Raw genomic sequence first — 71261 nt, forward strand, 5'->3', positions numbered from 1 at the left:
GGGCCGAATCGCGCATGTCCCAGCCCTGCCGCCCGTCAGCCCGGTAGGGCGATTTATCAAGTGTCCTGACAGCCGCTTGGGCGGCAGCCAGGACCTCAGGGGTCCCGGGAACCCCGCTCCCACGCACGAGCTCCGGCTCCACCCCGGCCCCGCCACAGCAGAATCTGCATTTTAACAAGCTCCCCAGGTGATGCGCGCGCACGCTCAGGTCGGCGAAACCCTGTCTGCATTTTAACGAGATCCCAGGTGATTCGTTGGCTCATTAAAATTGCAGAAGCGCCAGCCCTCTTCCCACTTTAATGTGCTCCTCGAGTCGCTGGGGAGCTCGTTAAAATGCAGATTCTGACTCGGCGAGTCTGGGGTGGGGCCCGAACGTCTGTATTTCTAACGAGCTCCCACGTGAGGCCGTGGCCGCTGCCACGCGGGCTGGAGAGCTTTCACATTCTCTCTTAATTGGTCCAGCCTGGGACCGCGGTGCTGGGATATTTCTCGCAAAAACTCGCAGGGATTTTCTCCTGCGCAGGTGAAGGTGGTGAAGGGCCTGGGCTCGTGGCGCGTCCTCTCACCTGCGCATCCGAGTACACAATTTAAGAACTAGGGTGTCTCCAGTTTGCTCCACTCTTTTTCCTGCAGTCAGTTAAAAAAAAAAAAAAAAAAAAAAAAAGAAGTAGGTTTGGGCTGGCAAGATGGCTCAGCGGGAGAGAACTCATCCCTGTAAGATGCATTCTGGCCTCCACAAACGGGACCACACACACACACACACACACACACACACGAACAAATTTAAGTAGAAGTCCTGGATTCAGGAGGTGAAGCCTGTGACTTTGCTCTTTTATCCCGCCTTCCGTTCCTGCCCCGGGACTCAAGGTCTAGGACCACACAGGAGAGGCCTTTGGGGCCAGCCTCGGCGCAGGCCCCACCCACTGTGTGACTGAGGCGCGGTCCCATCCCGGGGGTTTTTGCCTAATTGATTTTTCGTGCTCAGACTAGCTGGGACCTTTCGGAGACCAGAGGGGGACCCCTCCTTCTGAACGAGGTCCAACAAGGATCAGCAAAGCCACCTAGTCCCCCCAAGGTGTTTACTTTTTCAGATTGGGAAGTTACTTAAACAGGGCTGTGCCCCAAGCCTGCCCAAACCTGAGAGTCACGTGGTGGCCACGGCTCAGAAAGACCCAGCGGTGCTCAGCTGCGAACTCTTGCGGTGGGGACCTGAGAGTCTGTAGTTTTAAATCAAGGCAGATGAGTGCTTAAGGCCAGGTCTTTAAAATGGGGTGTGTGTGTGTGTGTGTGTGTGTGTGTGTGTGTGTGTGTGTGTGTGTGTGTGTGTGTGTGTGAGAGAGAGAGAGAGAGAGAGAGAGAGAGAGAGAGAGAGAGAGAGAGAGAGAGAGAGAGACAAGCTGGGGTGGCTTTATTTCTTTATGAGTGCACTGTCTTCAGACACACCAGAAGAGGGCATCGGGTCCCATTACAGATGGTTGTGAGCCACCATGTGGTTGCTGGGAATTGAACTCAGGACCTCTGGGAGAACAGTCAGTGCTAACTGCCAAAACATGTCTCCAGCTTTCCTTTGGGTTCTCAGTTGTCAATCTATTTAGGCATCTGTAGATAATGCTGGGTGAAATCACAAGGTTAAACTCAGAGACATATTTCTAAAGAAAGTTTTCCGTGGTATATGTGTGCGGCCGCACCTATGCAGAATGATTTAAAAGTTGTTGAAAGGTTTTATTTTAAATTCTGTGTATGTGTGCGCATCTTGTGGGCGTTTGAGTGCAGATGTCTCTAGAAGCTAGCACTTTGGCTCCCCTGGAGCTGGTGTCACAAGGAGTCCTGAGTTATCCGTCTGATGTAGGTGCTGGGAATCGAACTCTGGTCCTGTGGAAGAACTGGGCATGCTCTGAACTGCTGAAGCCATCTCTCCATACCTTTACATGATTTTACAGATTGGATATAACGGTGCATGCCTTTATTTAATCCCAGCACTTAGAAGGCAGAGGGAGAAGAATCTCTCTGAATTCAAGGTCAACCTACCTACATTGTGAGTTCTAGGCCAGCTAGGCCAAAAATGAGATCCTGTCTCAATTTTTTTTTGCACATTAATTTATGTAGTTTGCGTGTGTGTGTGTGTGTGTGTGTGTGTGTGTGTGTGTGTGTGTGTGTAGGTCAGAAGAAAACCTATGGAAGTCAGTTCTTTCCTTCTACCATGTGGGTTCTAGGAATCCAAGTCAGGTTGTCAGGATGGTGACTACTGGGTGCCTGCTGACCCCTGACCCCTGCTCCCAGCCCTGTACACAGATATTCAAACACACATACATGCTCTGGTTTAGTGTCTCCCAGACTGTCTCAGGATCAAGAAGAAGCTGGGAACAGAAACTCACTCTGAGAAACGTGAGAAAGAGTACATTGAAGGTGACGTCAGAGATGCTTGATGTCACATTAAACTTGGCCACGGGCCAGCCCATCAGTAGCCAAAACGTGTCACAGGACCGAAGAATCCCTTTCTCATCCTTACTGAGCACTGTGAGTTTCTTTCTCTCTTTTTTCTTTCTTTCCTTTCTTTTCTTGTTTTGTTTTTGTTTTGTTGTTGTCGTCTTGGTTTTTCAAGACAGGGTTATATCTCTGTGTAGTCCTGGCTGGCCTGCCGCTCTCTCTGTAGGCCAGGCTGGCTTCAGACTCGGAGATCTGCCTGCCTCTGCCTCCTGAGCGCTGTGACTAAAGGCGCGCACCCCCATGTCCTGCTGGATCTCTCAGATTATTGTCACGGTTCATCCACTTTGAGGTCTGTAGGATAATCATGGGATGACAATACCATAATTGGGCTGGAGAGGTGGCTCAGCAGTTAAGAGCACTGACTGCTCTTCCAGAGGTCCTGAGTTCAAATCCCAGCAACCACAAGGTGGCTCACAGCCTCTGTAATGGGATCTGACGCCCTCTTCTGGTGTGTCTGAGGACAGCTGCACTGTACTCATATAATAAATAGAAATAAATAAATCTCTTTTTATAAAAAAGAAAATACTATAATGTATTCTTTGTTCTTCTGGACAGCTGTGCTGTTATGGACTGGGCTTTCGAGCCCGCAGGATCTTTCCCAGGAGTGTCCTGGTTTCTTCTGAGTGAATGCAAGCACCATGGATGTTGGAACAGAGGACAAGAAGGGATCACACCGGGGCTGGGGATTTAGCTCAGTGGTAGAGCGCTTACCTAGGAAGCACAAGGCCCTGGGTTCGGTCCCCAGCTCCGAAAAAAAAAGAACCAAAAAAAAAAAAAAAAAAAAAAAAAGGGATCACACCAATCTCCCTCCATCCCAGCATGGGAGAGGAGACTGACCTGACGTCATCTCCCACACACACAGTGTTACCAACAGCCTTAATTCTGGGAACCATTTCGATGCAGAGGTCTCTCGTTGCCACCATAATTTGCATTTCCCCTGCTTATATAATTCCAAGAATGAAATGGAAATCATGTTTTCCACCAACACGAGGGCAAGGACTGATTAGTGTCCATTTCTTTATTTATTGAGACAGGTTCTTACTATCTAGCCCTGGCTGGGCTGGAGCTCCCCATCGAAACCAGGTTCACCTAGTTCAAACACGATGAGATCTGTCTGCCTCTGATTCCTGAGTGACAAGATAAAAGTTCCCTTTGGTTTCCTGGGGGCCAATTCACTTAGACTGGGTGTATAAGTAATGCTGGGGCTGGAGAGATGGCTTAGCAGTTAAGAGCACTGCACACTTTTCCAGAGGACCTGGCCTCAGTACCCAGAACCTACTGATGGCTCATGACCTCCTGTAACTCCAGTACCAGGGATCTGATGACACCATCTGACCTCCTTGGGTACCAGCAACTCTGGTGCACAGACAGGGGCCGGAGAAACAGTCGTACACATAAAATGAAAATAACAAAAGATTTAAGGGTGTGTGTGGCCACACCTAGTATTTAGGCAGTACTGTTTTACAAAGTACCTAATTAAAGTTCTAGCCTGTCTGTTTGTTTGTCAGTCATGTCTGTCTGTCTGCCTTCCTTCCTTTTTTTCCTATCTTTTCCCCTCTCCTCTCCCTATCTATCCCAGGGTGTCTTGGAACATACAGCCATCCCCCTGCCTCAGTGCTCAGTGCTGGGATTACAAGGTGGCTTGACACCTGTTCAAAGACCTACCCCTCTGTTCATCTATATCTTTTTTTTTTTTTTTTTTTTTTTTTTTTTTGAGCTGGGGACTGAACCCAGGGCCTTGCGCTTGCTAGGCAAGCGCTCTACCACTGAGCTAAATCCCCAACCCCCTCATCTATATCTTATTACCGAGTTTACTGCCAAGTTTTCATGACTTGATTTCAAGGGCCATGACTAAAAATTATGGGAAAGAATCCCCAGGGCCTGTGTTCAGGAGCCACGGGTGTTACCTCGCGTGCGGTTTTCACATCGACTGTTTCTTGTGTGTTTAAATCTAGCCGATCATTTGTGAGTGTGTGTGGTGCCTCCACGCATGGGGATATATGTGCACATCTGTTCAGAGGTCAGAGGAGGACATCGGGTGTCCCGCTCTGCCATTTTTTGCCTTATTTACTCGACACCCAGCCTTCACTGAACTTGGGGCTAAGCCAGCCAGCAACAGTCCACCCGTGTCTCCTCCCTGATCTCCCCAAGGCTGCAGTTACAGGTTCGTGTGTGGAGCACGTCCATGTTGGCACCACTGTTTGCATCTGAGCTCAGGTCCTCAAAGGAGCCAGGCCCTGCTCTTCCCCACCGAGGCCAGGCAGAAGCTGGTAAGTTTTGAACCTTAGGGACTTTTGCAAATTCAACTGAAGAGGAAGTCGCTTGGAAGCCCTGAAGGTTTTGAGATGACACCTAGGCTTCGGGGGCGGGGGGGGGGGGAGGGTGTCCTCCGTAAGGTGACACTCTGCTCTTCCCTTCCCAAGCCCGCATTTCTGCACTCTGGACCACTTCAGGAGTTACTTCCTCATTCTGGACAGACCCATTGCCTTCCTCCTCAGGGCTCTCAGGCTGCCCGCTTCCTTCAAACAGAGAGTCAAGCCATCTTCTCTGGGATGAGCAGCTGGTCAGAGTGAAATGATGGGACCCTATGGCTTTTCAAAATCCAAGTTAAACAGTGGACCTCTGATTCAGGTGTGTGTGTGTGTGTGTGTGTGTGTGTGTGTGTGTGTTTTGCACACACATTAGTGTGTAACTATACACGCCCCCTCAGGAGCACTTGCAGCCAGAACAGGATGTCCAGTGTCTTCCTTTATCACCCTTGACGATCCTGTCTTGAGACAGGGTCTCTCGATAAACCAAACCAAACAAACAACCCTCCTCATTGGCCAATCTGTCTCACCCCCAATGTTGGGGTTGTAGCTACTGGCTTTTTATGTGGGTGCTGGGGACCTCACGCTTGCAGAACAGGCTCACCTACCGCTTGTTGGGAACAAGCAAAAGAAAGTTATTCTTAGTCATAGGGAGAAACTAAATCCAAGGTCCCAGGCCCTAGGGGAGCTGGGGACTTCCCTACAGCTGAATGGCTTCTGTGGTAAACAGTTGTCTGGGTCCAGACATCTCAGGGACAACTTCTCCATCTTGCTGGTGGAGTCCAACAAGTTCATGTTCCCAGGCCTAGGAATGAACACCTATCCCACTTCTCCAAATGTCTTTTTTTTTTTTTTTCTTTTTTTCGGAGCTGGGGACCGAACCCAGGGCCTTGCGCTTGCTAGGCAAGTGCTCTACCACTGAGCTAAGTCCCCAACCCCTCCAAATGTCTTCCCCCCCCCCCCCCCCCGGAGCTGGGGACCGAACCCAGGGCCTTCCAAATGTCTTCTTAATTGTCTGTTAACCAGTAAAGAATATAGAAATTTCTGTTATCTAAACCAAGGTGCGTACGTTATAAAAATTTATAACCAATTGCTCGAATTAACTACATGCAGCTGACCCACTCCTTTGGCCCCCCTTATCACTCTGAGCTCCACACCTAATGTCTAGGAGAATGAATTAAGGACTTTAAAGCCATCCCTGGATATGGCCCAGTCTCTATTGGGTACTCCCTTGATTAACCCATAGTGCTAAAATACAACCGGAAAACACCACAGCTCCCCTCAGCCCACCCCTCACTATGTGGTCCCGTTGTACAATCTCCCTTCAGGGGCATCGTTCAGACCCAGAACTGACCACTTCCCTGAGTGCTCAGAAAATAAAACTTTCATTTTTAAGCTTCTGCACCTGAAGCCAGTTTTCTCAGCTTTCACTCCCAACCCAACACACTGGGCCATCTCTCCAGCCCCTACTCGATCCTTTGAAAGACACCACTTGCTTCCCACATTCCCTCAATGAAATGGCAGTGATGTTACAGTCCGGGGACCGTGATGAGCAACCTTATGTGTAGGGCACAAACAATGTCTGCTACTGAGGCAGTGATCTACAGGTTACTAGTTATTGATAACGCTGGGGTGCGTGTTACACTTATCTATGACAGTAGTAAGCACTCTAACGAGACAAGACACTCTTTCCAGGGAAACACACTCGAAGCATGGGGCGACATTAATCTTCTGAGTTGCAGAATTCACTTATTTCTGCACCAGCTGAAGCCCATATACATTTATGAGAACACACACACACACACACACACACACACACACACACAACGGGTTTCTTTGTTCACAGATACGGAAAATGCTTCAGATTGTGGTCAAATGGAAAAGCCAAAGGACACAAAGGACAAGAGACGTGGGATGCCACCATGACTGTACATATCAACACACATGTAATAGGGTATGAAGCATCCCACATATTAGAGACACTTCAAAAGTCAGGAGAGGCCCGAGAGGTGTCCTGTGACTCGGGCCTGGGGATGAGGACAGAAAAAAAAAAAAAAAAAAAAGCACAGTGGAGGTGTGGCTGACTGACTGACATGTTGGGATAGATCTTTTCACAATCTCTTAGGTTTTTAAAAAGAACTTTTTAAAAGGTAGGCGTGGCTGGAGAGATGGCTCACTGGTTAGGAGCTTGGGCTGTTCTTCTAGAGAACTGGTGTTCAATCACCCGGCATCCACGTGGTTACTTTCACCATCTTTGACTCCACCTATAGGAGATCTGATGCCCTTGTCTGACCTGTCCCCCACGGGCACTGAGTGTACGTGCAGGACAAACATATGCATAGGCAAAACATCCACACACAGGAAATACTTTTTAAAAATTGTTAATTAAAAAATATTTATTTTTAACTGTGTGTGTATGTGTCTCTATGTCTATGTAGGGTATGTGGACACAAATGCAGGTCTTCTGGGAGGCCAGGAGAAGGTGCCAGAGTCCCTGGGGCTGAAGTTACAGGCAGTGGGGAGAAACACAATATGGGTCCTGGGAACTGAACTCAGCCGCCCCCCCCCCCCCCCCCCAGAGCCATCTCTTTAGGCCCTACACTTTTCAAAAGTTTAAACAATAAAATTTGGTCTGCACGTAAAATGATAGCTGTGCCAGTTCAGGGCAACCCTTGCCCCGAGTCAAACAACAAAACTAAACCTCCTTGGCGATGCCTCCTACCTTGAGGTGTGGCGCATTCTTGGATTCAACATATCCGTCAGCTTCTCCCGCCTTTGCCAGCCTCTTCCGCCACCGCCACCTCTTATTTGGGGGGAGGGGGTGGGTAGGGCAAGGTTTACTTACAGATTTCCTCACCTAAGGACACACACTGCACAGTCTTGCCTCTTTCACTGAGTGTCTCTTCTTCCCTGGAATCTGGAAGTCTGTGAGTCAACATGTTGCCACAGGCAGCCAAGTCTGTTTTCATTCTCCCGCATAATCCAGTGTGTGACTGCGCCGTGCTGGGGCCGTGCCCTGCGGAAGGGCGCTTGCTCTCCAGCTCGGTAATTAAGAGCGATGCAGGGGTGTGCGATCCTGCACAGGTTTCGTGGTCCGTGTGTAGAAGCTTCTCCGTACCCAGAGTTTGTGCTGAACCAGCTCCCCAGGTGATTGGAGAAGCGCTGAGATCAAAATCTCATTTTTAACAAGATCCCCAGAGTGTCATATTGGCACGGATCGGCCGGGTCATGGGATCCCGCTCACCCTTCCTAGGAGGTGTGAAACTCGCTTCTAACTCCGCTTTACCAGTTCACATTCACATCCATGCATTTTTTTTTCTTTTTTCTTCTTTTTTCTTTTTGGAGCTGGGGGCCGAACCCAGGGCCTTGCGCTTGCTAGGCAAGCGCTCTACCACTGAGCTAAATCCCCAACCCCCCATGCATTATTTTTAAATGAAAAAGAAAATAATCAGGGTGGGAGTGGGGAGGGATGGCATGATAGTTGGGAGCTTAGAAAAAAAATCTTTGCCTCCCAAACCCCAGGAAACCCACAGTGGAAGGAGAGAACCAGCCCCACAAAGCTGTCCTCTGAGCTCCACACGCACACTGTAGCATGCATGTACCCCAAACTGCCAGACCATAATAAAGAGTTTTTAAAAGTGGCTGCGTGGGCTGGGTCTGTAGCTCAGTCGGTGGCCTCACAGCGGTGAGCTCAGCACTTGGAGATGTGGGTCGCGGGGATCATGAGTTCAGGGTTATCCCTGGCTACACAGAGAATTCAAAGCCAACCTGGGTTACCTGAGACCTTGTCTCAAAAACAACGAACACAAAAAATGCACCCTTACCACCCCCGTCTCCCACACAGCAGACTCTAACAGATCAGAAAGGAACGGTCTTAGCTGACGAGGGACAGCGTCGGGAGCAGTCACGGGGTGGGCGGCACTCTGCGTGGCTGGTTCGATGGCTCAGTGTCGTTATTAACTGCCTTCCCTTCTGTCTCATCTGTCTTGATCTAAATGTCTGTTTTCCTTCAAAATCATATGTTGAGAAGGAAATGTTTATGTTACCAGGGTGGGCCCCAACTGGGTAGATTCCTTTATAGGAAACTCTGTGGGGGTGGTGGTGGGTATATTTAGGGCACATTTTAAATGTGCGTGGAATTTCCAAGGAACAAATAAAAATAGCATTTAAAAATAAATAAATGAAAGACTTCAGAAATACCAGGTGAGGATGAAGCTGGAAGATCTCTGTGAGAAAACGATTCTTGCTCGGATGCTGACGTCCGCATCTGGTGCTTCAGCCTCCGACTTCCTGGTTGTCAGGATGACAAGAGACGCCTTTCTGTTGTCTGTAAGCACCCCATCTATGGCAATTGGTGATAAACTCCTAAACAGACTAAGGCGCCCTCTCATCTCCTGCTGAACCCTAGAAATATCTCGTAGGCTCTCGACAGGTTTGGGAAGGTGACCTAATCACCCTTGGCCTGAGGGAACAGGACGGATAGCAATGGCAGAGTGGTCATGCCTACTGGGATGAAAAGAGTTGATACTTACAGAGGCTCATTGTGGGTCAGGGCTGATTTGACATACACTTTACTTGCATGCATGAGTGTGTGTGTGTGTGTGTGTGTGTGTGTGTGTGTGTGCGTGTATTTGATGCTGGTGGGGGTTGAACCCAGGACCTTGTACATTCTAGGCAAGGACTCTACCACTGAGCTATGGCTCTGCTCTCTCTTAACCTCCATGAGCCCCAGGCTCCAAAGCTGTAAACTGTTTTCTCCAGATATTAAGAGGAAATGCGTCTGGCTGGAGAGGTGGCTCAGAAGTTAAGAGCTCCGGTTTCTCTTTTGGAGGACCTGGGTGGAGCTCCCCGCACCCAAACGGCGGCTTGCAATCACTTATAACTCCAGTCTCAGGGGATCTGATGCCCTCTTCTGGCCCCCATGGGTACTGCATGCACGCGGTATACAAATATACACAGGCAAAACAAACACAACATAAAAATAAATCAGTTAAGAGAAAATGTGTGTAAGGGAGCAACGAACAGTACTTAACTCAGGAATTAGTTACCATTCTGACCGTGGGTAACCAACCTCTTCTCTTCCTACACTATAATACTTTCCGTGACTGAAATAGAAAAATAATTGCGAATTATATTGATTGTAGTGGGCATATACACTGTGCCGGAAAATACTTTGGAAACACTTTGGTATGGAAGACAGATTTGGGGGCCGGAGAGGTGGTTCAGTGGCTGAGTGTGCTTAGTGCTTTTGCAGAGGACCCTAATTTAGTTCCCAACACCACATGGGGGGGCTCACAGCCATCAATAACTCCAGTTCCAGGTGATGCAGCGCCCTCTTCTGGTCTGCACAGGTACTGCATGCACATGGCGCACAGCTGTGCATGCAGGCAAAACACATATAAAGTAAAAATGAATAAAGCCGGAAGTGGTGGTGCACACACCTTTAATCCCAGCACTCAGGAGACAGAGGCGGGTAGAGCATGTGAGTTTGAGGCTAGCCTGGTCTATATAATGGCCATGGCACCCCACCTACATACACACAAAATAAATAATTACAAACCCCACATGTTCTCCGGGTCACATTCTCAGACCCAAACCATTAACATTAGAGAGCAGAAACAAAATGTGCCTTCCTAAATTTGAGCTACTTAAAAACCAGGGAACACAGCTCTAGCCCCCAGACTGCAGTTCCTCCAAATGACTCCCTCAGACAGAAACAGCAATGAGGCTGGACCGGCAGGGGAAGGGCAAGCCATAGAAGTCCACAGGTGTGGCGGTGAGGGAAGCTTTGAGAGGTCCAAGTAAGCAAACAGATTCCAAACCTTGTATGCTGTGGGACTTTCTGTATTTTACCCAAGTTGGAGTGAGCGAGTCACTATTCCTGCTCACATGAAAATAGAGAATATCTGGCAGACAGCGGAGACAGTAATGTAGTAAGAATAAGATACAAGGTCCAAGAAACCAGAGGTCAGAGACAGACTCAGAAGGCGGGGTTCTCCAGGGACTTGAAATTTGCATTTCCCAAAGACCTCAGCTTGACCCCTGAGCCCTACCTCCTCCCCCTTGTGTAACCCCGTTTGGCCTTCAACTTGCTACAGAGTTGAGGTTAACCTTGAACTTCGGATCCTCCTGCCTTTAATCCCAGACTGCTGGGATTTTACAAGCGTGCACCATGGGGTTGGGGGTGTGGCTGATGGAACTCAGGGCTTCCTGCACATTAGGCACGCACTCTTGCTGACTGAGCCTACAACCTCAGGGTTTTTAACTATTGTTTCGATTCAGCCCAGTTTATTACAGTTTATTACCCAAAGCAGAAATCATCTCTTCATATAAGAGTGAGATGCTTACATGACCACTTTCATTAAATTAATTCATGTTATTGAAGAATGAGGGTAGGCGGTTGTGCCCAAGACACGATGAAGCGGTCCCACAACATTCTAAGACATTCGTCTGTCAATCCTGGCAGACACTGGAAACCGGAAAGATATTCCTAGACTTTTGTTTCACATTCTTGGGCTTTCTGGCTTGCTCTTTGGCGCCACCTAATGACCAATTCAAAAGGGACGGGTTAGAATTTCTCCTTTCGCTTTTGAGCAAGGTCTTATTCAGACCTTAGCTTGAGCAGAAATAGACATTTAAGAAACCATGTCTGAGAAAGCCCTGTCAAGTCTTATTAGGATCCTACATCCCATTAAATTCAAGCAGAAACGTCAGGACCCTCAAGTCCGAAGTTTCAAGTGGGCGGGAGCCAGATGTGGGGCGCGGCACTCGGGCTCGTAAACGCGTAAGCCCAGCAGGCAGAAGGCGAATCCTCTTGGCCTACAGAGCGAGACTTTGTCTCAAAAACAAAAATAAAGACACAGCAGTTTGGGTGGCTTTAGATATCCGTGAAGGAGGGAGGTGTTTCTGAGAGGAGCCCAAGCCCCTTCTGTTCAAGTTCCCTCTGATTCTGTAACAAAGCACAGAGCCGGAGAGGTGGTTCATCAGTTAACAGTTCCCGCGCTGCTCGGGTTCCTGCGCTGCTCGTGCAGGCGCCCCGGGTTTGTGTCCCAGCACCCAAGCCAGCTCAGAATCACTGGTAACTTCAGCTCCAGGAGGATCTGACACCCTCTCTGGCCTCTGTGAGCCCCTGCACTGATGTGCACACACGCGCGCACACACAGACACATGCACATAATGAAAAACAAATGGAATCCATCCTTCACCCTCTCTAATCACATTCTGAGCTGCAACAAGTTGTCACTAGGTACACTATTCGGTGTAACTTAACCAGGTGTTAGGGCACTGTCCTTTGGACTCCTCACCCCCAGCACTCAACAGAAAATGGTCCATTATAGTAGGGATCTATGTAGGGACACAAGTTCTCCACACAGACAGACAGTCAGACAGACATACACACACATTCACATACATACACACAGAGTTTCTCTCTCACACACAGCAACACACATACACAGTCTCTCTCACACACACATACACAGTGTCTCTCACACACACATAGTCTCTCTCACACACACAGTCTCTCTCACACATACACAGTCTCTCTCTCACACACAGTCTCTCTCTCACAGTCTCGTACACACAGTCACAAACACACACAGTCACACATACAGTCTCTCTCACACACACAGTCTCTCACACATAGTTGCACACGTAGTCTCTCTCTCACACAGTCTCTCACAGTCTTGTTCACACACAGTCACAAACACACACAGTCATGCATACAAACAGTCTCTCTCTCACACACACATAGTCTTTCTCTCTCTCTCTCACACACACACAGTCTCGTTCACACACAGTCACAAACACACACAGTCACAGACAGGCACACATACACACATAGTTTCTCTCTCACACACATACAGAGACACACACAATCTCTCTCACACATCCAGTCACACACACACAGACATACACACACAGACACGTGTCTGTGTGTGTGTGTGTGTGTGTGTGTAATTCTGGAAAGGGGTGCCCAAGAAGCTAAAAAAAAGTACATACGAACTATACTGTACAAACTGAATACGGTGGAAAACCCAAACCAAACACCTTTATTCCAGTTGAAAAAAATTAAATCCGAAACATGGAAAAACAAACAAACATATCCAGTCCCTGCTGAATCCTTACTGGAGTCAGCCTTGGTAACCATTAAGACACAAGAGCTTGAAGGAGGATGGTCTCCACCTTGTTACCCTGTTAAAAAAATTACATAAACTGTATAAAATACAATTTATTGTGAGGGACCGGGGCCTCTTACAGTACTTCTCTTGTAGTTTCTCTTGTCCTTCACCCTCCCTCCATACTAATCCGGTATGGAATCAGCTGGGCAGAGCAGGGCAGGGTGCGCCGCCCCGTGGATGATGGAGTAAGTCTGCTTAGGCAGCTCCTGTTGGGAAGAGAATATGGAGGGTGCCGTGGTGGCCACTGCGATGCTCTGGTCCCCGTCGCTCACCACAGTCACTTCCGTAGTTCCGTCCTGAATCAGAGCGTTAAGGCCTTCGAAGTCCGTGCACGTGATGCCAGAACTGGCAATGAACGTCGGGTTTCCGGTGCCTTCCTGGGTCTCAGTCGGGGAGGTGGGGATCAGGGCCTGCTGCAGGGCAGCCCCGGCCGTCTGATCATGGGTGGTCAGTAGGACAGTCGGCTGACTCAGGGCAGCTGCTTCGCTGGGACACCCGGAGGACTGAGGGGGAGCGATGAGACTAACCTGGCGAAGGATCTGTAGCCGGCCATTCCCCGGGATCTCCTCTGGGGTCTGGGCTACCAGGGCGGGGGGCACAATGTTGACGGCAGCTGCAGCCGCTTGGACGATGGCGTTCGTCTGAGGCACCTGATGCCCCACGATGATCTTGACACTCCCCTCGTTGAACTGGGACACCTGGCTGGACTGGAGGGGGACCTGGAGATGCTCTACGGTGAGGGGCGCAGCCGGCTGCTTGCTGGGCTCAAGGTGAAGCTGTACTACTGTCACGTCCGAGTTCTTACTGTGGTACTCACTGTGCTGCCTTTTGTGGCTGCGGAGCGAGTCCTCCCGCATGAACGAGGCGTCACAGATGTCACAGTGGAACGTCTTCTTGGCATCCAGCTTGGCCACCTGCCGGCTGCTCTGCCTGCCGCTGTCCTTCCTCTCCGGAGCCTCATTCTTGAGCGTGTCTGCGTGGAACTTCTTCATGTGCTTGCTCAGGTTGCTGGGTTGCTTGGTATCGAAGCTGCAGTAGCTGCACTTGAACGGGCGCTCGGTGCAGTGGATGCGCTCGTGCACGCGCAGCGCCGCCTTGCTGGAACACGAGTAGCTGCACTCCGCGCACTTCTCCGGGTGCTCGGACTGGTGCAGGCGGCTGTGTTTCCGCAGGGTGGATTTGCTGTCACCCAGGAAGTCGCAGTGCGGACACTTGAAGTTATTCCCACTGTGCTTGATGCGGATGTGCGACTTGAGGTTCCCCTTCATGGTACAGCGGACATTGCAGAAATCGCACTTGAAAGGCTTCTCCCCCGAGTGCACGCGCATGTGCCTTTTCAAGTCCGAGCTGATTTTGAACTTGGCACTACAGAGCCAGCACTGGAAGGGGGCGTCCCCTGTCAACACAAGGTGAGTTTCCATAAGAACAGGCAGGTTAACAACCACAGAGGATCCCCCCAAAGCGCACACCAGAAAATGGCTTATACCAAGGCTGGAAGGTGGCCCCTTCCTCGCTGCAGCTCCCAGCAGCCCTTGGGATTCTCTTCAGTCCCCAAACCTGAGCCATCACCAAGTGCCGGCACACCCCCGCCCCTAGAAAACCCAGAAGGAAAAGAAAGGGATTTTTGAAAAGAGCCATTTAAATGTCGTAGGTAGGATGTACAAATCTACTCTGTGTAACTTTTTTTTTGGGGGGGGGGGACAGGATCTATGCAGTCCTGGAACTCACTCTGTAGACCACCAGGTTGGCTCCTAACTTATAGAGATCTGCCTGCCTCACATCCCTAGTGCTGGGATTAAAGACACGTTGGCTTCCTTAGAGTTGTTTTTAAAAAATGACCACATTTCTAATTTTCCTTAGGGGTCAGAAGAGAGTCTGGATCTCCTTCGAGCTGCCTGCTGTATGTGTTAGGAATTGAACCCAGGCCCTAACCACTGAGCAACCTCTCCAGCCCCTTCTCATAGTCTAGTTAAGACAGACAGTTTGCGGGGTTGGGGATTTAGCTCAGTGGTAGAGCACTTGTCTAGCAAGCGCAAGGCCCTGGGTTTGGTCCCCAGCTCCGGAAAAAAAAAGAAAAGAAAAAAAAAAAAAAAAAAGACAGACGGTTTGCTAGCTGGGGGCTGACAGTTGGGTAACTTTATCCTTCTGAGTTCTGATTGAACTGAGACTTAGTAACACATTTCCAACAGGTCAGTGCCAGCTGCAATCATGATGTTCCCCTCCACGCTCCCCACGATGGCTACACCCAAGGATAATTCTTGCAGATTTTTATTAATAGAGACGTGTTTATTGCACAAGATTTACTTTTCATTTACTGCCAGCTGTGTTCTCTACTTGGGGAGAAGCCACAGAATCCAGCTGCTCAGCTTGGGGATTTTTGAATTTGTGTTTGTTGAAGAACGGGAAGGGAGAGTGAAATTGCGAACATCCGAGTGGATGTGATATCCCAAATTATTCACTCAACCCGTGCCAGGTCCGAATTACTGAAGGCAGCGATCATCAAGCAAGGGCTTTCTCCTGCGCAGTGCGCTTATGTGTGCACTTCTGGGTCTACGCAGCACGTGTGTGTGTGTGTGTGTGTGTGTGTGTGTGTGTGTGTGTGTCTAAGGACAGCCTCAGGGGCCACCCTTAGGAATGCTGTCCCCTCCCTTGAGGCAGGGTCTCTCAGTGGTCTGGAGTCACTAACTGGGCCTGGCTGGCCGCTGAGCCCCGGGGATCCGCCTGTCTCTGCTAACCCAGCAATGGTATCACAGCTATGTCCCCACGGCTGACATTTTTACGTGGAGTCAAGGATCTCACCAGCTGAGGCATTTCCCTCGGACTGTGTGGATTGTTTAGGCAAGTGAGTTAATAGCCAGTTAGGGTCTTAGGTTGGTTCTGGGATGGTATGAGCTGTGCCAAGCAGGATACAGGGTGGTCTTGTCCCTGCTGGCAACGTCCTCTGAGCAGTACTCTAGAGATGACTCAGGTCCTGAGACCGCACACATAACACGTTCACGGTCACCTAGCAGCGTGTAGGAGGGCTTGGTTCCAAGCCAGGCCATGGGTTTGTAGCCCACACTCACTCTGCAGCTTCTGAGACCACGATCATGCTTCAGTCCTGGGTAAAAGGCCAATGTTGCCCTGAGCTGCCTAACGCACTCAGCCAGAGGCCGCAGGGATCGATATAACTCAATTTCAGAAGACCGAGATGCCAGAACGAAACGATATTTACATTGTTGAATGCCACTAACCTCGGGCAAGCTAAGGAAGCACCAGCCCGTGGCCCAAATCCTGGCCACTGCTGTTTTCATAAATAAAGCTTGTGGGGTCAGGGCCTGTGCCGAAGGCTAAAGCCAGGGCTCACCCAGGCTGGGCAGCACAGTTGTTTAAACCCGGCCATTTTCTTGCTTACTTTTTTTTTTTTTTTTTTTGGTTCTTTTTTTCGGAGCTGGGGACCGAACCCAGGGCCTTGCGCTTCCTAGGCAAGCGCTCTACCACTGAGCTAAATCCCCAACCCCCTCTTGCTTACTTTTTAACCGTCAACTTGACATAACCCAGAGACACCCGGGACCCTCACCTGAAGACCTGCCTCCATCAGACTGGTGTGGCCATGCCTGTGAGGATTAATGCAGGAGGGCCAGCCCTGTCGCCATCACCATCCCTAGACCGGTGGGTCTGAGCAGTATAAAAAAGCCAGGAGAGACATTGCCAGCCAGTCACAGCCCTAGTGGTCTCTGCTTTGGTTCCTGCCCCAACTTTCCTCAGCGACCTGGGACGAATGGATAAGCCCTTCCTTCCCTCAAATTGCCTTGGGTTATAATGTTCACACGGAAACTGGGAGAAAACGAACATCAACCATGCATAGATGAATTGCTGTGTCTGCAGCTCTCTGGCCCTTCCAGCTCAATGTATTTCCTAAGTAGTCTTTTTAATCAATAAAAATGTAGGTGTGCAGGTGTATGTGGCGGCCCGAAGGTCAGTCCTGTTGCCCAGGAGCCGGCTACTTTGTGTGCCTGTGTGTTTTTCTTTCAGAGGTAACGTTTCTTTGTGTAATCCGGCTCACATTGAATTCGAGATGTACCTTCCTCTGCCTCCGGAGTGCTGGGACTAAAGGCGCGTGTCGCCACCTGCAGGCCCTACTTGGTGTTTTTTCTTTTTTTCGGAGCTGGGGACCGAACCCAGGGTCTTGCACTTGCTAGGCAAACGCTCTACCACTGAGCTAAATCCCCAACCCCTACTTGGTGTTTTTTGAGATAGGGTTTTTCCACTGGCCTGGGCGGGGGCGCACCAAGTAGGCTAGACTGACCAACAGTGAGCCTTTGGAATCCTCCTGACTCTGCCCTCACTGTCTGTCGCTAGGCCCAGCTTTTTATGTGAGTTCTGGGAATCGAACTCAGGTCCTCGTGCCCCCCCCATCCCCCGCGACCCCTTTTGAAAGTTTGGCAAAACTCACAGAACCCTTCTTCAGGAAGATAAAATAGCACAAACAAGCTAAAATAAAGCAATAGGAATCCAGAAGAAACCGATTACACCGAGTCGAGGATTAAAAACAAAACCAGTGAAAGGATCGTAGCTGCCAACGTGTTCCTCGGCGGTGAGTAAGCCGCCACCTAGCGGCGGGTCTCGGAACTACGGATTCTTCCAGACAGGTTTTCACAAACCTGCAACGATTGCTTTGAAACCCTGAGATCCTTGGGCGGACAAGTTCACACCATGTGCTCAAACTAGAAGGACAAACATTTCCTTTTCTCCTTTTCTTCTTTTTATCAATTCCACTAGGGACAAAAACCCGGGGCGGGGGGCAACTGATAATCAAATCTCACAGCCAGGTTGAAGAGTTTAACATCGATTTCTAAAGTTGGTTTTTTTGTTTTGTTTTGTTTTTGTTTTTTGAGACAAGATCTCTTGTAGCCCAGGCTAGCCTCTAACTCCCTATGTAGCTGAAGGTGACCATGAACTCTTGTTTCCATGCCCCCAAGTGCTGAGATTACAGGCACACACTTCTGTGCCCCGCTACCATTTTTTACTTCCAACATTTTTTAAAATTACTTTGACTATTTTGTGTTTTGCACGAATGCATGTTTGTGCGGCACACGTGTGCTGTGCTCACAGATCCCCAGGCCTGGAGTTACATGGTGGAGGGACATCATATGCATGCTGTCATGTGCATGTTGCGGCTCAAACCTCGGGGCCTCTGCATGGACAGTGCCCCTAAGTGCCATCACTCTGACCCTGTAAACAGCTGTCTTTCTTCTAATTGTTTTTGTTTTTTGTTTTTTTCCCGGAGCTGGGGACCGAACCCAGGGCCTTGCGCTTCCTAGGCAAGCGCTCTACCACTGAGCTAAATCCCCAACCCCTTCTAATTGTTTATAATTATTGTTTATTTACTAATTGATTTAGTGTGTGTGTGTGTGTGTGTGTGTGTGTGTGTGTGTGTGTCTCAGAGGACGAGTTCTGGGAGCCAGTCTCTCTTTTTACCACGCAGGTCCTGAGGACTGAACTCATGTTATCAAGAAGCGAGTGAGCGTTTTCACCCACTGAGCCATCTCTCTAGCCCTAAATGTTTTTATTTTTTCTTTGCTTTTGTTTGTTTGGGTTCTTTTTTTGGACAGGGTTTCTCTGTGTAGACCAGGTTGTTCTCACAGAGATCCTCCTGCCTCTGCCTCCCAAGTGCTGGGACTAAAGGTGTGCGCCACCACCTCCTAGCCCTGAATGTATTTCTTAAATGAGGTGTCAAAGCTCTTCAGTAGCCAGTGACTACACCCCCCCACCTCTGGCACCCTGGAGCAGGGTTTAAGAAACGTTGCTGGGTGCGTTTAAACCGACAGATCTTTCACAACTTTCTGCTAGGATGACCAGTGGCCCGGAATAAAGCATCAGACGGACCCGTGGCTGAAACACAGTACTGCCAACTTAAAGTTGTACAAGTGTCACATGCGGAGAGAAAACAAAACGAACATTTCACGAGGATGACACACCTGGCACACATTTCACCGGTTAGGAGAGACACCTTTCTGGCATCTAAAGATGCCACTAAGAGAAATGACTTCAACCAGGTAAGCCAAAATGGACCCTTGATGGTGTTGTGTGAGATTGGGTACTACTGTGTAGCCATGGTTAACTCTGATCTCTGTTTTCATCCTCCTTTGCATATATCATATATTTTATTTCTCTTGTGTGTGTGTGTGTGTATGTGTGTGTGTGTGTGTGTGTGTGTGAGAGAGAGAGAGAGAGAGAGAGAGAGAGAGAGAGAGAGAGAGAAGAGAAGAGAGGAGAGGCCAGAGGTCGATGTCTTCCTCTGTTAGTCTCCTGATTTATTTACTGAAGCAGAGTCTCTCCATGAGCTTGACGCTTATCCATGTGGTTAGTCAAACTGCCCCAGGGATCTCCCAACCCCTCCTCCCAAGTGCTGCAGTTATAGTCAGGCCTCCATCCTTGTCCACAGCACAGCAAGTTCTTTAGCTAGCGAGCCATCTCCTTAGCCCCAGCGCTGGACTCTTAATCTTCCTGTTCCAGTTTGGAGGAAACAGAACGGTTTTCTAGACATAGTCCGTCCATCTCCAGCCAGCATCTGTGAAAATCTCCTACTGGCCCTTTAAAAATTTACTTTAGTCCGGCGTGGTGCCAACACCTTTGGTCCCAGAACTTGGGAGGCAGAGACTGGTGGATTTGCACGGTGAGACCTTGTTTCCAAACAAAACGAAACAAGTTTTTACACAAGTGTGCACGCGTGTGTACATACCAGCCCGTGGAGCTCAGGGCTCTGGATCCCTCAAAGCTACAGTCACAGGTGGCTTGTGTAAGCTGGGGGTTCTGGACCTTGGACCTCTGGAAGAACAGCGATTACCCGTAACCACTGGGCCATCTCTCCAGCTCCTTTAACTAGCTTCCTTTTAAAAAAAAGACTTATTTAGGTATGTATTTTACCTATATTTTCTCTATATAGGTGTTTTGTCTGCATGTACGCACACCACAAGAGGGTATTGTCAGAGATGGTTGTAAGTCTCCGTGTAGATGCTGGAATCGAACTCAGGACTTCTGCAAGAGCAGCCAGCGCTCTCAACCTCTGAGCCATCTCTCCAGGTCCTCTAACTAGCTTTTTAAAGTAAGACAAAAGCATGGGAGCCAAGATCATGTCCTCTGATGAAGGCCACATAAGAAAGGGGAATTGTAAGATTCTGGCCAAATCTCCAAAAGAATTGAGCCGGCGCTAGGAGGAGGACGCTGTTAGAGGAAATGTCAACAACTGAGTCTAGAAAGAAGAAAGATACCCCTTCTAGTCTTAAATCATACAAATATACAGGAAACTCAAAGTGGTTTTTTTTCTTTCCTTTCTTTCTTCATGACAGGGTTTCTCTCTGTAGCACAGGCTGTCCCGACACTTGCTCATTAGACCAGGCTGGCCTCAAACTCAGAGAAGCGCCTGCCTCTGCTTCCTGAGTGCTGCTATTACCAGCTCAGGAAACTCAAAAGTTTAAAGACGGCTCCGGTAGCAAAGGGACACAAGCCTACGCTAAGACAAAACCGGAAAAAGGCCTGTCTCTGGCCCCCTGCATGCATGTCCCTCAGCGCACCCCCTTCCGCAGGCAGCAAGCAGGAAGAGACTGATCCCTCCTAAGGAATGTAACCGGAAGGCAAGTCCCAAGTGGGAGGAGCTATGAGCCAGAGCTAGACCACCCCCCAGAACCCCTGGCGGGGGTGTGGATACGCCACGAGATTTCAGGTGTCTGGGAAGCAGTCATAGCAGAGCTCTCATCCGATTTCCGTCAGTGCCAGGGCTCAGGTGACAGAGCATATCAGAACGAGACTCGAGGAGCTCAGCCAATCCCCATCCCTTGGCCTGATCCTGTGGCTGCCTGAGATTTAGGGGGCCATGGAGATGGTGTGTGAATGTCAGAGCTGAACCTGATGGTGTGGACAACGGTGGACTGTGACTGCTGAAAGCATGAATGGCTCCACCCCTCTCACGTCCCTGGCCTTGGCCATGGACCCTGGTGGTGGCCTTCCCCATGGCTGAGCTCCGTTCCATCCCTGACACCCGTGACTCACTCTGGCTGCCCATGTGCTGCTTGTGAACGCCATGCCATCAGAGGCTTCCTTGGCCTTCCACACTGGGCTTGCTTGCTGGTGTGGTGATCATGATGAAGCCAAGCCTGGGCCAGCCACAGGCCTGAGAGGAGGATCAGGGACAAATGGAGCACAGCCTGCTCACCTGAGCTAAAGCCAGCACACAGCTGCCAAACCTGCAATTCAGCTGCTCCCCAGCAGGGGTCGGCAGATGCCCAGCCTTCTCACGTGCGGGGCTGATCTGAGCCAAGGTCAGTAGTAGCCCCTGCTGACCTCAGGCATGTGATTAATGTCCAGACATGGTTGTTACGAGGCACCGCTGTATCATTAGCTTACTGATACATAAGCCAAAAGAAACGCTATATAATAATCTGAGCCTCTGGCTCTGCCGGCTGGGCTGTGAGTATACATACATACATACATACATATATATATACATATATATATATATATGTATATATATATACACACATACATACATACACACTATACTGAATGTGGCCGGGCATCATCTAAAAATTACCGAACTGTAATGCAGACGATTAATAAGAGCACATTGTTTGTATCTATTTCACCGGACTACAGTCCCTCAACCCCACAGTTTTTACAGTTACATAAAAACACACAGAAACCTATCAACCTGACAACTGCTCCAGCGTTCCCGGGGCAGTGAGGTCAAAGAGGAAGAGCGACCGCCTCAGCTCCTTTAAAATTGTTTCTTTGAGACAGGGTCTCAGGGAGCCCGGGCTGACTTTGCCCTCTGTATGCAGCTAAGGAAGACCTTGAACTCCTGATCCTCTGCCTCCGCCTCTCCTCTGAGTACGGAGGTAACATGCTGGGGACTGAACTTGGGGCTTCACACATGCTAGGTAGGAATTCCACCAACGGGGCCACATCCCCAACCTCTGATTTAAAATGTCGGCAACAACAACAACAATAACAATAACAGAGTGGTTTTTAAAAATGTAGTTTTTAGGGGCTGGGGATTTAGCTCAGTGGTAGAGCGCTTACCTAGGAAGCGCAAGGCCCTGGGTTCGGTCCCCAGCTCCGGAAAAAAAAAAAGAACCAAAAAAAAAAAAATGTAGTTTTTAGAGACAGGGTTTCCTACAACCCAGGTTAGCCTTGAATTTGGTAAGCGGCTGAGGATGCTCCTCCTGCCTCTACCTCTTTATTTTTTATTTTTTATTTTTTTTTAAAGATTTATTCGTTTATTATATAAGTACACTGTAGCTGTCTTCAGATACACCAGAAGAGGGCATCGGATCTCTTTACAGATGGTTGTGAGCCACCATGTGGTTGCTGGGAATTGAACTCAGGACCTTTGGAAGAGCAGTCGGGTGCTCTTAACCACTGAGCCATCTCTCCAGCCCCTCTTTTTTTTTTAAAGATCAATTTTATATTATATATACTGTATCTGTCTCAGACACACCGGAAGGGAGCATTGGATCCCATTACAGATGGTTGTGAGCCACCATGTAGTTGCTAGGATTTGAACTCAGGACCTCTGGAAGAGCAGTCTGTGCTCTTAACCACTGAGCCATCTCTCCAGCCCCCCTGCCTCTACCTCGATGTAGATCACACCTGGTTTATGTGGCACTGGGGATGGCATCCAGGGCTTATCACACGTCCAGGCCATGAATTAAAAATAATAATTTATATTTTAAAGATATTTTTATATTTATATTATATTATAAAATTTATATTTTTAAAAATAGCTTTAAAAATATTTTTTTTAAAAATGAGATTAGGTACTTGCACAGCCCAGATTGGTCTAAAACTCCCCATCCTCTTGCCTCCACCTCGCCAGTGTTACCTTTACAGTTGTGTGCCTTTTGAAGTGGTGCTGAGGATGCGGCCCTGTGCATGCTGGGTAAGAGCTCTACCCACCAGGCCACAGCCCCAGCTCCTCCCCCTCTGCCGCTGCGGGTGCCCGCGGGAGGCGCAGCCTGCTTACCTGTGTGCGAGCGCAGGTGCACGGTGAGCTGGCTGGAGTTGCGGCTGGCGTAGGGACAGATCTGGCACTTGAAGGGTCGCTCATCCGAGTGGATGCGCAGGTGTTTGTTGAGGCTGCTGCTGTCGGCCGCCGCGTAGTCGCACGTCTTGCACTTGTAGGGCTTGACGCCCGTGTGGCAGCGCATGTGCGTCTTCAGCTTGTCCTTCCGGCTGAAGCACTTCCCGCACACCTCGCACTTGTGGGGTTTGTCACCTTTGGGTGCGCGCGCGCGAGCCGCGGCGAGGGAAACAAGATTGAGAGGTTAACATTTGCTTCCCAGCGCCTTAGAAGAGGACTAATCTGCAGCCCCCAGGGGTTGTTTAGAAACCTCATGGGCACGGGGCAGGGTGGTGGCTAAGCTGCATTGCTTATTAGAATTTTCAAACTCTTTTCTTCTAAGACGAATGGGAATTCCTTATTAATTAAAAGAACACAGCAACTAAATAAATAAACAAAAATATTTTGTTGTTTCCAGACGGATCCTGTAGCTCAGGCTGGCCTCAAACTTGCTATGTAACCCAGGCTGGCCTTAACTTCCCCGCCTCCAATTCCGGAGTGCTGGTTAGAGGCGTGCCTCACCACCCCAGCCTTTAGAATAAGAACGTCGCAGCCTTTCTGCTCACTTTCTGGCTTGGATGTTATTTCTGCCGCCAATACTCCATGTTCCCTAAACCTTAGAGTGTCTGGTGTAAATGTTCTGTCAACCAATCTCAACTTCTATAATCTAATTAATTTTGATTTTTTTTTTCCTTTTTCAGAAAGACAGGATCTCACCATGTAGCCCTGGCGATGTACAGCCCGAGCCACGCCCCGAGCCACGCCCCCAGCCCCTCACATCCATTTAGACACTTCACTCTTTCAATGTCCTGTCTGAAGATTGTTTTGTTTCATATTCTTTATAAAGTTAGGACTAGCTGGTGGAGAGGTGGCTCAGCGGTTAAGAGCACCGACTGCTCTTCCTGAGGTCGTGAGTTCAATTCCCAACAACCACATGGTGGCTCACAACCATCTGCAATGGGATCTGATGCCCTCTTCTGGTGTGTCTGAAGACGACTACAGTGTAATTCTTTTTTTTTTTTTATTTTTATTTTTCTTTAAAGAATATATCTGGCAGAGGCAGACAGATCTCTGAGTTGCAAACCAGCCTGGTCTTGTACACAGCAAGTTCCAGGACAGCCAGAGCTGCGGAGAAACCCTATCACAGCCAACCAAACTAAACAAAAAAAACCAAGAATACATAATTTTATGAGCTGGGGTTATAACTCAGTGGGTAGAGCACTTGTAGGTTTGACCCTCAACATCACAAAATAAAATCATTTTACTGAAATTGTTAGCAGTCAGATTACAGATTCCCGGCTGGGTCGTCTCTCAGCACTACCAGCTGCCTGGTGTTCCCTGTGCCTATGGCCTTGTCTTTTTGCCCAGCGAGGATTCCCTGCTGGTCCTGCTGACTGGTTTTCAGTGGCTCTGCTGGTGAGGAACCACTTGGGTGCCTCCCTGCCACCAACCCGTGGGTAATAATTGACCCTCCTTCAAGTGGCCGGTAGGGGCACCCTCGGGCCAACGGTCCCGCTGTGCAGCGGTGTCCTCAGATGTATAGACGAAATCTAAGGTTGTTGTACCGTGCGAGGGTTCACCTTTACGGTCGACTTAGGAGAAACTAGCAGGCACACCCCTGAGGCTGTCATGTATAGAGCAGTTTAACTGAGAGGAACCCTGACTAAGCATGGCACCATCTGAGGGGCTGGGGTCCTCACCTAAATAAACAGGAAGAAATCGGGCTGAGCACAGCATCCACTGCTCTCTGCTTCCTGACTGTGGTTGCCATGTGACCGCAGCCCTGCCTCCTGCCGCCATGGGCTGTATCCCCAAGCCATGAGCCCAAACAAATCAGCTTTCCTTCTTTCTTTCCTTCCTCCCTCCCTCCCTCCCTTCTATGGCATTGGTTGGATGTCTCACAACATCAATAAATGAATATATATATGTCTTCATTTATATTCTAATCTAGTTTCCCCAACTGTCATGAGCAATGAGTATACTTTACTTAATGGGCCCATAGGGGGAGAGTGACTGCTTGCTTACGGAAGTTAATATTTGAGTAATTAGCACGAATCCACGTGACCTGACGGGGTGAGGTCTAGCGGACAGGAGTGGTGACCCCGCTGCCATTCATGGGCCACAGCCGACGAAACACGAGGGGACCCGTCATCCCTCACTTCTGCGCACTTCCCCTTCAAATTTACACCCCGTGTCACGTGACCAGGTACCTCTCAGACTTCCTCTAAAGTTGCCCATCGGAAATTCTCTCTCTATGCAAAATATCTGGAGCCCGTGACAACTCGAAAGCTGGTCTCTGTACCTACAGGGCCTGCCTCTGTGCATCCGACCGGCTGCGGGTCGGATGATATTTGAAGCATAAGCGATAACCGTACAGAGAGGACCGAGCAGGGGCTCTCTGTGTGGGGTTGGCATTCTGGCGGGAAGGGTCAGCGGTCTGCAGAGTTGTGAGGTGTCTGGGAGGACGAATGTGGGCACCGTGCAGACACTGCTTCATCTTCTCTAAGGATGTGAACATCTTTAGTTTCTGGTATCTTTGGGGAGAGGGGGTGTGAACATTTTGTCTAAGCTCCGCCCCTCGGTTACCTGGCAACAGCCAGGTGTGCCTGACTCACTATAAAAGGGGCTGCTTCCCCCTCCTCTCTCTCTTGCTCTTCCCTTCCTGCTCCCACTCTCTCCTCATCCCCTTCCCCCACTTCCCTCCACATGCTCATGGCTGGCTTCTACTTCTCTACTCTCTCTCTCTACTACCCTCTTAACTCCCCTCCCCATGCCCTGAATAAACTCTATTCTGTACTATACTGCCGTGTGGCTGGTCCCTCAGGGGGAAGGGATGTCTCAGCATGGGCCGCCGAGGCACCCTCTTCCCCAGACCTGACTACACAGAACATATCCCCCCCCTTTATCTTTTTATAAACACATCAGGGTGGGTGGGGTTCCCTGAGAGCAATCCCCTGAGGATCTAAAAGGAAGACTATATGAAGGAAATGAAAATACCCCAATCTTCATTTCCCCTTTTCTATGCATTGATGTGCCTCTCTCCTTTAAAAGTTTGATTACCCTAAAAATGTGTGTGTGTGTGTGCATGTGTGTATGTGTGTATATGTGTATGTGTGTGTGTATGTGTGTGTATATGTGTGTGTATGTGTGTGTATATGTGTGTGTGTATGTGTGTGTGGTGTATGTGTGTATGTGTGTGTATATGTGTATGTGTGTATGTGTGTGTGCATGTGTGTGTGCGTGCGTGTGTTGTGTGTATGTGTATGTGTGTGTGTATGTGTGTGTATATGTGTATGTGTGTGTATATGTGTATGTGTGTGTATGTGTGTATGTGTGTGTATATGTGTATGTGTGTGTGCATGTATGTGTGCGTGCGTGCGTGTGTGTGTGTGTGTGTGTGTGTGTGCGCTCGCTCACACTTGAGCAGGTGGGTCACAAAGGTCGGAGAACAATGTTCTAAAATCAATTCTCTCCTTCTACCATGTAGGCCCCTGGGCTCTAACTCATGTCATCAGGCTTGGTGGCAAGCTCCTTTGGCTGCTGAGCCATCTTTCTAGCCTTTTCTTCTGTTCTAAAATAAGCCACATTATGCTCCCCTTTTGATACTACAAATATTATACCCTTCCTTTGCATCACAGGTAAAAAAAAAGCAGATGCATAGAAACTACTCTTCCTGACCCCCAGGAGGCAAGGTATGAAGAGTCAGAAGCAAGCCTAGGCTACACAGTGAGTTCTAGTCTAGCCTGAGCTACACAGTGAGCTCTTTTCTAAAACAAACAACCAACATCAACAACAAATAAAATAGAACCAACCAGAACAAAGCATGCTCTGCTTTGGTCCCAGCATTGAAAAAAAACAAATCTCTCTCTCCTCTCTCTCTCTCTCTCTCTCTCTCTCTCTCTCTCTCTCTCTCTCTCTCTCTCTCTCTCAATGTGATTTGCAGACACAGACATTTACCTCATCTCCAGCATGGAAGCCATCTGCATCTGATGCTAATGAACTACACAGGGCAGATCAGTTCTCACATGGCGGCGTGGCAGTTCCCTGCCTTCTGGCTGAGCGCTTACTTACCCACTGCTGGGTTTTTATTGCCTTAGAGATGCTTCCGCCCAAATCACACATACAAACAGTATCTTAATTCACCTTGCACCCACGCTCCTTTGCTCTCTGTGAGGCTTGGGCCTTGTCTCACGTCCCACATCTCTAGGTTCCCACTCACTGGCTGGGCGTTCAGGGGACCCTAGCTAATGTCCTGCCGCTCACCGGTGTGGATCTTCAGGTGCCGCTCCATGTCCTTCATGCCGTAGGCCGTCTTGAACTGGCAACCTGAAAAATCCAAGGGAAGGCGATGTTCAGAGGGAACCGAGGTGGCAGAGACTTCCCTCACGTGGAGACAGCTAGCAACACAGGAAAGACTCGATGCCCTGTGCCCGACACAGGACGGCATTGCTCTGGTACAACCTCAAAAACCATACGGTGCCAGCAGGGGGACGCATGGACTCACACTTAAAGAATGAGGCAGACAGATGTTTACAGGAGACTAAAGACTCGGGAGAAGCAGGGTACGGGGGGCTGGAGATGGCACGGCAGTTAGAACACTGGCTGCTCCTCCATAGCACCCAGGTCCCGTTACCAGCACCCACTCAGAGGCTCACAACCAACCACCTATGACTCTAATGCTGGGCACTGATGCCCTCTTCTAACGCAGTGGGCACCAGACACACTCAGGGCGTAGGCTGTGTGCAGGCAAAGCATTCATAAACGGTCAGAAAAGAACAGAAGAATTGTCACGCACACCAGGCATGCTGGCTCTGATTCCGACACCTGGAAGCCATGCAGGACAATCATGAGTTCAGAGCCCACCAGAGCTAGATAGTGAATTCTGGGTCTGCTTGGTCTGTGCGGTTGGCCCTCAGTCTCCCCACCATTAAAACTAGTCCTAAGAAGAACCCCTTTTCTGCACATGCGATGGGTGGCTCCCCCTTTACCTGGATAGCAGCAGCCGAGTTTCTTCTGAGCAGGGGGTGCTGTGGGTTTTTTGGTGCGTGTCTTGGTGGGGAGAGCGATCACGGTGGCTGTCTGGTCGTCGGTGCTTTCCGTGGGCAGGTAAGTTTGGTAGCCATGTTCAAAGACGAATTCCGGAGCTGCAACTGAAGAGCACAGGGCTTGTGAATTTCCACAGATAGACAGACATAATTCACTCCAGCCCAAGAGGCACAAGGGAACCTCTGTGAAGAACTTCCTTTCTCATCCGAAAATCAAGTGCTTGAGCTGGAGAAATGGCTCGACAGTTAAGAGCACTGGCCCTGTGTGTGTGTGTGTGTATGTGTGGTATGGTGGTGTGTATATGTGTGTATGTGGTTTGGTGTGTGTGGTGTGGTGGTGTGTATGTATGGTTGTGTGTGTGGTGTGGTGTGTGTGTGGTGTGTGTGGTTTATGTGTGGTGGTATGTATGTGTGGTTGGTGTGTGTGTGTGGTGTATGTGTGGTGGTGTGTATAAGTGTGTGTGTGGTTGGTGTGTTTGAGTGTGGTGTGGTGGTGTGAATGTGTGGTTGGTGTGTGTGTGGTCTGTGTGTGTGGTGTATGTGTGGTGGTATGTATGTGTGTATGTGTGGTTGGTATGTTTGAGTGTGGTGTGGTGGTGTGTATGTGTGGGTGGTGTGTGTACCTGTGTGTGTGTGTGTAGTGTGTGTGTGTGTGGTGTGGTGGTGTGTGTGTGTGGTTGGTGTGTGTGTGTGTACCTGTGTGTCTGCAGAGGCCAGAGGACATTGCTAAGAGTTGGAGTGTGCTGGGGTCCAAACTCCTGTCCTCATGATTTAGCAGCAAGTACCCTTAAGAGCTGAGCCATCTCCCAAGCCCTGGCTTCAGATCTCTTGGCAGTAAATGTCCTTAAAGCTGAGCTCATACAGACATTGTTATCTGTAGGTGGATGTATCAGGCACTTTCCTAAGGGTCTCAGACTTCTCTCAAACCTCTCCTGAGTATGACAAAGGCATCCCTGGAGTCTTGCTGCGATTTGGAGGTGAAAGGAAACAAAAAAAATAAATAAATAAACACAAGCCAAACCATGAAATAAGATATCATTATAAAAAAAAGACAGAAGTAGTCTTGAATTTTTTGCATATATATAATTATATATTATGTATGCAATATTTATCTATATAATATGTCCTATAGAATACATTATACATATTACACACAATTATATATTTATATAATATAAACATATATTTTATATGATATTTATATTAGTGCTCACTTTGTGAACTCTGTCCTTAGTTTAGGGCTTGCAAAGGTCTGGTCTCCTTCACTGAGACCGCGCTTGCTATGGGAGGCCTAGTTCCACTATGAGAGTGGATGCAATCTGTGTTCATCAGGAACAGGCAAGGCAGAGCGGCAGGGGATGGTCTTGAGCGCCATCTCTGCCTGCTCCAAGCCTCGGACCTCACGCGGGCAGCAGCCACCCTCCCAGTCTTTTAAATCAACCCAGACCTGCTGTTCCGCCTGGGCTCCGCTCTGCCAAAGCAGTCTGCAGCACAGGTCATTCCCCTCCAAAACCACAGACCCAGCTGAGAAGACGGCGGCAGAATCCTCCACCCCAGAACCCACCCAGGTCACTGACGATGAAGGCCAAGGAACTGTCACAGCAAGGAGGGGTCTAAGGAGATGTCCCGACCCCAGAGCAGTGTGGTGTCCTGAACCCTCCTTCTTAAAGAAGACTTATTTATACTCTATGCATATGAGTGTTTTGCCTGAACGTGTGTCTGTCTGGGTATCATGTATGTGCCTGGTACTCTTGTGGGTCAGAAGAAGGCATTGGATCCCCTGGGATGGAAAATTACAGATGGCTGTGAACCACCACATGGGTGCTGAGACTTGAACTATGATCCTCTGTAAGGGCAGAAAGGGCTCTTAACCACTGAGCCATCCCTCCAGCTTCTTACATGTTGGTTTTAACATGTGGTTTCCTCCTCCTCCTCCTCTTCTTCCTCCTCTTCCTCCTTCTCCTTCTCCTCCTCCTCCCCCCCTCCTCCCCCATCCTCCTCCACCTCCTGAGTCTTTTCTTGAAGGGCAGCTGCCCTGGCTTGATTTTTGTCTTTAAATAGCATCAAACTCCCTGCCCTCATGGGGAAAGACCTGTAACCCACATAGAGCCCACATGAACCCCTTTAAAATTAATCGTGAGAGCGGATGGAGAGGTGGCCCCGTGATTAAGAGCCCTGGCTCTTCTCGCCGGGGACCTGGTTTGGTGCTCATCAACCTTGAGGCAGCTCACAACCGTCCGTAACTCTAGGGGTGTGCACACGGTCTAAACCCACACAGGTGCACATGAACGAATGAGAAACAAGACTGCGCACCCAGGAATCGCCCACCACCGTGCACCTGAACAGAGAACATCCTGTGTATTGGATGGATGCATCACCTGTCCGTTAAAAAGCCTTTGCCAATGGCTTAGGGAGGAAAGAGAGGTGGGACATCTGGGAGGGAGAAATGTGGGAGAAAAGGCAGGAGGGTCACGGAAGAGGTGATGAGAGGGACGCAGGGAGCCTGAGCACAGGTATCATGGGGCAGAATGTCGGTTAAAATAATTGGGTTATTTTGGTTATGATCTATTCAGAATAGAGCCTAGCTATATAGTCAAGGTCTCTGTAAATGTATTTTGAGTCTGAGTCTTATTTCTGGGAGCATGGGGCTGGGAGGAAGAATCAGGTTTAATGACAGCATGCATCACTTCAGATTCTTCCTCTATCACGCTTCTTAAACGCACACCCTGACCCCTGGCTCGCCCAGGAGTGCCCACCCGCACCTTCCTAGCATCCCTCAGGACTGTCACTGACTCACATCAGATGGCACCTGACTTCTGATGGCTTTCAGTGAGCAAACCCAGCCTCCACCATCCTCAGTGGGAAAACGTCCTGAGATGTCCGACGGCTTAAAATCAGCTGTCGGGTTCTGACAGCCACTGTTCCCTGTCAAGACCAGTCTCTTCGGGCGGCTCACCGGACTGTGCGTTGCAGCTCACAGGAGCATGTGTGGGGACCAGTCACAGCTGGCAGCAGTGGAGCCCTTAGGACTCATGACCATGGCAGATTCTCAGCCTGAATCCCAGACCTACTGAATGAGACATTTGCGGGTGTCTCCATGGATCTGGGTTCTAAAAAGCATTCAAATGACACCTACTGGGTATGAAAGCCACTGCTTGGAACAACCTCTTCCACCCGTCTGGGTATACACCGCGACTTCTGCACCAGCTCCTGCCTCCAGGTTCCTCTGCTTGAGTTCCTGTCCTGTCGTCCTTCTGTGATGAACATTGATGTGGAAGTGAAAGCCAAATAAACCTGTTACTCCCTGAGTTGCTTTGGTCATGGTGTTTTGTGATGGCAGAATTAGGAACCCCAAAATAACATTTTGAGGATTTTTTTGTGTTTTTTTTTTGTCTCTCTCTCTTTTTTTTTTTTTTTTTTTTTTGGTTCTTTTTTTCGGAGCTGGGGACCGAACCCAGGGCCTTGCGCTTCCTAGGCAAGCGCTCTACCACTGAGCTAAATCCCCAGCCCCGTAACCCCAAAATAAATCAGTACTACGATAGTGGGTACTGCTGTGACAGACCTGACTGTGTTTTTGGGGAGAAATGTGAAAGAACTTTGGAACTTGGGCCTAGAAAAGCCATCAGTGTTGAGCTCGGTGAGCTTTCTGTGGAAACTTGGAGGATACTGTTCAGAGCCGTGCGGATGGTGGAGGCTCGTGACGTCTCACAGGGAAGCAAAGAGTCTAGCAGGCCATTTGTGTGAAGAATCTGTGGTCTCTGGTCAGCTGGGGCTGAAGAATCAGCTGTGATCAACAAGAGACCAGAACCACGAGAGTGAAAGCTGGCTTTGCCGGGATAGCAGCTGCCAGTCGATGGTGATTAACAAGAAGCCAGCATCATTGAGGTAAACTCTTCTGGGCCGTGTTTGTTGAAAGTCAGCACAGGGAAGTTGTGCTCCAGACAGGGCCAAGGTTGTACTCTGTGTTGGCAGCTGGACTTGGTTGTGTAAGAGTCACCAGAGGGTCCTTGTTCTGAAGGTAGAAAGGGCTCATGGAGAGCAGCTGAGGCATAGCACTGTCTGGCCGGGCTGGATTCCCTGAAGAGGCTCCAGGAGAGGTTCCAGCTGAAAGTGCAGCCCAGATGCTGCAAGGGCCCCAGCAGTTCTGGAGATGCCGTTGCCATGGGATGACCGCCAAGACCAGCAGCAGTGGGGTGGAGCCGGTCGGAGCCTGGAGGACAAGCTGTGGGTGATGCGGAGGGCGGAACTGGAGAAGCACCCGGAACCCCGTGGAGGAGTCAGATCGTGAGTGAACCCCAGATTACTGAACGGCGAGTAGCTGACGCCGTGGGAGTTTGGTTTTGCTGTGTTCTGATTGTGACTGGTTCTTCCCTCCTAAAGTTATTAACTGAGCTTTGATTTTTACGGGAGCCCACAGCTGAAAGACGTAACTTTTAAAAGCAACTTGGGATTTTTTTTTTTTTTTTCAAATGAAACTGGTTATTTTAAAGAGACTGGACGGAACATTTGTTGTGTTTGAATTTATAAGGACTACAGGAGTTTTAAAGTTATTTATGTTTTGTATCGTAATATCGATATTAGTGTGTCATCTTGGGGATGAGTGGTAAACGACAGGTTCTAACTGAAAAGTGATGTCGTCAAGCTGACAAGGGGTCAACTGTGCTGGCAAGTTTTGTGTCAGCTTGAGACAAGCTAGGGTCATCAGAGGAAGGAGCCTCAACTGAGAAGATATTTCCATTTAAGACTGGGCTATAGGCAAGCCTGTTGGGCATTTCCCTAATTACAGAATGATGCGACAGGGCCCAGCTCATCCTAGGTCCTATAACAGTGGCTCTCAACACTGCGACCCTTTGATACGTGGCCTCACGTTGTGGTGACCCCCGACAATAAGATTATTTTCATTGCTACTTCGTAACTGTAACTTTGCCCGTTATGAATAGCAAATGTAAATATGTGTTTGCTGGTGGTCTTAGGTGATCCCTGTAAATGCTGTCCAATCCCCAAAGGGGTCGTGACCCATGGGTTGAGAATCGCTGTTCTATAAGAAAGCAGGCTGAGTAAGCCATGGAAAGCAAGCCAGTAAGCAGCACCCCTCCATGGCCTCTGCATCAGTTCCCGCCTCCAGGTTCCTGCCCTGCTTGAGTTCCTGTCCTGACTTCCTTTGAGGATAAACTGTGATGTGGAAGTGTGAGCCAAAGCAATCCTTTCCTCTCCAAGTTGCTTTGGTCGTGGTGTTTCATTGCAATAGTGACCCTAACTATGACACTGGCCTCAGTTTCCTTTCCTGTCAATGGGATCACCTCTATGCTTACCCCATAAAGTCAGCCAAGCTGAAGGAACAACTGTGGTGGCTGTGGGTTGACCAGTACTCCAGCCACTAAAGTCGGTCTGAGCTGGAATTGAAACCACGCACTGACACCTCAACTCTCACCATGCTCAGGATCAAAAGGGGCCACAGTGCCCATTTGTGGGATGGAGGATTTCCCTGATTCATGGGATTCAAACCAGGTTGGTGGGGCTTTCTAACGTGACCTTCCACTTTCGGTCCCACAGCTGTCCTAATGGGAAGGCCCCTGTGGTGGTGGAAAAGTCCCAGGGTGGGGGTGAGTAGGGCAGTGTGTGTGCAGCCTTTCCAGGCCAGCTCATGCGATGCCTACGACCCTCTTGAAAGGCAAGCGTGGGCCTCAAGAGTCAGGCTTCTTTGAAGTGCCTCCCATCCCTCTCAGGAACATCCCAGTGGGAGACATGGCGATACGATAGCTATGACCTTAGAGTATCTTCTCTCTCTTTCCAGAGGCCACCCATTTTCTATGGCCATTGCTGCTCTGAATGATGAGGTGGGGTGGGGAGGGGAAGGCCAGGCACCAGCTGGGGTCATTCTGGGGATAGTGCTAGTCACCTGGGATCATTGAGTCACCTTCAGGCAGAAACACAGGAAGAGAGTGAGTGGTAAGGAGTAAGGCCTCACCTCCCCGATCTCAATTTCTTTGTCTTTATTTATGTGGGCGCTATAGCACATATGGAGAGGTCAGAGGTCAGCTTGTGGGAATTTGTTTTCTCCTTCAACCATGTGGGTCCTCCACAGGATTGGGTTAAGGTTGTCAGGCTTTATACGGCCTTTCCCTAGAGTATTTTGCTGGCTCTGGCCTCAGTTTCTCCATCTGGGAAGTGGGGCTTTTTCCTTCCCTGTCTCTGGGGTGGCTGTGAGGGTTAGAGATGAGGTGTGGAAGGCTGCTAGCGCAGTCATCACTTTCCATAGGGCTGCCTGAGAGAAGGCCTGGCTCCATCAAGGGCAGTATCAGACATGGAATCATCAGGAGCTATGGTCTTGAGGCCTCGGGTCAAGTGCCAGAGACTTGGGTCCCCTGGGGAGTTATCACACTGGTGTTGGAATCTCTGCCCCAGAAATCCTGATTCCTTCTGAGGTGCTTCCTGGGTGCTGGTATCTAATAAGTTCCCCAAGGACCCTGATCTACGAGTGGATCTCGGAACTGGCAGTTAAGTCCAAACTGGTGGCGGGGTGGTCAGTGTGGAGTCCAGAGACTGTGGCCGAGAAAGGCAAGCAGGATTCAGCCTGTTTGGTTGTCTGGAGAGGGGCAGCTAAGTCACTTGAGGTTAGCAACGTTCGACTCTGCACCTTGAACGACTCACGGACCTCCGCAACCATTCCTGCTCTCTGGTGGACGATTACAGAGTTCCTGTGGCAGCCCAGCCATGAAGAGGTCTGAGCCGTCAGACTATGGTGGGATACAAGACTTAGGGTCTCCGGGGCTAAGACATTACATCTACACCATTCCTGAACTGGGTGCCAAGAGGATCCCAGGGCTGGCTGTTGTGCAAACCCACAGGGCACCCGCAGGCAGAGAGGAGGTGAAGAGAAACCTGCTATTTGGTTGTGGGGTCAGCTTCCTATGGGTGGGACATTTAAGCTCTTTGGACTCAACAAGTAACAAATTCTCCTACCAGAGGTCACTGTCACTGTTGGTGCTGGGTGTGCAGAGTCTAAGACTGTAACCTTGACTTCTTGAGGCAGACATGGGTAGACCTGGACTCCGCTTCTCTAGTGATCATTTCATCAGGGGAAATAACCTGGTCTGAGGGAGCATGCGTGAATGTGTGTGCATGTATGCATGTATATGTATGTGTGCGTGTGTGTATGTGTGCATGTGTGTGTATCCATGCATGCATGTGTATATGTGTACATGTGTGTATCTCTGTGTGCATGCATGTGTGTATAGGTGTGTATGGGTGCATGTATATGTATGTGTGCATGTGTGTAGGTATGCATGTGTGTGTATCCATGCATGCATGTGTGTATGTGTACGTGTGTGTGTGTACGTGTGTGTGTGTGTGTGTGTGTAATGCTCTTTGAGAGAATGCCTCCAAGCTAAGCTCAGAAAGCTCAGATATAAGCATAAGCATTAGCTAAGTCCCCGGCAGAGGACCTCCTGCCAGGGCACTAGGGTGCTAAGAAATGGGGTTCACTGGAGAAACAGCAAGGAGTTCACCCTGCTGCAGATGTGTATGCCTGTGCTAGGGAAGCCAGAGCCTGTGTGTGCAGACTGTCACTTGTCAACAGGTAGCACCAGGCAGGCAAAGCTGGGAAAGGCATTTCCAGCAGAGGGCGCAGATGAACGGGAACAGAAGTCAGAGTTGCAAAGGCCTCTGGCAGTATGAAAGCCCAGAGCCTCCACAAGGTGGAGTCCCCCACAATTTGGGTTTTTCAGCTCTTCCTGGGGCTTTGTGTTTTGAGGTCAGGAGGTCAAAATCTTTTCAGGGAGATGCCCTTGAGGAGACAGGACAAAGCACTCAGTTGAGGGCAGCCCTGGATCTGTGGGGGTCTTCCTGGTCATGCCTCTCCCCACAGGCAGTTTCCCCTTGTCTAGCTGAGATACAAACAGGTCACAGCACGTCTCTGGGGGCCACCTCCAAGGTGACTTCCTGTCTCTGCATTTTCTTGATCACTTCCTTGAAAATTTATTTGCGTGTACTAAAAGCTACCCCAAAAACTATCTGTGCATATATGTTGGGAGCATAAAAAATACTCGTGAAATTCAACCATGGCACCAAATGTATGTGTGAACCAGGATGTGTACCGTGTTTGTGCAATGCCTTCGGAAAGCCAGAGGGAGGCCATGGATCCCCTGGAACTAGGTTCAGACAATTGTGAGTCACCGTGTGGGTGCTGGAATTGAACTCAGGTCCTCTGCAAGAGCAGCCAGTGTTCTTAACCACCCAGCTATCTCTCCAGCCCTTATGCCCCAAGTTTTAAACAGAACACGAATAGTTTATAAAGTGGAAGCTGGTTACTCCTCAGCTTCAGTGGATCGAGGTGGTAAATGTTCTCTGAGAGTAAGCTAGAAGCCTGTAGACTTGGCCAGGCTTATTAATGTATTTTTGTTTAGCCAGTGAACTCTCAAAAATTTGATCATTTGGGCTGTTGAGATGGTTCAGCTGGTAAAGATGCCTGCAGTCAAGCCTGATGACCCGAGTTCAATCCCTGAGACTCACACGGTGGAGAGAACCATGGTGTCCTCTTGCCTCTGCGTGTGTGATATAACATATGTCTGCTGGGCAGACATAAAGAACATCCGCTTTGTGTATGATTTTCTCACTTTACCACAGTCCCTGCTCTGCCCTAATAACCCCCATGGGCGTTCATTGATTTTGCTTCCTGTTCTGGAAGCTTTTATCAACATTGTTAACCTGAGTACACACCTGTCCTGCTGTTCACACAAGACTTGGTCACCTTTCTGAGGCTCAGGTACTGTGGACATGGCTGGCATAGTTTATCCATCTCTCTCCTAATGGTTACATATCACACCCTGACTTTCTACCTGTCTACACTGTAACGAACAGCTTTCACTCGCTCTCCTGTTTTACAGGATACTTAGAAACAGACTTGTTAGAGGTATTTAAGTATATTTTATCACTTACTTCTTTCATATTTATTTGTGTGTGTATGCATGTGCTGGTGCACACGCATGTGCATGCACGCGCGCACACACACACACACAGACACACACACACACGCTAGTACGTGTACGTGGAGGTTGGAAGACAACCCTTGGTTGGGACTGGGGTCTTCCCTTTTGCCAAGATCAAACGTAAGTCATCATGCTTGTTGGTAGGCACCTTTACCCTCTGAGCCGTCTCTTCTAACTAGCATTCCAGTAAATTTTGAGACTTGAGATTTTAAATTTAAGAATTAAAATGTAAAAGATATCACAAAATGGTCCAGGGCATAGGGGTTTTCATATGCAGAACACATATGCCTAGTGGGTTTTTTTTTTAAGATTTATTTATTTTATGTATATAATTAGCTGTCTTCAGACACGCCAGAACGGGACATCGATCCCATCACAGATGGTTGTGAGCCACCATGTGGTTGCTGGGAATTGAACTCAGGACCTCTGGAAGAACAGCCAGTGCTCTTAACCACTGAGCCATCTCTCCAGCCCATATGCCTAATTTTAATCTGCCTTGTTCTCATCCTGTGCCGCCCACCATGTGCTCAGCACACCCTTGTATGTTATCTGCTGTTTTATAATGACTCTTCCACTTGCTTCTTTTCTTCCACTTTTGTTGGTTTTTAGATGTTCTTTATATAGGAAGGATGCTTATATTCCTGAGCTACAAACTCTTTCTTTTTTTTTTTTTTTTTTTTTTTTGGTTCATTTTTTCGGAGCTGGGGACCGAACCCAGGGTCTTGCACTTCCTAGGTAAGCACTCTACCACTGAGCTAAATCCCCAGCCCTACAAACTCTTTCTTAACATGCTCATCTTTAGACTTGTTTTTTTCTGGAGAGAAAGTCACCTCAATTGCAGTCACATTTATGATTCTCTTCCTCTGGGGAGGGTAGTCCAATCAAGAAGGATTGTACCATCTAAGACCTACAGCATCCACCATATCGGAGACCTGTATTTTACATTTTTAAAGCTGCCGTCTGTTCATTTTATGCAGGTTATATAGGTGTTAAGTGTGTGTAGGTGTGTGTAGATGTGTGTATCTGTCACTGTGTAGATAAACATGCACTCTGGAACGTAAAAGATTTACTTTACTTTTATTTATGCATACCCACGTGTCAGTGTGTGTGTAGGCACACGTGTGTGCAGATGCCCTCAAAGTCTGGGAGAGGGGATTGGATTCCCCAGGAGCTGGAATTACAGGAGTTTGTAAGCAGCCCATAGTGGGTGATCTGTGAAACCAACCAGCAGCCCTAACCACTGAGGCATCTCTCCAGTCCCAGACCCCAAACTCTTTATGGCTCTATTCTGTACTTTTTTTTTCTTTCTTTCTTAATTAATTTGCCCCAGCCTGGCCCCGAATTCACTATGTAGTCAGAGATGACCTTGACATCCTGGTCCTCTTGGCTCCATCTCTCAACACTGGGATAACATGCTTATGCCCGCCCCTCTAGACCACTATAATCAACACCTATAGTGGCCTACAGAGGCCTTGAAACCTCTGTAGTTTATGGAGAGAGCCGACGTGTGTAAGGGGAGGCAGATGTTCATTCACAGATTTAAAAATCAAGATAAAACCTGAAATCCACACAATGGTTTTGTTTTGTCACACACCGATGTCATTTGTCACACACCAATGTCATTTGTCACACACTGATACTTACGCAGGTCTCATGTGCACACCCCACCCCAGACATCTTTGAGGACCTGTTCAGCATCCAAGGTTTGGCTTAGAAACCTTGGGGCTGGAGCGATGGCTCAGTGGTTAAGAGCACTGACTGCTCTTCCAGAGGTCCTGAGTTCAATTCCTGGCAACCACATGGTGGCTCACAACCATCTGTAATGGGATCCGATGCCCTCTTCTGGTGCGTCTGAAGACAACGGACAGTGTACTCAAATACACTAGATAAATAAATATAAGAAAAAGAAAAAGAAAGAAAGAAACCTGGCCTGTGTTCTGCTTACATGTGACAATTCTCACCTCTCCCATGATCTGAACTAGCACCTTGTCTGGTAGCTGTTTCCCAGAGGTGCTGGTTAAAAACAATGAATCCTAGCTATCGGGAGGCAGAGGCAGGCAGATCTCTGAGTTCAAGGCCAGCCAGGGCTACATGGAGAAACACTGTCTCAACACCTCAATAACAATGATTAATTGGTGACTGAGGGACCCTGAGCAGGCCTTCCTAACGGGCCCAAAGAGGTGGGGGATGTAGCCAGCCCCCTCTGTGCATCCCTTCCCGTCCCTGCTCCCGCTGTACCTGTGATAGTCTGAGTCTCTGAACTGATGGTCGTTGTGGCAGTCTGGGTCGGGGTGGCAGGCACTGTCTCTTCTGACACAAACTGGACCGTGCTGGGGGCTGTGACGGGCGTGGTGGTCAGTTGGCAGCCGCTCTGCTTGTGGGCTACAAAGGCATCGAGATTGCTGAACTGCTGTTTACAGAGGCCGCAGATGTGGATGTCCGGTGTCAGCTCTACCAGCACTGTGGTGCCTCCTGGGACTTCATGGGACAAAGGAAAAGTTACAGATTAATTCCAAACGGACAAGCTTCATGGCTAAGTTGTTTCTTCTCGAAAACCTACTCCAAATTTCATCCTAGCAGTTGTGTCCCAAGATGGGAGTCATGGCCCGGGGCAGTACTGCTCCTAGGACTTCACTGAGGGCCCCAGGCGGGGGGGGGGGGGTAGGGGGGGTGGTTTTACGGGAAGATTGCTTGCCTTGCAACATCAGGCCCTGAGTTCAATCCTTAGAACTCCTGTAAAAAGCTGGGTGTGAGGACTGTTTGTAATCTCAGCACAGGGGAGGAGGAAGCGGGAGGGTCCCAGGGCTTGCTGGCCATGTGGCCTAGCCTTCTCGGCAAGCTCCAGGCCGTAGAGAGTGCCTGGTGCATGAAGAACCCAGAGGTTGTCCTCTGGCCTCCACGTACATTCTCCATCAATGTACACGGTGGCGGGTCCACATTCTCACAGTCAGTAGAAAAGAAAGTGCTTTTGAAGAACAGAATGCCCAGTCCCTCACAGGCCCAGAGATGGTCTCCTGCCCCACAGAAAAGTCGTTATGAAAACTACCTCCATTCCAACCACATTTCCAAATGCTTCCTCTTACCTTGAGACCCACTAGGCACAAGGGTGGTTCTCGTGTGTGAACTCCTTCAGCACACACACCACAAAGGGAGCGGAAAAAGGCCGCCTGTGCCTTCCTTTGCTTTTTCATGTGCACGCAGGTACAATACTGGGAGTTTCTGCAGATATTTTATAACTATGGGAAAATTCCAGAATCCTTGAATCCTTTCCTTAGCACCCTGAAATTGTCACTCTTTACCCCTGGGTTTCCCATCTGCAAAAACAGGGACAAGGCAGATCTTTCCTTAGGATCACTATAGATGAAATTATCTGATGTAGGGGCCGATTTCCCATCCCAGGGTAGGTCATCTGGTGGGGTCGTCCCTCTTTAAACACAACCTTAAGTCCATAGCACTGGAAGACACTGAGACACATGAGGTGGGGACTGGGGTTCAGAGTTCAGAAGACACCCAGGCAAGTTTGGGGAGCCAATGGCTCTAATATCTGCAGTTAGGAAACTAACTCAGGTGTTTGTGAACCTTGTCCACAGCTTTTCAAACTTCTGGGGGCTTCCAGGCAGCAGGAGAAGACCTGAGATCCCGAGCCCCACCCTTGGAGACCTGCAGGGGTTGGACCCAACAGCCTAATTAACACACATGCTGGTGCCCCAGGTGGCTGTCCCCACAGTTCAGTCCGTGGCCCATACTTTGGGGAACAAAGGCACATGGAGATACCAATAGTTTATATGATGTCAAGAAAATAACAGAACCCCAAACTCAGTGCAAGACACCCCAGCCTGGTCTTTCCTACTCACATTATTACATACCCTGAGTGCGGGGAATGGCTTTGCAAACCTGCCGGCAAACCCGTTAGGGATGCTCCAACATGGGCCACTGAGGCAGAAGTTTCCCTACCAGTCGGCCTGGGTCACCCCACTTTCTCCTCCTCTCTAATGAGCTCCAAACTCCACCCAGCAGGCACAGAAGGTGGTGACAGTCTCTACACTACACCGCGTGGTCTCCCCTGGTTCTATCTCCCTGGGGGTACCGCAGGAGTTCGAGAAGGCTCCCGGCCTGGCACACGGACAGGGCTGGCGGGGGGCGGGACTGCAAGGTGCGCCGTCACCCCGATCCGGCCCCCCGGGCCCCAGGCCTGCTGGCTGTGTCCCGGCCAGGCCCCAGCCGCTCCTCCCCGGCACTTACTTTGCACCGATCCGGAGAAGCTTTCTCCATCTCCACTCACGTTCATGGCCCCAGACGCTGGGGCGCCACTCCCGGAGCCCCACGGCATGCTCTACATGATGCAAAGACTTTTCCCTTGCATTTTTCCCGCACCAGCCTGTCTTCTAACTCTGCGAGGCGGGGACGGATGTACAGCTAGCGCCACTTCCGCTACCTAGAGGGCGCTGGCCCCATTCACCCAAACCCGCTCCCAGGCTGTGCTCTCCCGGAGAACCGGGAAGGGTCCTGGGCAGAAAGGCCCGAGCTCTCCGATCCCTCCACCCTTTTATCCCAGGCATGCTAGGGACTTTGTGGTCGCTTTGCGCCTTTGCACCTTGCCTTCCTGGAGACCCTCGTTCCTCCACAGATGCCAAGAGGATGCGCTGCCGACCTGGGAGAGTGGAGCCCCAGATGCAGGGTGACCCCCTAGGGCTGATCCAGTAGCATCCAACACCCCGGTAGGGATGCCCTGAGCTGGTGAGATGGCTGAGCGTGAGTAGGGCCCACGTCAGGAAGCCTGATTTCCTGCCAGCTCACTTAGTCGAAACAGACCCAAGCATCCGCGTATACAATAAATAAATAATTTTAAAAAAGAGATTAGTGATGGAGTGGATGGGAGAAGTCATCGGAGTCCTGCAGTATGGAGCTTCGAATATCACCCAGCATGGAGCGCTTGTTATAATTGCTTGGGGATGGTAAGCTGGAAAGAAGGCTCAGTGGTTCCGAGTATGCTTGCAGAGAATGAGTTCTGGTCTCAGCACCCACATTAGGCAGCTTACAAGTATTTTTTTTGCTCCAGAGGATCCCGCACTGAAGAACTGACTTTAGCCCTAACCTTGAGATTACTTACCCTGAAGGTCCTCGAGTTCCAAAATATAAGGTTGGGGCCACTGTCCCATCTCATTTCTACTGTTATGATCTAAGTCACAGTCCATGGGCCACAAAGTCACTCCAATGGTCAGATACCACTCTGAGAGGTTTATTGGGGAGGGGCATGGAGTGGTTGCCTCCGGGAAGGGCGGAGGTGAGCAAGGGTGGAGGGAAAAAAAAGAGGAGGGAAGAAGGACCGCCTTTTAGGGGATGTGGCGCATGCGCAGAGGAGGAATGATGTAATCTGCCGTCGCAGGGTCACTGGGACAAGTGGGAGATGTCCGGTTACTAACGTTCCTCCCTTTTGTTCAATATAAAAAAGGAGGAACTAGAAAGGGGTGATGTTGAGGCAGGGATGAGCGCATAACGCTCTTTAGAGTACTTTCTGCTGTCCGGAGGTCCCAGTGAAAGACCCTCAGACAGAGGAGACTCCAGTCCTGAGGACACCTACCATCCCACGAACACACGGGACTCGGTCTTGATGTAAGACAAGAGGTTTACTTTGGGATGCCAATGCATTGGGGCTGGACACGTTCCTCACGCAGGAGGACAACAGAAATGTACAGCTTAAATAGTCATTTAAGATTACACAGTTTCATTAGCTCAGCTATTTCGGTGCCAAGGATAACTAGGCAGATGTTTCTCCTCCTGGAGTTCCCAGGACAAGGCTATAGCTATGTCAGTACCAAGGACATCTAACTTGATATAGGTTTTCTCATCTTGGGGCACAATCTATAGTGGTCAGTCAGTTTCCTGGAGATGTTTCCTGCCTTGTAATTGCCCTGCAGTAAATATGTTCTATACCATCTGTTCTTATGGTCTGGCAGCTTCCTAGAGAGTGGGTGGGAATGTGCTTTCTGTACTTTCTGCTCTATTGCCTAACGTCTAGGGGCTAAGCAAGGGCCAGCTTAAAAGATTCTCATTCTTAAAAAATGGCTGTACTAATATCAAACAGGGATCTTTCATTCTCCCATTTTCTTTTGTGCCAAATTCTAATCATGGGACTTCTGAATCTAGGTCCTCTGGGGCAGGAGCTCGGTACTGTTGTCTCAACACTAATAATTGTTAACGGCGCTAATTTTTTCTCTAATAAAAGTCACCAGCCTATTTAATATATATGGTCCAAAGGTTAGAAGTAACAAAAGAATTATTAGGGGTCCCATTAGGGTAGAAACTAGGGTAGTCAACCAAGGGGACTGGGTTTTTTTTTTTTCTTCTATTTTTCGGAGCTGGGGACCGAACCCAGGGCCTTGTGCTTGCTAGGCAAGCGTTCTACCACTGAGCTAAATCCCCAACCCCTTAGGGGACTGGGTTTAACTAGTCTTTAAACCATCTTTGATTTGTTTTTCTCTCTTTCTGTCTAGTCGCTAGTCTTTAGCATCAGGATCCTAATAGTTTAGTACATCTTTATAAGGATAGTGTAACAGTCTAGTTACTATCTGAACTAACACAGAAAAGCCACGACTGTCTTTTAGAACTTTAAAACATATAGGTTGTGATCCCTGAGGCACAGGCCCAAGAAGTGTTAGGAGTACTAACATATGTAATGTCTTTATAGTAAGGGGGTGTTACATCATTTGCACTAGAAATTATACACCTACCTTTGAGGGCCCTATCTCGATAGAACCCAGGGCAAATATAAAATTCTAGGGGAGGGCGGTGGCTCCCGGCTGTCATTGTCTCTGGGTTATCTCATCACCCGATATCAGTTCTCAGCCTCCAGAGGATTGCCATTCTCTGAGTGGCTTCTCTTGTCCCTCCCAGACCCTGTGGGACACAGCTGGAGGAGGTCCCGGCGTGCCGCCAGACTCTCCATTTTGCCTTTGCACTTAGACCACGCCACAGGTGGTCTTACCTGCATGGGTGTTTCTCTCTCCCAGGAACTTTCCAAGGCCACACGTGTTCAGATGCCACCCAGATGTTCTGGGACAGAACACCAAGGCTCCTGGAGGGAGCAGGGTCCAGACAACGCCCCAGGCGACTCCACCCGGAGTCTTGAACAGGGGCCAAGGGGAATCCCTTTTCTAACATGGATTTGCTAATGTTTAGCAAAGGCTTGTAATCTTCTACATAGACATAAATGTCAGCAAAGACACACTTGAAACTTAAAATCCTGGCTAAGCCTCTGAAATGGGATCAAGACCGAACTTGCTGGAGACTGGGTGGCAGGCCCAAAATCACTCATTTTCCTGAGAGCCGGCCTGGAGGTCCACCTCGCACCAAACTCAGGGCGGCGACACACCTGTGGTTTTCTGAGTGCTCACTGGGATAACTGGGATTCTCTCCCAGGAACCAATCACTGAGACCAGTTCCCCTTGTTTCTTATTTGTGCCTTAAAGCTGTTTTAGAGGTACACAAAAGGACATGTGCATTTTCAGGAATTTTTTTTTTTTAAACCAAACGACTACACCTGTGCTTTTTTGCGTGACAGTGAGGCCAGGGAAACACTACCGGGTTAATCTAGGTTTGCTTCTAAAGTTGAGGGAGGAGTTATATTTCGCTTTCACAGTCTCTCACCCCTGGAGGTTGGAGGACATCCTACAGGTTGCTTTGTGGGATCTCAGGACTCTACCCTTCCAGCTGGATTTACAAATGGGACCTCTCCACACCTCCAACTTTCTCTGCAAGCCCTAAAGCACTGAGCAAGCTTTCCAGCCTATTTAAAGGTGTAGCCCAGACTGGCTTCCGAGTCGATCCTCCTGCCCCAGCTTAACACATCCTACAGCTGTGAGCCACAACTGCTGCGTGCTGCTCTCTCTCTCTCTTTTTTTTTTTTTTTTTTTGGTTCTTTTTTTCGGAGCTGGGGACCGAACCCAGGGCCTTGCGCTTCCTAGGCAAGCGCTCTACCACTGAGCTAAATCCCCAGCCCCGTGTGTTGCTCTCTTAAAATAGGAAACATAAAAGGAGAATTTTAGAAATGAATTGATAATGCAGGAACTTCTAGTTGCCAAGTGCTAGATTGGTTGTTGTTGTTGTTATTATTATTATTATTATTATTATTATTATTATTATTTGGCCTTGGTTATTTCTGAGATACCATCTCACTGCATAGTCCTGGTTAACCTCAAACTTGCGATCTTTCTGCCTCACTGTCCCCAGGGGGCTGAACTTACAGGTGGGCACCATCATGTCTCACTCTGTGTGCCAGAGGCTTGTGTGTGAACTCAGTCTGGTTCCCATGGACACTGTTAATGGTGTCGAAAACCAGGAGCTGGCACAGATGTTTCAGGGCAAAATTTTATTTTCACAGCCGGGCCAGACGTACACCCTCGCTTGGCAGAAATACGAAGTGGCCCAGATGAGAAACAAAGGCCTTTTAATGGAAAACAAGAAAGTGATTAAAAAACAAAACAACCCCAGAATTTTGCAGTTATTTTCTATGATCATGGAAAAGGAATATGTTATGGGTTGATAGTCAGACCATTAACATATTGTCTTAGTTAGGGTTTTACTGCTGTGAAAAGATACCATGGCCAAAGCAACTCTTATAAGGACAACATTTAATTGGGGCTGGCTTACAGGTTCAGAGGTTCAGTCCATTATCATCAAGGTGGGAACATGGCAGCATCCAGGCAGGCATGGTGCAGGAGGAGCTGAGAGTTCTACATCTTCATCTGAAGGAAGTCAGGAATAGACTGACATCCTCAGGCAGCTAGGAGGAGGGTCTCCAAGCCCACCCCACAGTGACACACCTCCAACAAGGCCACACCTCCTAATATTGCCATTCCCTGGGCCAAGCATATGCAAACCATCACATCCCACTCCCTGGCCTCTATACGCTTGTTTAAAGACATGCATAAGGGGGCCATACCTTAAACATAGGATAATAAGAGTACATTTAATCCAACTTCCAAAGTCCCCATAGTCCATAGCATTTCAACAATGTTAAAAGTTCAAAGTCTCTTCTGAGAGCCATCCAATCACTCAACTGTAATCCCCAAGTCAAGACAGACAATCAGCTGGGCAAACTCCAAACTCTGCATCTCCATGTCTGACATCAAAGTGGCCTTCAGATCTCCAACTCCTTTTTCATCTTCGTTGACTGCAACAAACACCTTTCTCCTGGGCTGCTTCCACTCCCTGTTAGCAGCTTTCCTCAGCAGATAGCCCACGGCTCCGGCATCTAGAACATCTTGGGGTCTCCAAGGCAACTTCAATGTTACAACTTCTTGTTTTAAGGTCTGGGATCCACACATGATCTTCTGGGCTCCTCCAAAGCGCTGGCATCACTTCTCCAGCTCTGCCCTCTGTAGCACTCTAGGCTTTTGTTGACTCCATTCCACTGCTGCTGCTGTTCTTAGGGGTCGTCCCATGGTGCTAGCATCTCCAATATGCTGGGGTCTTCTGCTGCAAGTAGAATTCACCAATAGTTTCTTGTAGTCTCTCTTCATGGTGCCAAGCCTCAACTCCTTTGCGTGACCCCTTCAGTCCTGAACCGTCAACTGCAACCGAGGCTGTCCTTTTCACTAATGGCCTTCCATGGCCCCTCACAGTGCCCAGCCTCAGCTGCTCGTCATGACCCCTTCATTACTTCAAAGCCAGCACTACCCGGGGGAGTCTTACACATAACCAAGTGCAGCTGCAGCACGAGGCACAACCTTGGCTATCTCTCGAACGCGGCCTCTTTGTGCTCTCAGAAAACACTTCCCAGAAGAATTCATGTCAGTGATGCCTGTCTGTTCTTAATCACCGCTAATTTCTTCGCTCCAGCTGACCAGGATAAGTGTCCAAGTAGTCTTCTCCTCTTCCACATGGCCGCAGCTGTCAAGTTCTGCTGCTTGCAGGAGCTGGAACATGCCCCCTTGTTCTATGACATTATCACTAACTTCCTCTTTTCCAACTCCTTCACTACCTAAGCTTGGCTGTCCCGAATCTCGCTCTATAGAATGACCTTGAACTCAGAGATCTGCATGCCTGTCTCCTGGTGTAAGACCCCTACCCTGGGTCAGTGGTACTTACTTTGAGATGCCCCAAATGAGACGCCAATAGCAGATCGATGCAAAAGCAGGAGGTTTATTTTTTCGGTACATCAGGGTCAACCTTCAATTAGTCCCTCAGGGTGAGTGACTAGAAGGTGACCCCAAATGGCTATTACGAGCAGTTTTTATACTTTTTAGGGGGGCAGGTTACATTGACAATGATACAGTTCAAACTTATTGGCTAAACAAATTGACCATTAAATTTGTTGGTTAGCAAGTGTCGGTACATTCTGAGAATTTTCTACTTAAGAATGTTCTTGTGGGTGGAGAATGGAACGTGGCCTAGCCTTGACTGAAGGCAGGAAGCCAGAACCTGGCTTAGCCTTACCTTGCCCAATGTGGGTGGGTATAAGTCTGACGAAAGCCCCTAGGGTCCTTTATCCCCCTTCTTTTCTTGTGCAAGCTCCAATCTTGGAGCTACACTCAGGGGTCTCTGGTAACTAAGTCATATTCTTCAGTTCTGTCCTCAGAGTCTTATATTGTTGGCACAGGACCATCCGCTGTACTACATCTAATCTCTCTTTTATAAAGGCCTATAATCTTGTTTAATACACAGGGTCCAAAGGACAACAATAGCAGGAGAACAATTAGGGGTCCTAACAGGGTGGATATGAGGGTGGTGTGCCAAGGGAAGGAGTTCACCTTGGCCATCATCATACCCCAATTTGTACAACCTGAGTCCCCAAGTTTTCCCTCTTTAGCCATCCCATTGCTTTTTTGCCTTTTTGAGTGAATCTGATTATTATTGGGTTACAGGTGGCATTTGCACAGGGGGTGTCCCAATACCTACCAGGGTGTCCCCCTGGTACGGTCCCCCAGCAGTATAGTCTCTTTTTACTGTGATCAAGTCCCAAGGAGGAGGGATTCCAGTAGGTGTCTCCTGAAGTCTCAGATCCCCAGGTGGCACAATAAAAACTGGTCTGGACCCGCACACTGGTGAACTTCTACCTGGCTTCTTCTATCTCAAGGGCAAACATAAATGGGGATGGGGCGGAGGTGATAACTCTGTGCACATCCTATCATCCCCCATCCCAGCACAGAGCCCTCTTTCTCCCACATGGGCTGTTTGCTTCTGCCAGCATTCCTGTCATGGGTGGGCATGTCCCAAGAGTCAAGTCTTGCCACCAGCTGGCACAGGTCGGGCCACCAGGTGTTGAGGGGTTTGGAGGCTGTCAGGGAGGCGACCTCATCTCCAGTTCCAGTGGAAACCACAGTCCAGGTTGGACAGATGGGCACATGGAGGCTGCATAGGATGGGGGAAGGAATCAAACTCCAAGGTACCACCAGGCGGACATGATCAGGGCCGATCGATCTTAAGCTTGGATTGTCCCTCTTCTGTACTGACCAGTGGCGGAGTCCCCAGAGAGTGGGTGTCTGCAGGTTTCACATGGGACCCATGCTGAAATACCTTCCATCTTGAGAGATATGGGAGAGGTTAACAGCACCAGGTAGGGTCCCTTCCACCGGGGTTCCAGCAACTGTGCCGGATACCTCCAGAGATAGACCCAATCACCAGCCTGGGAATGGTGAGGGGCCTCTGGCATTCCTGGAGCATAAGGCTGACAGTTTGGGCCAAATCTCGTGTTGTACTGACTGAAGGGCTTGGAGCCTCAAGAAGAGGTTCTTATCAGTGAGTTGGGATGCCTCCAGGGAGGGCCCAGTGGACACCAAGGGAGTTGGAGTACCAAACAGGATCTCAAAAGGGGTCAGGTTAAAATGGTACAGGGTGATCTGGGTTCAGAATGGGGCCAGGGGAAGGAGCACCACCCAGTCAGTGCCAGTCTCCAAGGTCAATTTAGTTAAGGTCTCTTTTAGGGTTCTGTTTGTTCTCTCTATCTGCCCTGAGCTCTGGGGACAGTATGTATGAACAATTGAGTTTCCAATTAGTCCCCAATATCTCTCCAATCCCTGACTTACCCTAGAAACAAAAGCAGAACCATTGTCCGATCCAATCACCTTGGGCACTCTGAACCTCAGGAAGATTTCTTCTAATATCTTCTTAGCTGCTTGGTGAGGAAAGCCTCAACCCATCCAGAGAAAGAGTCTACAAACACTAGGAGGTATTTGTAACCATATTTTCCTGGCTTAACTTCTGTGATATCAACCTCCCGATAGTCCCCAGGTCATTCTCCCCTAGGTCTCTTGTCCTGTTTGCTCTTGGCTGCATAAGCATTTACTTGCTGATGTACCGTACACTGTTCTACTGTCTCTCTGGCTATAAACCTAAGGTCCATTACATAGACCTTAGATCCCTTGACTACTTAGATGAGCTTATTAACCCCCAAATAGGCCCATTTGTGCATTTGGCCAAGCAAGTCTTTTGCTTGTTCTCTGGGGAGTATAGTTTTCCCCTCTTGAGTGCACCACTGTCCTTCCTCCTCTAAGCAACACAGTTGGTGGGGTGGCCAGCAATTTGGATCTTATCTTCTGCTGTATATTCTAAGTGAGACCATCCCTTAGTCCAACCCCTAACGGATATCTCTTGTAGGCCCCTATCTGGGATGGGCTCCTGCACAGCCACTTCACCAGCCACTTGATCTGCCTGGTTATTGCCCTGAGGCACTGAGTCTCTTCCCCTCTGATGTCCTGGGCAATGAATAATACAGTTGCTGGCTCCATCGGGGCATCTAAGAGAGTCAAGATTTCCTGCTTATTTTTATTTCTTTTCCCTCTGAAGTGAGCAGTCCTCTCTCTTGGTATCTAGCCCTGTGGACATGGGCTGGCAAAGGCATACCTGCTAGCCATGTAGATGTCAGTTTTCTTGCCAGTCCCAAGTTCCAAGGCTTTGGTGAGGGCATTTAGCTCTGCTTTTTCGCACCGATATACTGGAGGTAGAGGTTCAGCCCAGATGACATTTGTGCCATCCACCAAGGCAGCACCCACTCATCTCTGACCTTCATGGAGAAAACTGTTCTCGTCTGTAAACCAGTTAACCTCGGCTCCTGGCAGGGGTTGGTCAGAGAGGTCTTCCCTCCACCCATGGCTTCTGCCAGTATTTCTTGACACTTGTGCTGTGGTGATCGGGCAGCAAGGTGGCTGGATTGATCCTAACCTGTGGAGAATCTAGTCCATGTCAGCTGACTGGTGGTCCCATCCTCTGGGTCTTTCCATTCAAAGGTGACGTATTCTTGACTTTGGGGTGCCAAGGGCAGATAGAAGGAAGCATCTTTCAAATCTAAGACCATGTTCCAAATTCTGAAAGGTGGCAAAGAACTCAACAGAGTATAGGGGTTAGGCACAGTAGGGTGGATATCAGCCACTTGACAGTTTACTGCTTATAAGTTCTGGACTGGGTGATAATCATTAGGGCCTGGCTTCTTATCCGGCAGGAGCAGTGTGCTCCAGGCTGAACAGCACTTATGCAACACCTAAGCTGAAGGAGCCTGGAGATGTGTGACTTAATCCCTTCTTGTGCCTCCTGAGACAGAGGGTATTGTCTGAGAGACACTGGGGTGGCCTGCGCCTTGAGTTCTACCACCAGGGGTGTTGGGCGGGAATGATAGCTGCTTTGCCAATCTCCACCACTTCCACCCAGGCTGCTGGGAATGGTTCCAGCCACCATGTCAAGTCCTGGTTCTGAGTAAAAGTGGTTTCAAATAATTTATACTCACCATCTGGTCTGGTAGTCAGAACATGTATGGGCTCTCCTTTTGGGCCAGTGAGTTGCGGCCCCGTCGGGCAGGAAGTGTATCTGGGCCCCCATCTTGGAGAGTAAGTCTCACCCCAATAGAGGGTGGGGACAGACCGGGATGACCATAAATGAAAGGGATACCTACCCCATCCCTAGGTCCACTGTTCTTCGGGTAGTCCATGAATACATTTTGGTGCCAGTGGCTCTTGGACCCAAGATTTTTTTTCTTGGAAACAAAGGCCATTGGCTTGGAGGAGGACCAAGTGTTGAGACCCAGTGTCCACCAAGAATTGAGTGGGTTTCCCCTCCATTCTCAGAGTTACCATGGGTTCAGGGAGAGGGTCTGAACCTCATCCTTCCTAGTTGCTGCCTTCTCCTAAGGCTAATACTTTCACTGTTTGGGGGTTCTTTTCCCAAGGCCTGGGATTTCCCACCCCCAGCTTCTGTTTAGTTAGGGTACTCTCAGTCCCAGTGGCCCCTTTCCTTGCAATATGTGCACTGGTACTTTTCAAGGGGTTGTCTGTCTCTCTTTGGCAGGAGTCTCTCTGCTTTCCCTAACTACTGTAGCCAAGATTCTCTGTAAATTCCTTTCCTGTTGCTTTTCTTTTCTTTTTTTTTTTAAAGATTTATTTATTTTATTTATATGAGTACACTGTCTCTGTCTTCAGACACACCAGAAGAGGGCATCAGATCTCATTACTGATGGTTGTAAACCACCATGTGGTTGCTGGGATTTGAACTCAGGACCTTTTGGAAGAGCAGCTGATGCTCTTAACCACTGAGCCATCTCTCCAGCCCGCTTTTCTTTTTTTTATCTCCCTTTCATCTACTTTTTCTTTCTCTGCTCCCTCTCCTCTGCCTCCCTATTATGGTAGACTTGCTCAACAACATGCACTAAATCCATCATGATTTATCCTGTATTCCCTCTAGCCTCTGAAGCTTTTTCCTGCTTTCTCTACCAGCCTGGTCTATAAAGACATAGTCACAGTAGCTTTGTGCTCCTCAAGGCTGGGGTGATGGGGTATATATTGGCAAAATGCCTCCATGAGCCACTCTAGAAAGGCTGTGAATGATTCATCTGGTCCCTGCTTAATCTCACATACCTTGGTTAAATTGGTGGGTTATCATGTGGCCTGCTTAAGACCTGCTAACAGAGCCTCGTGGTAGACCTTCATGTGCTCCTTACCTTCTGTCGTATTAAAGTCCCAGTCAGGTCTAGTCAGGGGAAATCCATTATCAATGACAGCCTGGTCAATCGATGGTGCCTCCGTGTCTGAGGGACCATTCTTTCTGGCTTCCTGCTTATCCTCTCTCGCTCTTTGGTTGTGAAGAGCACTCTCATGAGTTTTTGTATATCATCCCAGGTGGGCTGGTAAGTAAATAAAACAGTCTCAAAAAAGATTAGCCAGCCCCTTGGGCTTATCTGAAAAGGGGGACGGTGTTGGCCCTTCCAGTTGTACAAGTCAGCCAAAGAGAAGGGCCAATATTGCATGGCCTGATTGCCATCCTCATCTATGAGTTCATAGACTTGGAGGGGGAGGGCCACTGTTGTATGGGGTGAAGTGGCCTTTTTGCTCTGGGTCCCCATGGCCAGTGCCTGTTCCGAAAGTCCTTCCCCACCCTCTCTCCTTGCTGGGGCCAGATGAAGTGGGGGGTAAAGGGACATTGGTTGAGGGCTCAAGGGAGATCTCTGCAGAGGGGCTGATCCTTGAGGAGGGGCTGGGGGAACCAGGGCCATGGTAAAGGGGTAAGGGAGTAGAGGATCCATCAGCTGTGGAAGGGTCCTGGCGGATGTTCTTTAGAGACTCATTGGTGTCATGGTGCTCTTCTCCTTCATGGCCAGGACGTGCAAGAGTCTTGGAGATATCAAAGCTTTTATCCAAGGGGAAGGGGGTTCTCCACTAGATCCTTATAGGTAAATATATAGGGCACTTGGTCTGAGTGCCTGAGGGATCCTGGTTTAAAGACTCTTTCCTCTACTGCTTGGATCACTTGCAAGTCGAAGGTCCCTATGGGTGTTCACCCTACTCTGAAGGAGGGTCATTTGGAGGAGCAGAGAGGAACTAACCTGCCCTTCTTTGCTACTACTGACAAGTTTTCTCCTCTTTCCCCAACTTCCCTCCAGTGGTTAACTGGGATGTTTAATGGAGTAGATTCAGTCTGTCTCATATCCAAAAATATTGTCAGTCCAAGTCCAAGAACACAGAATGAGATAACCAACACCAACAAACACAGAGAAAGAAAATCAACACACAGACAGTTCACCCCTGCCATGGGCTCAGAAACCAGGTTAGATAGACAGTTTGCCCCTGCCACAGTCCTAGAAACCAGGTTATAGCAAAACTCGGTTGACTTCTGCCGATACCGTGTCTTGCCATTTCCAAAAGGAGCAGAATTCTCCCGACTCCCTCTGGGGAGCCTGAAGCATCCTCCAGACTCCCCATGGTCATAACCACACCAGACCAGAGGCTTTCCAGATGACACCGTGCTCCTGAGCCCAAAGTAAAGCAAAAGACAGAGAGACAAACACAGACAAACATTTATGAGTAGGCGCCTGTTGCTGGGCTTGGTCTTTTTCTCTCCAATCAGTCTAATTGGTGGTTGCTTGGGGGTGGGGGTTTCTTGGGGGTGGGGGTTTCCTTAAATCCCGGACAAGCCCTCAAATGTAAGACTCCCATCCCCTCTGTCAGTGGTACTTACTTCGAGACTCCCCCATCCCCACCCCCAGTGAGACATCGAGATGCAGATTGATGTCAATGCAATTAATATAAATCTCTTTACCTTAGCCTCAGGTAGACGCTTCAGACAAGGCAAAAAGCAGCTACATTTGTCACCAAAATATCACAAAAACAGTCTGTAGGCCATGTACTGAAATACTTCTCCACTGAAACCTGTTGGGTCAGGTATGCACAGTTCAAATCACTCATAGCAACAAAGTCTTCCATATTCCTACTAGTATGGCTCATTAAGCCTTACTTAAAACATCCCATGGCTTTCCAAATCCAAAGTCCCAAAATCCAAATTCTTTCAAACAAAAGCATGGTCAGGTCTATCATAGCTATACCCCACTCTTGGTACTAATTTCTACCTTACTTAAAGTTTTACTTCTGTGAACTTATAAAGGACATTTACTTGGGTTTGGCTTACAGGTTCAGAGGTTCAATCCATTATCATCAAGGTGGGAGCATGGCAGCATCCAGGCAGGCATGGGACAGGAGGAGCTGAGAGTTCTACATCTTCATCTGAAGGAAGCCAGGAACAGACTGGGAATCCTGAGACAGTTAGGAGGAGGGTCTCCGAGCCCACCCCACAGTGACACACTTCCTTCAACAAGGCCACACCATTTAATAGTGCCACTCCCTGGGCCGAGCATATGCAAGCCATCACACATATCATGAAACATTTTATGGTTAGTCCATTCTCAGAACAATGGAAACAGTTTACAATGTGCAATTCACAATATTATCAAGGAAAAAATAGCTTAGCTTAGGATATGATCAAAGTCTAACATTGTTTAACTAAAAAGAAAGATAGTCACCTGTCCCTTAATAGCCACACAGACACATCTTTTCCTATCATATTTGATGCCTGAAGTAACTCAGGGCACTTCTTGGTTAGGACCTTTAATTGACTACCTTGGTCTATCTTTAGTGAGCACCATCAGGTGAAAGGTGGGATAGCATGGGAAGGCTGTGTAAGATAACCTACTTCTGAACCACCCTTCCATCGACATCCAGTATAAACATTTCATTAAAAAAAAACTACAAGCAAACATGGTGGTTTGATAGAAATGGCTTCCCATAGACTCAAGTGTTTGAACCCTTGGCCCATGGGGAGTGGCACTATTAGGAGGTGTGGCCTTGTTGGAGGAAGTGTTGGAGGAAGGCTTTGAGGTCTCCTATGTTCAAGCTCCACACAGTGTGGAATTCAAGTCTCTCCCTTGTTGCCTTCGGATCAAGGTGTAGGTAAAGATGTAGAACTCTTGGCTCCTCCAGCACCATATCTACCTGCATGTTGCCATGCATCCCTCCATGATGATAACGGACTAACTCTCTGAAATGGCGAGCCAGCCCCAGTTACATGTTTTTCTTTAAAATGGTTGCGTTGGTCATGGTGTCTCTTCACAAAAACTAAGACGCACGTGTTCTGTGCTTTCACTGACAAATGTTGAAATTCTTGGGATCCTTCCAATGGTCAGACCTACAGGTAGAATATCTTGCATTTGCCACAGTAGTGATGCTGGAGTTGGCAGCCATCAGCGTGATTACAGCGATTTTCAGCAGCTACCTCCCATGTCTTAAAGGGGCACAGCTAGGAGGGCACAGAAATAACTAGGAAACATCAAGTCAGACATTGGGACATTTATTACTAGTTCCAACCAAGTCTCCTTGGCCTAGGCACCATTTTCCTTGGTTGCCGGAACACAAACACCTCTAGCAGCTCTGCTGATCTCGGCCACAGTACCCAGTGGAGAGCCCTGCACTAGTTCTCTTTGGGCCTCTCCTCAGGACCTCTGGAAGTGCCCTTAACAGCAGAGTCACCAGGAATCTTTTTAAATAATTGTTTGGTTTCAGACCCTGGGACAAAGGACTGAGGTACAAAAGTTACATATCAAAGCAGACCTGGCCTCCAGGTTCTCCCAATATCCTTCAGTCCCTGCCTGGCATACCCTTCCCCCAACCCTGAACTCTCCAGTCGAGGGGCTGGGCTGTTCTTCCCATAGAGGCTCTCCTTATGTAATCCAGACATTTTGGTCTTCTTGTGTTCTTTCTCTCTATTCTCCTTCTCTTCTCTGTGCACACACTCTTTCTCTCCCTTCCCTGTCTCCTGGTCTTTCCTTTCTCATGGTGATTTCTTTGGCTTCCTTCCTTGGGACCACTTCCCAATAAACCTGCCCTTCATATAATCTACTCTGGCTTGAACTGGCTCAGTTCACCAACAGAGAAATAACTCTTACCAGATGGACCTGAACCCAGGAGGAGTTGGGTTCCTAGTCCGATGTCCTGGTTCTCTATGGCCTATGGTCTTGGTAGTTAGAGGAGGGGTTGGAGGTCCCAGGACCAGGGAAAGGGGAATAGATCCCACTCTCAGGAACAGGCAGGTGGGGAGGGAAACAGGCTATTGGTTGACAATACTCATTCAGAGTCCATTTGACTGTGGGAGGCAGATTCGATTTTCTGAAGCTTACAAGTTGTTTTTTTGTTGTTGTTGTTTTTAAGTTTACAAAAAGATAAATTCTCCATAACACATCAATATCAAAACATCTTCCTAGACTTCAGACACGTTCTTAGACCTTCAAACACTTTCGTAGAAGCTTTCACATCCTCAGACCTTACATAAACTCTATACCTTTCCCTATCCAATTTTTCCATGAGACACAGGTAGGTGATCATTGGAAGCAGTCACTACAAAGTGAATTTCTTTAGATAAAGGAATAGTGAAAAAAATTTACATGGTGGATTATCTTGTGGTAAGGAGCTATTTGCCTGTTCTCTAGTTGTCAAATTGTTGGCTTAGCCTTCAATGTGATCAGAGACTGGAGAAGGATAAATTATAATCTACATGCTGTATATTAATTAAAATGACAGATATTGGTTCATGGCCCACTACCCAGGCAGTTCTCCCAGGTTCCTGTGGTCTCCATTTCACTGTGGGCAGAGGTTGTCTGACCGTCAGTCCAGAAGATGAGAGGTCATTTTCTGTGGGGTAGGAACACAGAAGAAATGACCTCACCTTGTCTTAGGTAACACGTGACATTCAATTCTCCAGATGTCCTCTGTTTGCCCACAGTTAAGGCCAGGCCCTGGAAGTGGTCAAGGCATTGGGGCAGTCTCTCCCAGTGGTTGGTGTATCACAATCCAGGTGGAGTCCTTTGTGGCTGTGTCCATATCTTCTTGGAGAACTTGGGATGTGTGTGTGTGTGTGTGTGTGTGTGTGTGTGTGTGTATCACTGTTAGGTTAGGATATTGGGGACTATCTGTCTGTCATAGTAAGTTTAAACATTTAATGCCATATTTAGCAGATCTCTGACAGGTTTGAGAGCTAGTACCTACTAAGTATTTCTGTGTTAGACAATCTGTGTTATTTCTAATTATCTGTTTTAAATGGCACCTAATAAACATAACATGGAAGCTAATTAAAGCTAAATAGTTAATTTCATCAGCTCTCAACATGACTTTAAATATAATTTTGAACACATTAAAGGATATAATCCTTTATAAGGTTACTGGCTATCAACTTGCGTTTCTTAAGTACAGTAGCTTTTATGAGACTAAAACTGTTACAGTAGCTTTTGAGACTAGAGCCTGTTAGGTTTGAGCCTTAAAAAAATCACAATTTTGAATCGAAGCTCTTCTGGCATCAGAACAAAACCCTTCAATCTATAAACACATTCCATTAAAGAGAACTTAGAACTTTTTGACCTTTAGATGTTGTATCATTATACAAACCTATAGCTTATAAAAATCTAAGACTATATTACAGCTTAATAACATTAGCAAAAACAAGGCCAAACAATATTATTTTGTTGTTGTTGGGTGGTGGTGGCACCTACCTTAAATCCTGACGTTTATAGGAGGCAGAGTCAGGAAGATCTCTGAGTCTGAAGTCAGGAAGATCTCTGAGTTCTAGGCTAGCTGGGTTTACAGAATGAGTTCCAGGGCAACCGAGGCTGACAGAGAAACTCTGTCCTTAAAGACAGAAACAAACCGAATGTTTACTCTTATTATTTTGGCCAGCTGGGTATAGTAGTAGGCACCTTTAATCCCACATTTAGGAGGCAGGGGAAAGCAGACTATGGTCTATAGTGTGAGTTTATGACTGGCCAGGGATACACAGTGAGACTCTATCTCAAAAGTGTTAAAATATTTCACTTAATGTATACAACCGTACCTAATAGTGGACTCCATCGACACCTCCATGTTTCATACCTGAATATAATGTGGCTTGACTGTATTTATCCTCTTTTGTCCTTCCCACTCTTTCCTTCTCTCATGTTATTGATGGGGGACATCCAGTGACCTTCAGTGGTGTTGCTTACAAGCAGGTGGCTGAGAAGTTGTTCACAGGAGCATGTACCCCTTACCAGCGAATAAAACACGGGATAAGATACCTCTTCCTAACTTAACTGCCTGAAGATCCTCTGGGAGGGGCGGGTTCTCGAGAGCTCCCCCATACCCATGTTGAGATGTTAAAGGGACCAGTGTTGTGCAGGAAACCACAGCTGCTGTGTTTTGAAGAGTGAAAGGACCATATCATGCCCAGACACTGCATCTGCTATACTGCGTGCCTTCTTTCCTCTCTTACAATCTTTCTATGCCCCCCTCCTCTGTTGAGTTCTCTGAGCCTTGGATGTGGTTGGCAGGATTCTTTTGGTCTCTGGAGAGAGAAGCCCAAATTTAAACTGGTTTCATACAACGGAGGGAACTTACAGTTCTATCAATAGTGTCAGAGAAGGTTCCAGGGGTGGCATCATTGGAGTGGCCCTTTCTTGGTTCTGATTTAGAAAAACAAAGAGACTCTATCCTGTTCACTTGAACTTAGTTTCAATCCTCGCCTGTGTTTGAAGGACACCTGATTCTAAGAGTTACTCTGAATGTTAGGAAAAGGCACTCTCCCCCACTCCTTTCCCAGACTTCGAAGAAATGACAGGGTATTGTGAGACAAGTATTCAGTGCAACGGGTGGATCCAGAGCATGTTCTGGTCACTGTGCTTTATGTAGTAGTTTCTGTTTTCCTTGGCATTAACATAAGCAAACATCTTGGGATTGCTTGCTTCTCTGTGCAGCCATTCATCTGAATTACTCACCGCCAGCTGTGCAAACAGCTCAACATATTCAAATGCAAGCCACTGTCGGCTGATTCTGTGTTTTTAAAGATAGTTCCTTAGTCTGTAGAGGGCAGCTGAGTAGCGACTGCCCTGGGACACTGTTTCGAGCATCACCCTCAAGTTCCTATTTATGTGTGTGTGCCTGTATGTATGTATGTATGTATGTATGTATGTATGTATGTATGTATGTACATCACGTTGGTACAAGTGTTCTCAGAGGCCCAAGAGGGAGTTGCATCCCCTAGAGCTGGAGTTACAGATAATTGTAAGCCACACAGCATGGGAACACACTGGGACATGAACTCAGGATCTCTGGAAGAACAGCAAACACTCTTAACCACTGAGCCATCTCTCCAGCCCTTGCTATTTGAATTTTAAGAATTAGCATCTTCCTTCTATTGTGGGCATGGAGTTTAAATTGTGGTTTTTAGGTTGTTTGCTGTTGTTGCTGTTGGTCACACTTTGTTAAGTAGTCATGTGAACAAAAGAAGAAAGAAGAAAAAGAGGAAGAGGAGGAGGAAGAGGAGGAGGAGGAAGAGGAGGAGGAAGAGGAGGAGGAGGAAGAGGAGGAGGAAGAGGAGGAAGAGAAAGAAGAGGAGGAGGAAGAAGAGGAGGAGGAGGAGGAAGAAGAGGAGGAGGAAGAGGAGGAAGAGGAGGGAAAACAAGGAGGAGAGAAGGGGAAGAGGAGGAGGAAGAAGACGATGATGATGATGAAGAAGAATGAATATTCTGATAGTGAAGATCCAACTTGCCCCAAAGAACTTGATGCCCCTAATCAACAGGAAGTAGTGTAACAATAACATTGCTCCCTTTCCCCTCTATCCACTTTCCTTTCCTGTCTAGTGTTAGGGGGTTGAAAGGGTGGAAGAAAGAAAAACCCACAAAGTAGCCAAAGACTACAAGTCTAGGTACCTGATGCTTGTCCAGGCAAAGGAAGCCATGGTGGATCCCAGAGCTGTCTACTCATCTCTTCACAGACCCATCACCCACAGGAAAAGGGCAGCTTTTCTCTGTTTAAATAGTCAAATAGGATGGAAAGAAAATTAAAAATATACTTTGAAGATTTAGAAGCCTAAGAGGCAGGCTGGGCTCCGTGGAGACGAGATCCAGGACTGAAGGGTTGGGGAGTGCAGGGGTGGAAATCTACATCTGGCCCTTCCTCTGCCATGGTATTAAAGCTTAGACAGTTTGCTGCTGCCTGTCTTCCAAGAAGGGAAGAAAGAAAGGTCGGTGTGCTGGAAACTGGTGAATATATTATCTCACATGGCCAGACGAACTTGGCAAGGCTGGACATGGTTGTGCATGCCTGGAACCCCAGCATCCAGTGAGGCTACGAGGAGAGGACCAGGTCAAGGCTAAATGTGACTGAACGAAGGCTCCAGGGAGCACTCCAGATCGCCTTAGTGCTCTCAGTGCCAGCACAAGGCTCTCTGTGGGTGAGCGAGGGAAGCCGGAAAGATGAGTGAACAGATGCAGAAGAGGGAAGGTTGGAAGGTGGGAAGAGGGGAGAGGTGACGTGGGAAAGGCCAGATGCTTTCGTGCAGGATCTGAAGCTGCTGAATTATCAGGAGCCGAGAGACACAGGCAGCCTGTAGAAGCTGGAAAGGCAGTCTGCTTACAGGGCTCCAGGAGGAACTCTGCCGAGCTGCCTGGCCTTCTGCCTTTGGCACCTAAGAAGGGATGAGGCAACAAGTGCCCTACGGATGGGAGCACAGACATATCTGGAACCCACGTTTCAACAGTTCTCATCTACGAACGTCTGTTATTTGGATTTGCCTTTGAATCGAGCCCAGCACCTCCTGGAGGAACCGTCCCCACTAACGCCATGATTTTAGGCAGATGAGTCTGATCTTGGACTTCTGGCCTCTGGGGCTGGAGCACAATAGCAGATGTGCGTTGCTTCGCGCCTCCATGTTCAGGGCTGTTTGTTACAAAAGAAGAAACCAAATCCCGGATGCTCGGGGCTGGAGGGAGTTCAGCGGCTGAGAGCATCCGCTGCTCTTCCGGTGGATCAGACTTTGGTTCCTGCCTGTCACTCCAGCTCCAAGTAATCTAACATCTTCCTCCGGCTCCAGGGGCACCAGCACTCACATGTACACATGCACACAAACACGCATGCGCAAGAATGAAGTCTCAAGGTAATCGTGGCAGCCCACACCGGTAGGATATGCTGGAGAGGTGGACCGGAGAGGATTGTGAGTTTGAGGGAAGCCTGGGGAATCACCTTTAAAGGACTGGAGAAATGACTCAGTACTTAAGAGCCCCTTCTCATAGTGGCGCACACCTTTAATCCCAGCACTTGGGAGGCAGAGGCAGGCGGATCTCAGAGTTCTAGGACACCATGGGCTACAAAACAATTTCCCGGACAGCTAGGGCTACACAAGAAAACTCTGTTTCAAAAAAAAAAAAAAAAACCCAAAAGAACTAAAGGGGGAGGGAACCAAACCAAACAACAACAATAACAAAACAAACCCAGGGCAATAAAATAAAGAGCCCTCGTTGCTCTTCCAGAAGACTTAGGGTAGATTCCCAGCACCCGTGTGGCAACTCACAACTGTTTCTAATTCCAGGCCCACTCAGTAATATACACAAACACACACACACACACACACACACACACACACACACATTCAGGCAACCACCCGATTAATCAACCAACCGACCAACTCATCAATCAATCAATCAATCAATCAATCAATCAATCAATCAAAAGTACTAAGTTTCAGGACAGGAGTTGTGCCACATGCCTTTCATCCCAGCACCCAGATGGAGGAGGCCGTCAGGTCTCTGTGAGTCCAAGGCCAACATGGTCTATACAGAAAATTCCAGGCCAGCCACAGCTACCTAGGGAGACTCTGCTTTAAAAGAAAGAAAGGAAAAAAAACCCCTTAGACATAAACTCCAATATCTTCCTCTGTTTGGGAATACAGAGAAACCTTAGCAGGAGTAGGAGGTCTGGACTGAAAAGGTTGCTGTCACTACCCGCTACCAACAACAGCTCAGAGTGAAGCCCACCGCCCGACCTGAAGCGAGGTCTTATTGTACTGGGACTGCTTATGTAGTTAAAAGTTACGTAGTTGAGGTCCCCGAATTCCTACAAAAATAACAGAAATTGCCCTGAAAGCAAGACACAAAGATCCAGTCAGCATTCCTGCTTGGCTGTGGGACACAGAAGGTTGTTATTACCTCCTGCAGTCACCAGAAGAGAAAGTCGGTGCTACAGGGAGTGTCACTGATTTAATTCTCTTTTCCCACTTTTTTGTTTTGTTTTGTTTTATTTTTTTTGTTTGTTTAACAAGTTCGATCTCCTAGCTGAAACAACACCGATGACGCCTGTTCTGAGTCCCTTTGTTCATTTCTGTGTGTTAGCAGATTTGCCGTACTCTCTCTCCCTCCCCCTATTACTCTTTCCTTCAAAATCTTACTCAATGACTAGAGACAGCTCAGCAGTTCCGAGTTCCTGCTGCTCCTCTGGAGGACCTGGGCTTGGTTCCCGCACCCGCATGGTGGCTTAGAACTGCCTGTAACTCCAGTTCCAGGGGGATCTGAAGCCCTCTTTCAACCTCTGTGGGTCTGCACACAAATGGTGCACACACAAACGGTGCACACATATACACGCAGGCAAAACAGTCACACACAAAAGAAACATAAACAAATCTTTAAAAAAAATTTTTTTTAAATCCAGCTGTGCACTATTCTTTTTCTTAACAGGATATTTTAATTTATTATTTGAGATTTTTTTAATTTTTTTCTCCATCTTTATTAAATTGGGTATTTCTTATTTACATTTCAATTGTTATTACCTTTTATTTGAGAATTTTACGTGGTGCGATCTGATCAAACTCACTTCCCGGTCCTCCCAGGTCTGCCCTCCACCCCATGAGCTCCCCACCCCCAAAAAGAAGATGAAGAAAAAAGAAAACAAAATGTCTATTTGTGGTGATGCATTCATGGGAGCACCGTCAAACTCCCATCCGCCAGTTCTTTAAAGAAAACAGAGCCCTTCCCCCACCCACGTCCCTACCAGAGCCATCAACTGCAAAGAGTTACACGTAGTATCCTTATCCCAGTTCCTAAGGGTTCTCTTTGATGGTTTCCAGTCCAGGCTGTTACTTTTTTGGGGGTAGGTGGGGGTAGGGTTTGTCACAGAAGCCTTCTGTGTCCCTCTTTCTCAACCGTGAGTCTGCAGCCAATACCGTGGCGAAAGAAGCTTCCTTGCTGTTACAGTCAGTGGGAGCACAGATTGTGAACTTCCAGGTGGGTTTTGGCCACAGCACGGCCAGCGACCATCCACATAGTCTCCAGTGTCAGCATGTGCCGCGGTGTCAGTACAGACCGCGGACATCAACGCGGCCCTTCAGCGCCAGCACGGACCTTAGAGGGCTTTTGAGGAGGTCCAGTGCAGAAAATGAACGGTATTTCATCTTGGGCATCCCATCATTGCTCAGAGCCAGGGCAACTGTGTGGCTGGGGAGAAGTTTGGGGGAGAGGGGGGAAGGGAGGCGCTGAGTCTGTGCAAGTTCCAGGCTTCCAGGCTGCTGCTTGCTTATCTGGCAGCTCTACTTGCAGCCTCCTTAGTTCAGCGCCTGAGGCAGATATGCGAGCGCGCGCACGCGTGGGCGCGCGCGCGCACACACACACACACACACGCACACACACACACACACCAGTTTTACCCGCAAATATTCATTGCAACTAGTCTTTGGTCTAGTTCAAGGTTTCTGGAGAAACATGAACGCTGGGCGGTTGCTGGACTGTCTTGGATATTCTGCTGTTGCCCAGGGTCAGGGTGATACTGTGGCTAGGCAGGGCTTCCGGGGGCAGGTTCTGTGTAAGCTCCTGGTCTCCACATAGCACCCTGCCCTCCATGTCTGCCAACCACCTTTTAAAGACGTCTTTCCACAAGACTTGCCTTCCCCACCCCTTCAGTTGTTCCAGAGCTACTGTGGGCTATGCAGACTCCTTGGCTGATGCCGCATCGCTCTCTGGAGCATCCGTGGATCTCTCAGAGTCCTTGGAGCTTTGCAGTGGGTGCTGGCGGCAGCCACCATCTTTGTTTTCCTCTGGACACTATTCTTTAATCTTAGCCTGTCTGCTTCAAGATAAGGCAGACAGACAGACAGACAGACAGACAGACAGACAAGAAACAAACAGAGAAACCAACAAGCCCAGGTCTGGAACAAAAAGGTAAAAAGGGAAAAACAAACAAAGAAACAAACCCAAAAAGCAAAAACAGAGTAAAAGAGAGTCCAGTGGGGCCTCCAGCGCTCACTGCTTGCCAACGTCCATGTCTATGTTACCTATTCTTTCCCTATGTTTTCTTCTGTGAATTCTGTATTTGTTACTTCTCTGTTCCCACGTACAAAATTGCCTAATGTGAACACCTGAAGGGGGAAGGGATTATTTGAGGTCCTGGTTCACAATGGACCTGGTTCATGAAGACACAAGGGATTAGCCCAGCTGACCAGGAAGAGGAGGAAGCAGGAAGTAAATAATATGCCCCAAGGACCCGTCCCCAGCACCCTCCTTCCACCAATGAGACACCACCTCCGGAAGTTTCTGCAATCTCTGAATAACATCTGCACTACCTCAGGACTGAGTGTCCAAGACATGACTCAGGTAGGAGACATTTCATCTCCAGTCCACGACTTCCTACCCAGAAACGCTTTAGGAGATTGGTGTGGCTGCATTGAAGGGACAGCTTCTGTTGTGTCTTGGTCTGTAACTCCGTTCCTAAAGAAGATGTAATGAGTTTCCAGCCCTCTTAGCTGTGATTGTGAGCGTGTTGGTTTGTTTTCTGGTTCCTGTGATAAAATACTGTAATAAAAGTAACTTAAAGGGGCAATGACTTATTCTCACATTTCCGGGTTAGAGTCGAAGTCATGTGGCAAGAGGTCAAGAAGGTCACGTGGCAGGTGTAGCCAAGAAGCAGAGGCTGGAGCGATGACTCACCGGTTAGGACCGAGAGCTGCTCTCACAGAGGAGGACTTGGGTTTGATTCCCTGGAACCACCCTTTGCAGCTTACAACCAGCTTTAATGTCAGCTCCTAGGTGGTCCCATGCCTCCGGTCCCCAAGATCACCTGCACTGCACGAGCACATCCACAATCACAATTGAAATAAATCTAAAGAAAGGGAAGCAGAGAGCAATGAATTTGGGTGCTCAACTCCCTCTTTCCTTCAATCCAGGCCCTGCAATCCCGTGAAATGAAGCAGCCAGCACTAACGTGGAGACCTCCTCACGAAGTTGACCCTGATTAACCAATCCCTCAGACTAGTAAAATCTGATTAGTAAAATCCCTCGGAGGTATGCCCACCGGCACACCTAATCTACACTGAGACTCCCTTCCTAGGTGACTCTAACTTCTGTCAAATTAACAATAAACACTGCCTGTCACAGTGACCTTATTTGGAACAGAATCTTTGCACATGTCACCGAGATCTAAGTTAAGATGCAGTCTCACTGGGGTACTGTGTGCCCTTAATCTGTAAGACTCTCCGAGAGAATCTTCCCTCAGGAGGGAGATCCTCAAGCCCCAATGACCAGTCCGAGTCCACCGGCTGCAATCTGCAAGAGGATTTTTATTGATCAGGATACACAGGTATCTGTGGGCGTCCCAGTCAATTCGGAAGACTGGCACGCCTAGCAGAACCAGGGACGGGTTTTTATAGGGCATTGGGGAGCAGAAGCAGGCTTACAGAAGCAGATGCATGGTTACAGGGATGTGATTGGTGGAGTAAATGAGGCTCACGTGTATGTTACCTATTTTGGCTATAATCATAACAGTGAGTTAGCAAAAAGTACATGGTGGTCAGGGCTTCCGGGGGGTCAGGGACTGTTTCTTTTTCCTGCCAGGTGGCCCATGGAGCAGTGCCCATAATTTAGTCTGGTTTCTGCATTTTGTTTTCTTTTCTGGTCTGTTTCGTCTAAATGATGGGTCAGCTTGTCCCACATATCTAAAAACTTACTTTTTACTTCTATAGTTGAGGGCCTTGGGCTTGTACAATTCCCTTTCTGGGAGAGGGTCTTTCAAATCCAATATGACTGGTATTTGTATGAGGAGAGAGAGAGAGAGAAAGAGAGAGAGAGAGAGAGAGAGAGAGAGAGAGAGAGAGAGAGAGAACAGAGAGGAGGTGCCTTCATGCCTGACTTCCTTCATGCCTGACTTGATAGTCTTGTTAATTGATTTAGAAAGACTTATCCCCTAGACATGGCCCCTGAATGGCATAGGACCAGAGAAAACTAGCTGAAACAAGCAGGCTACATGGAACATTCATCTGCGTCTGCTCCTAACTGTGAATGGGATGTGCCTTGATGCTTAGATTCCTGCCTTGACTTCCCCAAAATGACAGATCGAAACCTGGAACTGTAAGTCAAATGAACCCTTTCCCTCCCTAAGTTGTTTCTTATCCATTAGACCTGACCAGTCATTGTTTAAATCCTCTGTTACTTTATTGACCCTTTTGGTTGGTCTATGCATTTTCTAGCTATGAATATACTCTTTCAAAATGACAGACACTTGATTTCGATCGTACAGACAGACTCCATGAGGGCCGAGGGAAGTGACTTGTGCAGGGTCACATGACTGCTCCAGGGACGGAGCCTGCATGAGTAATTCCAATCCCGATGACATCAAAGATGCACTTGATAAAAGCGTTGGGATGGAGTTCAACAAGCACCAAGGTCATTTGGTTCTCCTGGTTCCGGAGTTTGGGAAATCCAGTAGCCATGTGACAGTCCTTGGTTCCTGGAGAAAGCCAATGTCCTGCTTCTTCCCATGTGTAGTCCTGTCTATCTCTTGTCCCAAAAATAGTGTGTGTTTTTGGAACATTCTGTCAAAGCCTCAATGACCGTTTATTTTCAGCAGAGGGGTTCTGCTAGGTGAATAGTCAGCTCACCCCTGGGATGTTTAATTAGTATTTTCCTTCCCTTGGATTCGATGAAGCCATTTGGATCCCTCCCAAGTGTCATGTGGATGCTTCCTGATGTGTTCACGCAGCAGTCATAAGAATTAGTGGTTTTCCTTTTGGGAATCAGTTACACTCACCTTATTGACACATGTGCATGGCAGCATGGTTGAGCAAGACTGAGAATTTTGTAACAGTGAAGATGGGTCAAGTTAGCTAAGTCAGAACAGCAATCCGCCCACTTCCTCCCTAAAATGTGTAACCATTAATTTGGGGGAGGGCTTTACGGAAAGCATCAGCCACCTGGTTAGAGCCAAGGCTCACCCTCTGGAACAATGTTTCTGCTCTCTTTTGAGATGTATTCTTTGAGAGTTTATGTCTGGCAGGATCTCTTATGTGGTTCACGGCTCCAAGTTCTAGAACATTGTCTTGGACTAAAAATCAGTGGCTAAGAGCTGGGTGGGGTGGGGTGGATGTGTCCTTGGAACGGTCTCTTTTGGCCATGATAAGGATCAAGATGTCCTTGCTTGTCGGAGTCTGTCCAGCTAAGTAGAGAGAGAGAGAGCACACAAGTGGTCCCCTCCATTTCTTAAGCGTCATCTTAAATATATACACTTAGAGAGTCTGCCTCAGCTGAGGCAGAATATTTACTCATCATTTCCATGTAGGTGTGTGTGTGCATTTGTGTACACTGGTCAGAGGTCAACCTCAGGTGTTGTTCCTTAGACACTGTCGCACCTGGGTGTTTGAGACAGAGTCCCTTCCTAGACTTCACCGATCCATTAAACTGATGGGCCGGCAAGCCTTGGAGATCCTCCTGTCCCCGCCTCCCCAGTGGTAACATTATTAGCCCGGGTTCTTTATATAGGTTCCTGGGCTCAAACTCAGACCTTGTCTTACATGGCAAACATTTTACTGAGTTTCTCTGAAGCTCCATGGCTACTTAGTTGGTTTTAGATTTATTTTTGTGTGTGATTTGCTTATGTGCACGTACGTGCACACCACATGCATGCAGTGCCGGGGGAGACCGGGGGAGACCGGGAGAGAACACTCATGCATCCCTTAGACCTAGAGTTACAGGAAGTTCTGAACTTCCACATGGGTGCTGGGAACTGAACCTGGGTCCTCTGAAAGAGCGAGAAGTGCTCTTAACGACCGAGCCACCTCTAAAGCCCCAAGGCTGAACATAAAAAAAATACTTTATTCCTTTAATTTTTCATATATGTATATAGTTTATTTTAATCATATTTACCCCTGACCCCCTCCAACTTCTCCTTCCCTCCCATTTTCCTTCCCTCCCTCCCTTCCCTGCCCTTCCTTTAGGACCCATTGAGTCCAGTCAGCACTGGCTATAAGTGCATGATTGGGTATGGGGCCATTCACTGGGCATGGTCACCCTGGCACTAGCCACACACCCCTGAAGAAACTCATCTCTTCCTTTCTTGGCTCCCACCAACTGTCAGCTCGTCAGCAGGAGGCAGAACCTGGTGAGCCCCTTCCTTCCTGTTCTGGAATGTTGACTGTCCTACTCTTGTTTAGGTCTTGTGACAGAAACCATGGTAACTGAGTTCCTGAGGGCAGGTGCCTGGTTCAGAGGCGGCATTTAGCAGCCATATTCCCCCCTTGGGCAGCTCTGACTTAGCAGTAATATTCCACCCTCTGGCTCTGACATTCTCTCCACTGCGCTTCTGCTGTGTTCTCCAAACCTTGGAGGCTGCTGGAGTAGAAGTCGGGCTGAGAACTCAGTCAGTCACTTTGGCTAGTTGGCATGTGAATGACTCTATTATTTTTTAGTAGGTAGAATAGAGCTTATTCAGGGCATGGGGAGGGGACTTGAAGGAGGGGGGGCAGTCATGAGCACATGGAGAGTAGGGGAGGGGAATGGTGAGAGAAGGGAGCAGGCAAGAGAGCAAGGGCGTGAGTGACTTCTAAAAGCCATGCACGCAGTCACCACAAGTACTGAGTACAGCCCGGTGACCTGGGGTCTGCGTGAGACCTCACATCTCAGTACGCAAATCAGGCTCATAGGTTCTGGGGGCTGCAGCTGTGGAGAATTCATCTGCCTTTTTCTAATTTTTTAATGTACACACGTTAAAATGTGTGATGTATGCACACGTGTGTAGTGTACACTCCGTGAACCCACCATGCTACTCAGCCAGAGACAGTGTTCTGAGCCAGCATCACCCAGCAACTGACAATATGAGCCAAGCGTGGCTCTGTGGTGAGCTCCGGGATTAAAACCCTTTCCCAGCTTAGCTCCAAGCCTGAGGCACTGCTGGGTTCAGGGAGCCACCGAGATGGGGACGGTCCTTGGATGAGAGACACAGTAACCAGTCCAAGCTTGAAGTTCAGAGACTAAAGGTTTAAGTTCAAGTATTCATGACACGTTCTCCCCAAAGTCCCAGTGTTGAGAACTTCGGTTGTGGTTATCCCAGGCTATCAGTTGGAGACTGTCTCTGGTAACATTTCTATATCTTTTTATTTTATCTGCTACCCGATTTTGAGGGGAGGGGACAGAGATTGCCACACAACTAGAGGCAGACAAGAATGATAAGTTCAAGGCCCATTGTTATGAGGATTTGGGACCCCAGAATTTGAGATCTTACTTTGTAACATATGTAATTTGCTTCTCTTCTTCTTTTGTTTATTTTATTCATAATGTGTATCAGCATATACATATTATGCTCATAATGTGATTTAAAAACCACCACGTCTAATTCTGTTCATAAAAGGAATATATGTTAAATTTAAGAAGTTCTATGTTTGCATGTAGCATGCATTGGAGGATCATGCTGTAATTCTATGTTGTATTCTTTCTCATTCTCACACACACATAAATCTCCTACGTGTGTGTGTGTGTGTGTGTGTGTGTGTGTGTGTGTGTGTGTGTGTGTAAGACAGAGTCAGCCACCTTGAGCTTCTCATCCTCCTGCCTCTGCCTCCTCAGTGTTTGTATATCAAATTTTATGTGGGCACATTTTAGTTAGTGTATGTGTCGTGTGTGTGTGCAATGTGTGAACGTTTCAAGTTCACATGTGTGACAACAGGGATATGGAAGGCAGATGGGGAAAAGTTTCAGGAGTTAGTTCTTTTCCTCCACTGTGGGATCTGGGATTCGAACCAGGTTACCAGGTTTGAGCGGTGAGCAGGTTTACCAGCTACGTGTGAACCAAATGCCCTCAGAGACCTGAAGAAGGCTTCAAGTTCCCTGGAACTGCAGTTATGAATGGTCGTGAGCTGCCACGTGAATTCTGAGGATTTAATCTGGGTCCTCTGCAGGAACAACCAGTGCTCTTAACTGCTGAACCATCTCTCCAGTCCCAACACAAACATTTTAAGTTAAAAATGAAGAATTGGGGGTTGGAGAGATGGCTTAGTGATGAAGAGTGTGGATTGTTCTTTCTAAGGGCCTAGCTGGCTTGTTTCTCAGTACCTGAGTCAGACAACACACTATGGCCTGTAACTTCTGCTCCCGGGGAATCCACCGCCCTCTTCTGGCCGAGGGCGCACACACACACACACACACACACACACACACACACACACACACACACATGTACACGTATGTGTGCAGGTACCTGCCGAGGGTGTGAGTTACAGGTGGTTGTGAACAGCCGGCCTGGATGCAGGGAGCCAAACAGGTCTTATGGAAGAGCAGCCAGCGCTCTATGTTGCCAAACTACCTCTCCAGCCCTGGGTTTTTACTTTTAAAAAATTAACGTAATATTAGCATATTAGCAAATGTGTCCTTTTTATTTCTTATTAGTGGTCCGTCGTTTGCTGTGGTTTGAATGTGACACATGCCAAGTGCCTATGTGTTTGAACACTGAATCCTTAATCCCTGCGGCTATTTGGGAGATCCTGGAACCTTTAGCATCCAGTGCCCTGCTGGAGGAAGCACATCGGTGGGGAGGGTAGCCTGTACTCTGCTGGAGGAAGTGCGTCAGTGGGGAGGGTAGGCTGTACCCTCCTGGAGGAAGTGCGTCAGTGGGGTGGGTGGGCTGTACCCTCCTGGAGGAAGTGCGTCAATGGGGAAGGTGGGCTGTACCCTCCTGGAGGAAGTGCGTCAGTGGGGTGGGTGGGCTGTATCCTGCTGGAGGAAGTGCCTCACTGGGGAGGTCACTGTGGAAGGTGGGCTGTACAGTGCTGGAGGAAGTACCTGATTGGGGATGGTGGGGGCTGTATTGGATAGAGGAAGATCTGAGGTCTCTGCTTCTTAGTCACCTTGTGACTTAACTGGCTGTCTTGTAAGTCTTGTTGCTCCAGCACTGAGCCACCTCTGCCTCTCCATTCCTTCCCTGATGGACTGTGCACTCTCAACCATGAGCCTCAGTCAGGGTCCCCCCACCCCCACCCTTTCTCCTCTCCCTCCGTACCCTTCCCTTTTCTCCTCTTCCCTCCCTCCCTTGCTTCCTCCCTACCCCCTCACTTCCTCAAGGTGCTTTCTTCTTGACAGTGTCTAGAAAAATAAGTAACAGACTCTTATTACCCAATTCGGATCATTAGGATTAGGGAGGAAGGATGAAAACTCACCCGGAGGAAGTTGTTCTTGGGACTTTGAATCATAGGTAAGATTTGGGGAGTGTAGTTGCATTTCTGTAATCTATGGGCATCAAGATTGCCACACAGCTACCGTATTAGAGCAGAAAATCGTAACAAGGGAAGAGATGTAACTTGGG

General features: G+C 48.5%; 2 protein-coding genes across 5 annotated transcripts in view; both read right to left on the reverse strand.

Moving 5' to 3' along the window:
• Positions 1–7925, reverse strand: part of Zfp93 (zinc finger protein 93) — a 29407-nt gene extending 21482 nt beyond the window's left edge. The window contains exons 1-2 of one of the 3 annotated variants that reach the window (XM_087651172.1): positions 7654–7925; positions 567–627 (exon numbers count right to left, since the gene is read on the reverse strand). The gene's annotated coding sequence lies outside the window, so the exon portion shown is untranslated. 3 annotated transcript variants of the gene reach the window in all.
• Positions 7926–12819: 4894 nt separating this feature from the next.
• Positions 12820–42382, reverse strand: Zfp64 (zinc finger protein 64). Of its 2 annotated transcripts, none has more exons than XM_087652417.1 (6): positions 42218–42382; positions 39346–39585; positions 28064–28225; positions 27339–27401; positions 22980–23231; positions 12820–14372 (listed from the first exon to the last, which is right to left on the reverse strand). In XM_087652417.1, exons 1-6 carry the CDS (start codon positions 42300–42302, stop codon positions 13099–13101), a joined length of 2076 nt encoding a protein of 691 aa, XP_087508543.1. In that variant the 5' UTR covers positions 42303–42382; the 3' UTR covers positions 12820–13098.
• Between the last annotated feature and the right edge of the window lie 28879 nt (positions 42383–71261).

Source organism: Rattus norvegicus, chromosome 3 (assembly GCF_021556685.1).
Source record: "Rattus norvegicus strain SHRSP/BbbUtx chromosome 3, alternate assembly SHRSP_T2T, whole genome shotgun sequence".
Lineage (NCBI taxonomy): Eukaryota > Metazoa > Chordata > Mammalia > Rodentia > Muridae > Rattus > Rattus norvegicus.

What these genes read in the sequence shown, in the direction of transcription:
- Zfp64 (XM_087652417.1), bottom strand. Translation starts at nt 42,302, where the DNA reads ATGGACTGTGACTTAGATCATAACAGTAGAAATGAGATGGGACAGTGG. An exon ending in GGAACTCGAGGACCTTCAGG is followed by an intron (nt 39,586 to 42,217) that starts GTAAGTAATCTC and finishes TGTCCCATGAAG; the next exon opens with TCCCAGGAGGCACCACAGTG. An exon ending in GCACCTGAAGATCCACACCG is followed by an intron (nt 23,232 to 27,338) that starts GTGAGCGGCAGG and finishes GCGCACCCAAAG; the next exon opens with GTGACAAACCCCACAAGTGC.